Genomic DNA, 72,089 nt, shown 5'->3' on the forward strand with positions numbered 1-72,089 from the left:
TAGGCTGTACATAATTTAATGTGTTGGAATTTATAGGTGCATATTTATTCTTTGGGTTTATTGTAAAATTAGATTGTGAACATAGAATAAGATTGCTCTCCACATTTTTTGCTGTTTTATCATAGCCAAGAATATAAAGATTTATGTACATATAAATATGTATTTGGTTAAATATTTAATATTGAAATGGCCATTTCAAATATTAAATGGCAGATGTGAACAGTTGCAGTGTATTCAAAGTAGTTATAAAAATCTTTACAGCACAAGTCCTTAAAAGTTTATTTAATACTAAATAGTACATAATACTAAATATCTAGCTAACATCTAGGTTAAGACATTTAATCCCTCATACAGCAACATTTGATTAATAAAAAAAAAAAATACAGCTGAAAACTACATCCTTCCTATAAGTAAGAATGTGATTTTTAAAATCTCTTTGTAACCTGTCACTAATTATGGATTTAGCACTGTACCTATCTACTCTTGCAAAAGGCGGGAAAAGATCTGTTTAAGAGAATAAAGAAATGTAGCACTGTATTATGTTTTTCTCTTTGGTATTACATCACTATTTAGGGCTTCTATATATGCCTTCCACTCAGGTCTTTTACACAGCCTATGTTCCCTTTTCTGGTTGTATCACAATATGGTAGAGAGATAAATACAGTAAAAGGGTATAAACAATAGAACTGCAATCCTACCTATTACCTACTTTACTATAACAGTGAAGTAGTCCATACTCATTTGAAGGTGGTATTGTTTTCATCTTATAAAAATATACTGTAATATTATGATGTTCCATGTAAATTTTCATGTGCTGGCATGCTTACAAGTTAATAGTGTTATAGAATGCTCAGCTCTCAATGAGGGATTGTGGTGTGCTGCATTACATACATCATCTATTTGCTGAAAGAATATGGTGTTTAGCAAAACTACTTGCTGAGCAACATTAATAAGATTTTTGTACAAAGTACAAATTACTAATTATTGTATTTTATTTTTCTATGATTTCCTAAGAGGCATTATCAGGGTCTTACAGATGGAGAAAGCCTGTTTATTACAATATCTATTAGCAAATAAAAGTTACAGTTCTGATGGTTGAATTTTGTTACTTTTTTGTATTTTATTGATGCATATTTTATATTTATTGTTTTAAATATCTAAATCTAGATGCTCTTTAGATATATTGTATTTCTGGATACAAAATCAAAGGTTTAATTTTTCAAAATAATATCATTAAGGTCAAGACAAATTCACATAAATCAATATAAATAATTGGTACATATTTTTGTAGTGATTTTATATGGGCAAAATGTTTTATAACCTTCAAGTAAATTGTTCAGTGCAGAGGTACTACTGAATACAAATTGCTAATGACCAAAATATACACATAATGTCTAACTGCTCAAACAGCTTTAGACCATCAACATTCATTCCAAAACTTCCATTAAATTACAAATCGGGATTTTCTATATTATTTTAAAAGTTTCTGATAAGAAAATACATAAAAAGTATCATGAATTAATCAGAATAGGATTGTATTCATCATCTCTCACTCTTACCGCTTTTATAATTCTACTACAGTTCCAAAAGCCGGTATGAATTTTAAACTGGTAATAAAGTACCTGAAACTTTCTTCCCTTATACTAGTATCTTAAGTAGCTTTCAGAAAAATCACATACCATTTTTAAAACTGCTTCATCTCCTAAAAAAATGAAGAGAGCCAAACTAACTTCTTAAATCAAGTTGGAACAATTTTTATGCTGAGCCCTGAGTGTACTCTTGAAAGCTGTTTCAGTTGTCATAGCACCAAACAACAGATTCCACATGAAATACTTTTTTTAAAGTTGATATTTTCAAAACTGGGATTTTCTAGAATATTGAGTAAACTGTGGCTATTTCATTTCTAATAATCATAAGCCATCACATCAATTAATTATTTAGCTAATTTTTTGGTAAAATAATTACATATCTGCCTAAATTTACTGAAAAGTTAGATATTCAATCTCCCCATTATATTTCTAGTGTTAAAGTAAAAAACCATTGAAACCTGTAAAGAATTTTTGTGAGTTTATTTGAGCCAAACTGTTGACATATGCTGGGAAGCAGAACCTCAACGAATTGAGATAATGCTCCGGAGAATGGCAGGTTACATCTGTATTTATACATTGCAATCAAAGGAAGGGACATAGGAGGGTTACATGAAATCCATTAGTAATAGATTAGAGAGGCGGGAGAAAACAAAGCGGGGGCGGGGGTGGGGCTGAGAGGAATTATGGCCTTCAGGCATTTCTGTAAAATAATCACTCAAGGGGAGCATGTTTGTGCAAGGCTTAGGCTTATAGAACGAGCTTTCCCTTTGACATTTGTTAGATTTTGTAAGGCTCAAGCCTTGTGTTCTCCAGTTAACCCTTTCACTAACCAAAAAAAGAACTCAATCTAGGGGCAGAATATAGCAACTCCAAACAGGAAAAATCAAGTCTGTCCACTAAAGTCTTCTAAAACATAAGATTTCTGCCTATGTTTAAGAGAAAAAAAAAAAAAGTCAAATTATGGCTAAAAGCAAATTAGCTTCCATCTCTTATCCAAGTGAGTCATAATGCCCAGACACACAGAGCAGGAAGTTAAAGAACCACCACACTTAAAAATCCTATCCATATAATAAAAATTTCAGTACGAAGGGAAGACAGGAAATTATTTAACACCTACTATGTGCCAAACATGTATACTTCTGTTACCTATTTTTTCCTCAAAACCTCTAGATGAGACAAATAGTCCTTTTGAAGATGAGGTTACTAAAGCATAATGGAGGATTAATTGGCCTAAGGTCACAGAATAAGGAAGAAAACATATTTGCATACTCCATTACTACAAGGACATTTGTAAGTCAGTTCTTTTGGCTATGCAACTATATAAGGGTTTTATTTTTTGTTAGTTTTTGCATTTCAACAGCCACTAGCCCTGGCCATGTTTCTTTTCTTTTTTCATTGTAAACATAACAGCCATATTTGGAAAAGTAACAAAAGAAAAAGCACCCCATAATTATACACATACAATCCTTCCCTTCCCCCATCATTACTTTTGTAAATTCTTTCTAGTCTCTTTTTTCACCCATTTAATAGGCCAAATTAATTACTAATTTGGTAGTTAATTACACTAGGTAGTTGGAGGGGGGATAAATCCTATACTTATGGTAACAAGGTAGATGAGAAATGAACACTCTTTGAAGAACTTTTAAGTCAGGAACACCATTCATTGGTGGAGGCGGGCGGGGGGGGGGGGGGCGTATAGGAAGATTGAAAGGTTTACAGAAAATAATCCTAGACCTTTAAAACTATTGCATCTGTGTAACCGGGACAATCAATGGGTCCGTGCTGCCTGTCACTACTTGAGCCAATTAAGCAGAGACAGGGTTGAATCATATATGAGCATTTATTCCAATACTGCCGGCAGTACGAGAAAGCAGCTGGTCATCCACAAAAAGAAAAATCTGCTCTCCAGCCCCTCATAAAACAGCTGCTTATATAGTGTAGGACAAAGATTACATGTGGAAGTAGGGATTACAGGCATGGGGAAGTAGGCTATGCAGGCTGTGGTGGGACTCCATTGTTTGGGCAACAAGGCTGTTAATCTTTCCAATATAATAGGAAGGTCTTGAATGAGAATGGACTGCATTCCAAGGTTGACTCCCAAGTCCAAGGTTGACTCCCAGGTCCCAGGGCATACAACTTCCAACCAAGTTAGAATGTCCTTTCTTTAATAAGAACAAGGCAATCATGGTTAATAGAGCATGATTAATATTTCCCATAAGCATAACTAGTCCCCAATATTCTTTTTGCCCCTAACATTTGTAGTCTCAATTTTGGCAAGCATAGTAAAATGTGGAAAACGTGTATCTATCTATCTATCTATATATATATATATATATAGAGAGAGAGAGAGAGAGAGAGAGAACCAGGGTCTGTAACGACCAAGGCTCAACCCAGCACTGACTGCTGAGGGGGCTGAGGATCAGGCCCAGAGAGAGGCCTGCAGAGAGAGGCAGGGTCTGATCCCCAACCTCCATGGCAGCTGTTGATCAGCTGTTACCTCTATCCCAGCTTCACCAGCAGCTGCGCCTCCTCTGGGGCTGCTGATCAGCCCCGCCTCTTTGATAAGGCACAGAGATAGGCCCCGAGATGCTGACTGGCATAGAAACCAACCAATGAGAACCAAATCTGGGTGAAGTGCCAGGAGCCAATGGCTGCCCAGGAGGCGGAGCTTTTGATGCTGACTGACATAGAAACTGACCAATCAGAACCTAATCTAGGTTAAGTGTGAGGAGCCAATGGCTGCCTAGGAGATGGAGCTTTTGACACTGACTGGCATAGAAACTGACCAATCAGAACCAAATATGGGTGAACTGCAAAGACAGAACCTAAGGTGGGGGCTGAGGAGGGGTTTTAAGGGCAACAGCTGTTTGGTGTAAGAGGTAAGAAAGCAGTTCAATTTTTTAATGACCAGTTTGGTAGTACAGTGCATATGGCTGGCTATCAGTCTAGATATAGGGATTATGTGTTTTTGTCTGCCAAGAGCATCTCCTCCTGCTGAAAAAGTCCCCCTCTCCCATTTAAGCAATCCTATCCTATATAATCTATCTATACTATAAAAGGGTAATATGCTAATTAGACCAGGTCAACTGGCCATCTTCCTGGTGTCCAACTTCCTTCCAGATAAAGCCATGGTGGTGGGGCTGAGGCAGAGGCAGTTAGGGGCAATCAGGCCGGCAGGGGAGGGCTGGGGGTGAGATCAGGCTGGCAGGGGAGGGCACCTGGGGGCGAGTTCAGGCTGGCAGAGGAGGGCAGTTAGGGACGATCAGGCAGGCAGGCAGAGGCAGTTAGGGGCGATCAGGCAGGCAGGTGAGCAGTTAGAAGCCAGCAGTCCCAGATTTCGAGAGGGATGTCCAATCCCTGTGGGATCGGGCCTAAACTAGGCAGTCGGACATCCCCCAAGGGGTCCCGGATTGGAGAAGGTGCAGGCTGGGCTGAGGGAACCCCTACCCAACCCCCCCCCCCCCCCCCCCCCGCACGAATTTAGTGCACTGGGCCCCTAGTGTCAAAATATTTTCAATTAAAGGATCGTTTGTTCCTATAAAATCCCAGTTGCAAGTTAAGGTGGCTAACTTTAAGCACTGAGACTACTAATGTTTTTCTGACCACCTGCTGGGTTGATTCTGGGGACTGCAATCCCCTCACAGATTATGCCTCCTGGAAATCTCTGCACATCAGACAGCTGGGAAACCAGGATGCAGGCATTCTTCTTTGGAGGAACAATACCTGTGAGTTCACCTCCTCTCCCAACCTACATTAACACCTTTACTTCGTCAGCATCCAGGGTCCGAGGCTTATCAGAGCCCACAAGAGGGTGGGTGCGCTGGGCAGCGGGGCGTCTCCCGCACACATCTGGCCTCAGGACACAGTACGTCCAATGGTCGTTGCACCACGCTGGGCCCGTGCCGGGTAACGGAGCAGACGCCTCCGCGTCCAGGGCGCCGCTCAGCCCGCCGCCTGCACAGACCGCCCGGGGCGCTGATATTCCGCAAACACCGGGGCGGAGAGCAGTGTCCTCAGCTACCGCAGGCACCACACGCTTCCCAACAGGCTGTGCGCGCCTACAACTCCCATTACGCCCCACGGGACGGCGCGACTCCTAGCGAGGAGGGAGGTGGCAGTTCGCCACGCCAGCGCGCTCCCGCCTTCGTAACACTCCGCGGGTGGCGTTTTCGCGAGCTCTTCAAGACGCTAAGCGGAAGGACGGCGCAGACTCGCTGTGACTTCGGAGGAAGCGTGGCTTCGGAGCCGGAAGAGCCTCCGGTTGCCAGGGGAACGCCACGCGCCCGAGCTTCTGCCTACTGACTGACGCTCGGCTGAGTGGGCGGCTACTGTTCTCCCAACCTGTGGAGGCGGCTTTGCCCAGGACCAGAGATCCCTCCGTGGAGGCAGAGAGGGAGAGGCTGAGAGTCGCCCGCGGCTGACTCCCGTCCCAGAGACGGACGAGCGCGGTCGCCCATTCCCGTCCCTCACCAACTCCTGGGCCGCAGGACTGACCTCAAAGACCAGGTATTGCCCCACCTGCAGTTTCTGTAGCCAGGGCGCCCCCCCACCTTCCCCACGGCCCGCCCCGTCTGTGTTAGGGCTGCTCTTTCCCACGTTTTTCACTCCGTGGTTTTTGTAATGTGTGAGAGGTTGGAAGGGACAAGTGTACTTATGCGGTGAGTACTTAGGGACCCCAGAAAACTCATTGAACTAGTTTGGGCAAATTTTTGTGTTGTTTTGTGGCATGTTTTTTTTTTGTTTGTTTTAGTACTGTCCAATTTGGGTGTTTTTATTTGGTGTGTGGGAAGTATAATTGAATTTTCATAATCAAAAACTGAAAGGCGAATAAAAATGTCAATTTGAGATAGAGTGTGCTATAATTCACGCTAGAAACATTTTTTAAAGTTTACAAAGTAACAATTCATAGTGTTTTCTTTGCCTGACCGCTGTCTCTGCAGCTTATCTCCTAAATTCTTAGTTGTGAATAAAATCCTAATTCTTTAGGACTTTCTGGCAACAAGTTATCCTTTAGAAAGCAGTTTCTCCGGTAACAGCCAAAAGATTTTGATTAGGTGATGTGCAGAGGGAGGAAAACAGTAAGATACAAAACTGGAAAGGTAGATTGGAGCCAAATTGTGAACAACCTTAAAAGCTGTGCGTGATGGTTTGTAATTTATTCTGAAAGCCAGTAGTTCTCAATAGTGACATACATCAGAAACACTGGGTAGCTTTTTAACATTCAGATGTCTGATCCCATCTTCAGAAACACTAATCCAATAGTGTGCAGAAACTTTAATTGTATTTCTCACAGTACACTTAGGACATGATAAATAAATGTTGAGTAGTTTGAATTATCTTTTTTCCCCTCCTTTCAAGAGTAACCTTACAGAAATATATAATTACTAAGAAATAGAAGCATATGGTAATAGTTTATAAAGCAACTTCAATAAATGTAATTACACCTTTTAGAACAACTGACTGCTCTTTTAAATTGTATGTCACAGGCATTGGGCATTTGATAATCCATGAAAAGGGGATGGAAAATCACAATCCAAGTTTCTATGAAAAATGAATATTCAGTATCAGGCTTTTGACTATTGATGCTTTATAGTAGATGCCCAGAGGAGGATCATGTGAGAAGTCATCATGTTTTTTAAAATCGGTTCAAAATTGTATGGAAAACTATATATGTATGTCTTTATATCCATATTTTACTACAATAAACAACAAAGTGAATTATAGCAAATTTACTTTGAATTAAAATTGTGTGAATTGTTTTATGATATCAAAAGGCTAGCTTAAAGTAGATTCTACAAATGCTTATCCTTAAGCTGAGATAAAAAGGAATAGATTGAAAGAAATGTAAACCTCCAACAGCAGGAGAAAAATTGATTGAAGTGGGACAAAGGGAGTACCTGACATCAACCCCATTCCTTGGGTAAGGCAACTGGGGCTCTTTTATACGGCCCCATGGGTCACTGCACCTTTTTTTCCTACACGTTATTAGAATTCCATTTTGAAACTTCTATCCATAATGATTTCCCAAGGATCCTAAGCAAAATTGATGATGCAGCCTCCTTTCAAATGCAGTTGTCTTGGAAGCCTTTTATGATTTAAGTTGCTGGAGCCTCACATCCTTCAAGGTCTGACCTGATCTGGGATGGTGTGGGATAAAAAACACTGAAGAAGCTGTAAGATGACAGGCTTCTGGAACCTTGGATGGAAGTGAGAATAAATCAAATAAATGAGGTTAATATTTAGAGAACTTTAAAAATCATGGTCCAGAGAGTAATAGGAAATAGTTGAAACACCGGTGTATTATAGTTACTGCTATAGCAGTCCCTATAGCAGTTAAGGGCTGACAAAGGAATATATTTCTTCTCCCACCCACATAAAAATGTTTGGGTAGGTGACGGACCTAAAGGGAACACCTTTGGGAAGTTTCATTTGGAAACATAACATCTAAATTGGACAGTACATTAGAAGGATATGAACAAGGGACCGGGTAGTAAGCAATATGTTATCAGCCGTTTTATTTGGCTTCAAAATACTTCTGTTTGGAATTCTAATGGAGATTTTTTTTTAAGGTTTGCATTGGAAGGATTTTTTTCCCCCAAAGAATGAATTAATAAACAAATGAACACGTTAGGGATGAGTTAAAGAAACTTTTACAATATTTAAGAAAACTAGATTAAAGTCTAAGATCGGTATTTACTTTCTTAAAATACTACTTAACAGGCTACTTCAGATACATTACAGTTTAAGAAAACAGATATTAAGGTTTGATAAAATTGTGTGAGTGTTCCGCGCATGTGTATATATTATACATAAACTTCTTCCTAAATGAATTTGTAGTGTCTTACCAGAGATACATGTAAGGACTATGGAAAAATTAAGATAAATACAAAATGTCCAAAAAAATTTATATACACTTAAACAGCTGATAGCTCAGTTTTGAAAATGAAATGTATTTTTTAATATGTTTTTATTGAGAGGAAGGGAGAGGAATAGAGAGATAGAAACATCATTGATTGGCTGCCTCCTGCATTCCCCCTACTGGGGATCAAGCCCACAACCTGGGCATGTGCCCTGACCGGGAATCGAACCAGTGATCTAGTGGTTCATGGGTCAGCACTCAACCACTGAGCCACACCAGCTGAGCGAAAATGAAATGTAATTTTAATAAACACTGCCTTTATAATTTTTTTAAAATATATTTTATTGATTTTTTACAGAGAGGAAGGGAGAGGGATAGAGAGTTAGAAACATCGATGAGAGAGAAACATCGATCAGCTGCCTCTTGCACACCCCCTACTGGGGATGTGCCCGCAACCAGGGTACATTCCCTTGACCGGAATCGAACCTGGGACCCTTGAGTCCGCAGGCCGATGCTCTATCCACTGAGCCAAACCGGTTTTGGCTGCCTTTATAATTATTCAAGGTTTGTGTAGACATTTTGGGAGGACATCCTATATATCAGAATTCTTTGTTTCTAATGATAGAAAATGTAACCTAGACTGAATATAATCAAGCAAACAAACAAAAACATGAATTTAACATTTATTATTTCATATTCTTGCAAAATAAAACATTGGAGCTGACTTCAGAAAAAGATTTAACCAGTGGGTTCAAATGATGTAGCCAGAGTCTCAATTTTTCTTTCTTTTTTTCCTTTTCTTTTTTATGGGGGGTGGAGAGGGGGGTTTGTTATTGTTGTTGTTAATCCTCACCCCAGGATATTTTTCCATTGGTTTTTAGACAGTGGAAGGGAGGGGTGAGACAGAGAGAGAGAGAAATATCGAACATCGATTGGTTGCCTCATCAAGCCTGCAACTGAGGTAAGTAACCGGACTCAAACCCAAATTCCTTCAGTCCTCCGGCTGATGCTCTAAACCAAACAGGCTAGGGCAAAAAAAAAATTTTTAATCCTCACTCGAGGATATGTTTTCTATTGATTTTAGAAAGGAGAGGGAGAGAAAAAAACATCTATGTGAGAGAGAAACATCAATCAGTTGCCTCCCGCAAGTGCCCTGACCCGGAATTTAACACACCACCTTTCGGTGTACGACACTCCAGCCAACTGATGCACGCTGACGGAGTTCTCTTTTTTTTTTTGTCTGCCTCCTACTTCTAAGCTTCAGCCTTAGGCTCCACATTAGGGGTGGGGAACGTCAGCCTGCAGGTTGTATAAGGTCCAAGAAATCACTTGGTCTGGGGTGAGTTAGTTAAATGTTTAACCAAATATAGCAGGCTAATTTTTATTTTTTTAAATTTTTTTATTTTTTATTTTTTCCCCATTGACCTCCCTGCGGCCTCCCCTTCCCCCCAGTACATGCCTTTACATGCCCGCCCCCCCCCCCCCAGTGTCTTTTATCCATTGGTTATGCTTATATGCATGCGTACAAGTCCTTTGGTTGATCTCTTACAACCCCCCCCCCCCCCCCCCGCCACAACCTCCTTTGCCTTCCCGCTGTAGTTTGACAGTCTGTTCAATGCTTCTTTGCCTCTGTATCTATTTTTTCCCCATTTCTTTCCTTTAAAAAATCTTGCCTCTGCAGACTAGAAATAAACATATAATAACAAAAAATGTTTGAGTCCCAATTTCAATGTCCAACAGTTCTGAGTCCCCGTTTCAATGTCAAACAGTTCCTTATGTGTACATGTCAGCAATGATATCTGGATGGTGGGCACATGGTGGCAATGCAGGTCCGACCCTCTCTGGTTTGGTCCTAGGCAACCTGCTGTGTCGCACAGCTGCTGACTGCTAGTGTGGCAAGGCGTCGTCAGCGTCTCCCATCTCTGGACTGTTTCTCCTCTTGTCTTCGTGGTTGGAGCAGACCTGTCAATTCCTCTCTGTTGCAGGAATCCACATGGTCTTGGAATTGTTTTCTGAAAATATACAAACATATTCTCGACCAAAAGTTAATAAAGGAATCTTTTCTATATAATTGATTTGGGATCCTTTTTATTGTTGCCCAAATGATTTTCCTTTGTCTTATTTAGACACCATGTGTGTTTTTCATGGGTGTCTTGCTGTTAGCATTACAAATGAAAACTAATTTTGTAAAGTAAAAGTTTTCTAGATGTAATTTACTTATAGGATATTTTTCCTTACATGATATTACCATACTATCCCCCCTTTTTTGATTAATGGAGGCTTTTGTAAATTTTATAATGCAGTCTTGATAACTTTAAATTTTAATTTTTTGCACAAAAATATGACTGCTTTAGTTTCATTGCATGTTCAGGAATTTTACCATGAGATGAAATACCAATAGAAATTTTAGTTACCACATTAGGAACAGCTTTTTGTCCAGTACAATTAAATTTTCTTGAATATTCACTTATTTCAATTAGCCTATTTAAATTAATCTGAAAACTTGATTATTATTTTACTGTCAAATTTAATACTCTACCAACAATCTTAATTTACCCTGTAAATATTAGTGGAAAGGATTATTTGCCTTCTTGAGTAGGCCCTGAGCATTCCTGGTGCTAGGCTGGATTTAGATATAGGGCAGCTGCTGTCAGCCAAGTCTCTGTCTGTTACCTGGGTCCCAATCTGAGCTGGGCCAAGTCACTGTCTTGTCACCTGTGTCCCGATCTGAGCTGGGTGTGGGAAGCAAAGCAGCCATGGGGGCAGGAGACCTCCCTCAGATGGGGTGAGGGTTCAGGCCCAGCAGGCTAATTTTTAAATTGATAATTTTGTATGGTCCTTGAATGATGTTATAAATATCGAAATGGTCCTTGGCAGAGAAAGGTTCCCCACCCCTGCCATGAACCCCATTGCCCATACATTGTTCCAAATTTCCAAAAAAGGCTGCAGATATTTTCATGTATCACAAATGGTGGACTCCACAGATACTGAGTTTAACCACGATTACTTCTTAAATATTACAAAATTACAATTATAAATGTACAGCTATTTCAAGGGCAGTATTCTATGTTGCCAGGGGTTATAAGCTGCCAATCTGCATTTCAGTTAAGGCTCCTTTCTGGTAATCAGCTTATACTCTGTGTACTAAATGCAAAGCTACATTGACATGGTTTTCACATCATTGTGTCTTTATATTATTAAATTTTTATATACATGCTCTTTTTTCCATACTTAACGTGCCTGTGGGTAATGTATCTTTTTTTTTCTGACTTGCAGCTGGTTTGTAAATATCTGAATCGCATTATGGGATTGCTAGACAGACTTTCAGGGTTGCTGGGCCTGAAGAAGAAGGAAGTCCATGTTCTGTGCCTTGGGCTGGATAATAGTGGCAAAACAACCATCATTAACAAACTCAAACCTTCAAATGTAAGTGTCTTTGTTAAATGTTTTATGTATTTTCTTCTAGAGAAAGTTAAAATGTAAAATTATTTTGCCGTTATAACTTCATGTAGTCATGTTATGAAATCCTCTTAACAGTAGGGGAGAGGAACTTATTACGTAAAGTAATAAGTATAAGTAAGCCATCGTTTGCAGTATATTTTTCCCAGATATATAGGTAAATCTTGATTATTTAAACTGGTATATTTTCCAAATGTCTTTTTGCCCAGTTTACTTTCAGCTAGTCTTGCTGTCTTTTTGGCTCTCTCTTTATAAGAAGAGCAAAACGAAAGGAAAGGTGAATCATTTTTACAGGTTCTGTGGATAATTAGGCAGTTTCCCATGAGTATGGTATGCATATCAGTAGTAATAAGCAAGATGACTTTTAAGTCATTTAAGTAATAAGTGTGTAAGTTTATTGTTTTAATAATTGAAAACTATATAAAGCTAGCACATTTACCACATGACGTGTAAGTTAAAGCTAGTTTCTGCTACATATAAAGAAAACCCACATAATAGTGGACTAAATAAAATAGAGCCTTCTTTTTCTATCATCTAAATAAGTCCAGACGAGGTATTCCAGGGCAGGTATGGCAGATACATGGTACCTTTCATTTTTCTGCTCTGCTGTTTTTAGTGCCTCGTTTTCATCCTCTAGATCTCCACATGGTCACTTTGGTTAACTATCATATCTATATTCTAAGTCACAAGGAGGAGAAAAGACAGGACAAAAGAATAGACCTTCTTCCTGAATAAGCCTTCTTGGAAGAACTTACCCAGACGCTCCAACTAATGACTCAGGCCTCACTGGTTACTCCTATCTGTAAATAAGGCTGGATCTTTTAAGTAGAACATATATTACTGCTTTTAAAAATAATAAGCGTCCTGTAAGTATAGAAGAAGGGGAAAATGGATATTGGGAAGACAGCCAACATTTACAGTTATAAATACTTTTACTTAGGTAAAAACTATTAGTCAATTAATTTCACTTAAACCATTAGTTGAATGAAAAGATAACATGGACTGTCCAGATAGCGCAAACATTAGGAAGCTGGTACTCTTAATGACTGAATGACTAGGGAGTGAGGATATTGCCCCTAAATATGGTGCTTAAAGGTAGACTTCATTGCCTCCAAATAGTGCTTCAGGTTGGGTAGAAAGACTTCTTGCTCCATTTTCTTTTGCAACAACTTCAGTTTTACTTCTATTTAGTTGGAGATTGCTTTGGAATTAAGAAAATGCCATTATTTCTTTTCTTCTGGTCATTATTCCCTACTTCTACATAGATGAGTTTGCCATTTAAAAACAACTAACAACTGGTGTATTTTCAGGTAGGAATTAGTTTGAAGTAGCTGGAATAAGAAGCTGAAAATGGATTTGGAAGCTAATATAGATGTTTTAAGGGGAATTCCCAGCTGAGTTGGGAATCATTGAGATACACATGCTGAAATTAGGCAGAGGTAAAAAAAAAAAATACCAGCTTTATTGAAAAGGTTGATTTTGGAGGGCAAAGTTTAAGTCTGGCCAGAGGACTTGCTAACACTCTCTTGAATTGAAATTTAGCCTTCTAAACGTTCAATGTTTCCTCCTCAAGGAAGGATCTAGCTCTTCTAGGTCTACCGCATAGCTAAGAACAGGTGAGAATGCATGCTTGGCAAAAGCATGTGGCTCTCAAATGAGATAGATAGACAGACAGATAGACAGGCAGAACCAAGGATATTCAGTTCCATTTTACAAACTGAGCAAAGAAGTCATGGAGAGGAATAAATTGGGATAGGGGAGATAGAGAAACTAGGAATCTCATTGTCATGGAGTTTTCTCTATATGGAAACAGGAAAAGGAGATTCTTCCCCAGGAAGGAAAAGAACGGGTTAAAAAGCCAATATACATGGGAGTCTGTCTTCTGACCTAGGTGATTATAAGAAATTTCTTATCAGTCCTTAAGAGGAAGATATAACATTCTTTCTAATTGGATGGGGTCCAGAATTGAATTGAGAGAACAATGGATGTATGGTTAAAAAAAAAAAGTAGAACCATACTCAACTGGCCTCAAAAGGAAAATTTTTTTTTAAATTATCTCAGATAAGTACAAAATGATGAAAACCAGAGCCACAGTTAATAGCCCCCCAATGGACCAACCCCCAAGTGTCTACTATACTCAAATTGAGAGAAATAATATTCAAAGAACAAAATAGAAATTACAGTCTGTTCCTCTGTCATCCCCAAAGTATAGTGATTTCTATCCCAAGACATGGTTATTACCATAGGAATAATCTTTGATATTGGTGGGAATGGCTTTCTCCCTAAACATTATTGGTCCTTTGAAGACACTTGCTCTTATTTTTTAACTTGAGAATTTATATTCATAATTTATTCTGTCATTTCTAGAGATTTGGGGTAAAACAGGAAGGAAGCAGCATGTGCCCAATATGTCATCTTGAAATGTTCTGATACTCCCATTTTATACACATTAGTGAGAGCCTGCAGGAAAATCTGGGTACCCAGCCAGTGTTATCTCTGGTAAATTATGGGACTAGCAACTATCCTTTTTCTTAAGAAAAATTGATCTCTAGTCTGAGAGCAGAGTAAGTTGCTTGCAATGGGATTTCTTAAAGACCCCCAAACCTCGGTCACACAGGTATAGATATAACACTCGTTTCCTCCCTACCTTTGAACCAAAGAAGAGCCTCTTGTGAGTTTAGTCTTAGAAACATTATTTGTAATAAATTAAGTGAATTATAGAAATCTACAATACTGTATCAGAAATGTGCTACAAAGAAAAATTACAAATCTCATTTTATTGTAAATTAGTCCCATAATTTTTTTGTGGATAAAGTCAGTTTCTAGATAAGTAAATACTTCTAGACCCAAACTGATTTTTAATATTAGGCCATCCTAATGCTGATGTATTGTTTATATATTGAGGTTGCTGGTGTTTTCTAAACTGATGAATAGGGAGAGAGGGGGTACATTTTAACCTGATTATTCTTCTCAAGTATATGGTCTTAGCTACATTTCTTAGAGATAGATGCACTCTATAAACACATTTCTTTTAAAATTCCTGTTTTTTCTCCCATTCTCAACATAACATGCTTTCATTCTACCAGATCATCCAGTTTTATATTCTTAGCATTTAAAATAATCTAAAATTACCTTGCATTTTCAGTTGATAACTTGTTTACTAAATTTCCTCCATAAATTTAAATTTAAATTCCAGAAGAACATGGATCTTATATTGTGTAACACTGAATCCTTAGAATATTGCTTGGTACTTAAATATAGTTTTGGACAAACAGATTGATGGCTGATTTTTTTTTTAAATATATTTTTTATTGATTTCAGAGAGGAAGGGAGAGGGAGAGAGAGATAGAAACATCAATGATGAGAGAGAATCATTGATTGGCTGCCTCCCACACGCCCCACACTGGGGATCAGCCCACAACCCAGGTATGTGCCCTTGACCGGGAATCAAACCTGTGACCTCTTGGTTTTTGGGTGGACACTCAACCGCTGAGCCACACCCGGCTGGGCAATACTAATCTTTTTTTATTTTTAATTTTAACTTTTTACATATTTTTATTGATTTCAGAGAGGAAAGGAGAGAGAAATATCCATGATGAGAGAGAATCATGGATCAGCTGTCTTCTGCACGCCCCACACTGGGAATCAAGCCTGCAACCCGGGCATGTGCCCTTGACTGGGAATTGAACCCAGGGCCCTTCAGTCCACAGGTCGATGCTCTATCCACTGAGCCAAACTGGTTAGGGCTGATTTTTTTTTTTTTTTTCATTTTCATTTTTAGGCAGGCAATGATGATGGATGGCACCAAGGATATAATTTTTACTAGACTTACTGAAACTAACCAAATAGAGTCTCTCTCAGAAATCTCATTCTCTCCTTGATGTTGATCTATCCCTGGGCTGTCTCAGCCCTAAGTGGTCTGTCCCTCTTAGGGAATAATGCCTATGCTCTTTGTTGACTTTGTATCATTCCCTGTCCAATTTTGAGAATGACTAAAATTCATTTGTTCCTGGATAGAGCAGAGGAAGAGTAATGTTGGAGACTATTTTTTGAAATTCTTTAGAGAAAAATAAATCCCACTTGAGTAAGAAGCATCGGCTTACATATCTCGTTCCATCCTGCTTAATTTTTGGAGTTTCTTCTTTCTAATTATCTTCCATTAGAACTTTAGAAGTGAGAGGAGGAAAACAAAGTTGATTAATTTTATCCCTATTAAGTAAAACAGCAAGTTAAAAGGAGCTTCTCTGGGAACAAAAGAGTTTGTGAAGAAGCTGGGCAAGCCTTCAATTTTCAGAGATATCTTAAATCTTTTAACTTCCTCACTTTTTTTGTTATTGGTATGTTTTTCCTAATAATAATAGCTGATGATTTTATCACAAGATTGGCACATGAAACCTTTAAGATCAAAACAGTGGAGTATTTGGAGGCAATAAAAATTAGGAGACTATTCCAAATCTGTTGTGCAATGAAAGTATGAGGCATGAATCTGAGTAGCAGGGAATGAATTCTGTACAACATCGTCAACAAAAAGAAAGATATTTTTGGAAGAATACGAAGCACTTCATAAGAAGGAAGGACAGGCTGAATAAACAAACTCAGAAAGGCAAAACCAAGGTAGCTCTGAGAATGCCTTTTCACTAGCACATTGGTCCCATGAAAGGGACCAAGCTCCAGTGACTTTGCAGTTTCTGTCTTTCCATTTTAATTTTAAATTTCCAGTAGACTAGCAAAGTGAACTAATGATGTGAGGCAACAATTTCTCCTCTATTCTTCCTGTTTTCACATAAAAGCAATCAGATGAACCGAAGGGGGATTTTTTAAAAAGTTATACTTATGGGAGTATGGAGAAAATTGGGACAAGAATAAAATCAGTGAGAGTAATTATAATAATAGCAAATGTTCATTGAGTATTTGCTATGGACCAGACACTGTTGAGTATCTTGCATCCATTAACTCATTTAATTTTCATGATAACTTTATTAGTTAAGGATAATATATTTTAAATTTGAGAAAACTAAGGCTTAGAGAAATTAAGTAAGGTAGTTTATTAGCAATTAGTAATTAGGAGGCTGTTATAATAATTCAAAGCAAGAAATTATAAGAGTCTGACCTAAGTTAGTAAGATGGAACTAATGAAGCTTATTGAATGGCTATATAGAGAATATAAAAAAGAAGAGAGTCAAGAATAACTTATAGACATCTGGATCAGAAGGTGGGTGATTTTTAATGAAAGTAAGGAACAGTTTTGATGGTGGAAATGTTAGGAGACAACTGTGTTAAGTTGCCAGTATACTTTAAGGCATGTTACTTGCCTGTGGGACTTGTCAGTGGGTCTCCTGCTGTACTTTTGCCCACCTGCAGTCTCTCCTCCACAAAGAATTCCTCATCATGGCCTTCAAGGCCGTACCTTCCTTACTTTGTTGCATACAACTCTTTCTCTAACTTTATATGCCTGCGACATAAAGGCTTTCTACTTTTCCCAAGTGGTAAGTTTCTTCCTGTCTTGGGATCATTTCACTGTAATGCTCTTTGCCAAGATCTTGTCATAACTTTTCCTCTTCTTGATATTCACTCCTTGGTCAGATGTCACCTCAGAGAAGCTTTTCCTGAGCACCCCTTTTCCATGCCTCGTAAAAACCCTCTGCCCATTGCCTCCCACCCCAAACACCTTATTGCATTTAATTGCTGCCCGAAATTGTGTTTGTCTATAACTTAATTGTTTATTTAGCAGGAAATGAATTCTGTCCAACATTATCAACAAAAAGAATGATATTTTTGGACGGATACTAGGCACTTCATAAGAAGAATACAAGACACTAATCATCTAGATTATAAATTCTATGAGAGCAGGGACTGTGTATACATCCAGACATGAGGACAGTTCCCCATAGTGTATGTAAACTCAATAAGTATGTATTGAAAGATTAGAAGATCCTATATGTGAACTCAGCATGACTTATCAAACCACTTTAAGTCCATTTTAACTTGCAGCAAGCCACAAAATGTGAATTAATACATGTCATAAAAATTCAAAATTAGTAAACTTTCAACTTCTATAAAGAATTTACCCCCAGTGATTCCATTGCAAAACCTGCCATCTGTTTAGTAACAGATTTTTAGAATTGGAAAACCTGGATGCTCTTTTTATTTGAGGAAAAAAAATTCATCTTTGATAATTGCAAATTTCTAAGTTTTGTCTTTTCTTATCTTAAAGGCTCAATCTCAAGATATAGTTCCAACAATAGGATTCAGCATAGAGAAATTCAAATCATCCAGGTAATTCACTTTATTATATTTGTGACTAAGAAGCTGTGGGTAAAATTATAATATTAGGCCTTTCTAGTCATTCCTCCTATTCTTAGAAAAAGTACTTTGTTTTTTCAGGAGTCCATAGGTGTTAAAATATTTATACCACTATCTCTGGATTATTTTTTAGAATTAAGACTTTAGACAAATGTTGATAACCTCACTAGCAAAGAAAATATTTTATTTTATGTTACTCATTACAAAATCATATTTCTATTCAACAAATTTATTTTATAGCATTTGTACTTGAAAATTGGCCCAAGTTGAATATTGTATATTCAAGAATGATTTCTATGTTGTTGTTTTTAAGATATTTTTATTGATTTTTAGAGGGAGAGAGAGAGAAAAACACCAATGTGAGAGCAAACATTGATCGGCCACCTCCTGCACACCCTCTACCAGGGATTGAGCCCATAACCAGGACGTGTGTCCTGACTGGGAATCGAACCACCAACCTTTCAGAGCATGGGAGGGCACCCATCCAACTGAGCAACACCGGCCAAGGCTCAAGAGTGGTTTCTTTTATTGAAAGCAATTTAAAAGTTTAAGTAAAAGTTATACTTTAAAGTTAGTAACTTATAATATAGTCATGGTTTTTTTGTTTTCTTTTTTTTAGTTTGTCTTTTACAGTGTTTGACATGTCAGGTCAAGGAAGATATAGAAACCTCTGGGAACACTATTATAAGTAAGTATAATAGTGAAGGTTGGTTAACTAGATGGGTATATCGTAATAACCAATAATGATTAGAAATCCAAGTGATCACATGGACTGGGTTGCAGTGTTTATTTTTTATCTAATTTAGTGCATTTTCTAATTTTATAAAAAGGACAGTCATACTTCACATTATTTCTCATATGCATGAAATCTTTTATAACTTTGGACTTTTGCATGTGTTGTTCTCTCTTTTTTTTTTAAAAAAAAGAATAGTTTATTGGCCCAGCTGGCGTGTCTCAGTGATTGAGCATTGACCTATGAACCAGGAGGTCAGGGTTCAATTCCCAGTCAGGGCACATGCCCGGATTGTGGGCTCCATCTCCAGTGCGGCATACAGGAGGCAGCCAATCAGTGATTCTCTCCCATCATTGATGTTTCTATCTCTCCCACCCTTCCTCTGTGAAATCAATAAAGATACATACATTTTTTTAAAATTGTTTATTGCCCTAGCTGGTTTGGCTCAGTGGATAGAGTATCAGCCTGCAGACCAAAGGGTCCCAGATTCAATTCCGGTCAAGGGCATGTACCTTGGTTGCAGGCTCTTTCCTGGCCCAGGCCCTGGTCTGGGCTCATGCAGGAGGCAACCAATTGATGTGTTTCTCTCACATCTATGTTTCTCTCTGTCTTTCTCTCTCTCTCACTCTCCCTAAAAATCAATGGGGAAATATCCTCGAGTGAGGATTAACAAAACAAACAAACAAACAAAAAGAATAGTTTATTGATTTTTTTAGAGAGAGAGGAAGGGACAAGAGAGAAACATTGTTGTGAGAACATAACATTGATCGGCTGTCTCCAGCTTGCCCCCTACTAGAGATCCAGCCTTCAACCCCAGCCTGTGCCCTGACTGGGGAATCAAACCAGCGACCTCTTGGTGCACGGGTGATGCTCAACCAACTGATCCATACTAGTCAGGGCTGTTCTGTTTTTAACACCTAGTTCTACTCTACTATGCTGCTTAAGGTTAATATAGTCATGCTTTAAGGCAAGGGTGGAGAACCTTTCTTCTGCCAAGAGCCATTTGGATATTTATAACATCATTCGCAGGCCATACAAAATTATTAACTTAAAAATTAGCCTGCTATATTTGGTCAGACATTTAATTAACTCACCCCTCATGCCTTGACAGGGCCAGACCAAATGATTTCCCGAGCATTATTCAGCCTGCAGGCTGAATGTTCCCCACCCTTGCGTTAAGGACTCGTTCAAAAGTCCCCTCCTCTGTGAAATTTCACTATTTTGCCCAGTTATTCTGTCCCAGTACTCACGCAGTAGTTTCACATCTCTGTAATCACACTTATTACATCTTAAAGTCTTGTCAACTCCTCTTCAAGGTCGGGGATTATTTTTCATTCAGATTATTTCTTCAAGGCCAAGTATAATGCTGGGTGTATGCATCAGTAAATATTTATTGAACAAATTTAGTTAAAATAACAGTACTCTTGACCCATTTATTCTATAAGCAATTCTAAAGATATTTTTCAGCATATGCAAATCAAGCACTTAACAGCTGTCAAGTTACTAGCATCCAGATGTCTTACACCCTCTCAAGGTTTCTATTCAGTGTGAAAATGAATTTATTAACTTCTAATATTACTAGGACTCTTCATTTAAAGGCAGTATAACTCACTTTTAGAATCTGAAACTTATAAGCAATATATCTTGATTAAATGCCTCTTATGAACACTTGCCTTAAAATGGTGTGTGATGACTGCCAGATCAGATTTTGATTTAGATTGGTTAATTTTTCCTCCTAATATGGGAACAAACATTTTATTCCTGAGATAGGAACCCAGAATATTTACTTTAGATATTTTTTCAATGATTATTTTAATAGATTGAAGTCCTCTTTAAATCAAATATTGATCCAGAAGACCTCTGAGGTAGAGGGAAAAGTGTATTTCAAATCTGAGGGTCAGTTTGGAAAAGGGAAAGTGGCATGTTGTGGTGTCTTGCATTAAATTTCCTGGAGAAATAGTTACTTTTTTTTTTTTTTTCTGTAAGAAACCCTGAGTTTTCAGTATAGAAACTTTATTTTTTTTTATTTTAATAAATCTTTATTCAGATTATTACAATTGTTTCTCCTTTTCCCCCCATAGCTCCCCTCCACCCGGTTCCCACCCCACCTTCTGCCCTTACCTCCCCCCCCACTGTCCTCATCCATAGGTGTATGATTTTTGTCCAGTCTCTTCATGAACCCCCCATACCCCTTTCCCCCTGAGAATTATCAATCCACTCCCTTTCTATGCCCTGATTCTATTATATTCACCAGATTATTCTGTTCCTCAGGTTTTTAATTCACTTGATTTCTGGTTCACTTGTTGAGAGATATGTATTTGTGGTTCATAATTTTTCTCTTTACTTTTTTCTTCTTCCTCTTCTTTAAGAATACCTTTCAGCATTTCATATAATACTGGTTTGGTGGTGATGAACTCCTTTAGCTTTTTCTTGTCTGTGAAGCTCTTTATCTGACCTTCAATTCTGAATGATAGCTTTGCTGGGTAGAGTAATCTTGGTTGTAGGTTCTTGCTATTCATCACATTGAAAATTTCTTGCCACTCCCGTCTGGCCTGCATAGTTTCTGTTGAAAAATCAGCTGACAGTCGTATGGGTGCTCCCTTGTAGGTAACTAACTGTTTTTCTCTTGCTGCTTTTAATATTCTCTCTTTGTCTTTTGCTCTTGGCATTTTAATTATGATGTGTCTTGGTGTGGTCCTCTTTGGATTCCTTTTGTTTGGGGTTCTGTGCGCTTCCTGGACTTGTAAGTCTATTTCTTTCACCAGGTGTGGGAAGTTTTCGGTCATTATTTCTTCAAATAGGTTTTCAGTATCTTGCTCTCTCTCTTCTTCTGGCACCCCCATAATTCTGATGTTGGTACGCTTGAAGTTGTCCCAGAGTCTTCTTACATTATCTTCAACTTTTTGGATTTTTTTTTTTGCTTTTTGCTTTTTCGGTTGAGTGTTTTTTGCTTCTTTGTATTTCAATTCTTTGACTTGATTCTTGTGTTCCTCTAGTCTGTTTTTGGGTCTCTGTATAATATTTTTTATTTCAGTCAGTGTATGTGTAATTTCTAGTTGGCCCTTTTTCATATCTTCGAGGGTCTCGTTATATTTATCGGCCTTTTCTAGAATATTCTTGAAAAGCCTTATAACCGTGGTTTTGAATTCTATATCCAGTCGTTTGTTTTCCTCCATTTCTTTCGTTTGTGATCTGTTTCTTTGACGCCGCATTTTCACTGCTTCCCTGAGTTGGTAGGGTAAATTTGTGTGCTAGGTTTCCTATATGGCCCAGTGGGTCAGCCTCCCCAGTTAACCTGAGGTGGACACTCTTGGTGCACCCCTTTGTGGACTGTGTGTAGAGCCTTGTTGTAATTGAGTCTTGATTGTTGTTGGTATCACTGGGAGGAATTGACCTCCAGGCCAGTTGGCTGTAAGGATCAGCTGTGTCTATGCTGGCAGAAGTTCGGTGCTGGAGACAGCCTTATAGGATTAGACTTGCCAAATTGCAATAGCCTCTGTGCTCGGCTTGGATGGGGTGGAGTCTCAGGGCAGAGCAGACAGTCTTGGCTTCCCGGCAGCCTTGCCCTTGCGCGCACGCGCAGACCTCTGCCTTCCCCGGCTCCCGAGTCTCCGCCCGAGAGTCCAGATTCTCCCCACAAGAGCGTGGATCCCCAGGGGCTCGCCTGGAACTGGGGTCCAGTGCAGTCAGAACTGGGGCTCAGTGCGGTCAGGAGCCTCTGACTCCCTTCCACTAGGGAAAGCCTGTGGCAACCTCCGCAGCCTTTGTGCGCACTGGCACGCGCGCTTTCAGTCCTCCGCCTTCCCCAGCTCCCGAGTCTCCACCCGAGAGTCCAGACTCCCCCCGTAAGAGCGTGGGTCCCCAGGGGCTCGCCCGGAACTGGGGTTCAGTGCAGTCAGAACTGGGGTTCAGTGCGGTCGGGGGCTTCCTTCCCCCTCCCGCCAGAGAAAGTCAGCCAGGCTCTCAGCCGCCCTTCCTCTCTGCGCGCACAAAGACCCTTTGCCGTACCTCCAATTCTCTGTGAGCTTTTCTCTTTCCTTCTAGTTGTAGAATTTTCACTCAGCCAGCTTCCCTGTGGTTGTGGATGGTGTCCGTTCTGTCTTTTAGTTGTAGTTTTGAAATTGTTGTGCGAGGCAGCAGTTTAGGTGTTTACCTATGCCGCCATCTTGGTTTCTCTCAGTATAGAAACTTTAATTCCTGCTCCAATTAGTGGTTTTAGAAAAATTCTTTTTAAAATTAATGTATTTGCCCTGGCCAGTGTGGCATAGTTTGTTGGGCGTCATCCCATGCACCAAGGTTACCGGTTCGATTCCCAGTGAGGACACATGCCCAGGTTGCAGGCTTAATCCCCAGTATGCAGGAGGCAGCCAATCGATGTGCCACTCTCATATCGATGTTTTTCTCCCTCTCCCTTCCTCTTTTTCTCTAAAAAATAAATTAAAATATTTATAAAATAAATAACAATAATGTGTTTACTTTAGCTACTTTTTTTAAAAATAATTTTTATTCTAATTACTTTACAAAAACTAAAAAAAATACATGGAAAATAGTACTTTAAAACAAGGTAACTTTTTTTATTTTAACTCCCTTCAATATTTTTTTGGAAGAAGTTATTGGATTCATGAATATTATAGATAAATTGTAGGTTAAATAGTGAAATGGTTACTATCAACTTTACAAAAATAGTAAATTTATTTTTTGTGTCTAAACTTTTCTGATTATTAGAGAACAAGTGCAGATTATTTGAGCTATTAGGCTGAAAGATTTAAAAGATTGTTTTTGAAATATACAATGTACACTTTACATAATTGAGAAAGGAGCCTTCTAATATTATATACCACACATAGTTTTTGTCCTTTTTCAGTTAACATTCTATAAGGGAAATCAGGAAAAACACACAAAGATTGTAACTCTAATGGCTGCCTAATATTATTCATATGCTTGCGCCAAAATTTGCTCAATCGTTTTTTATTTGGATAGGAAGGCTATTCTCAGTTTTTGAAGATAATAAACAACCCTCAATTAACATCTTAGTGCATAAATCTTTGTCACACTTTGTTTTTCCATAGAGTAAATACCAGAAATAAATTACTGTCTCAAAGTGATTGACCATCTTTAAAGCTCTTGAAAGATATTTCTAATTGTACCAGTTTCTATATTCACTAGTGTAGTATATGACTGTGATAATCTGCATTTATTTTTTTTAAGTGACAGAAGAAAGTGGTATTCAAAAGTTGTTAAGCCCGGCCGGTGTGGCTCAATGGTTTTGTGAACCAGGAGATCAGGGTTTGATTCCCAGTCAGGGCACATGCCTGGTTTGTGGGCACAATCCCCAATGTGGGGCATGCAGGAAGCAGCTGATCAATGATTCTTTCTCATTACTGATGTTTCTATATCTCTCTCCCTCTCCCTTTCTCTCTGAAATCAATACAAATATATATTTTTAAGTATTTTTTAAAGTTGTTTTAGTTTTATATTTATGTGATTAACAATGATATTGAACTTTAACATCTTAATTTATGACTGAATAAGTGATTCACAAAAAAATATCAATGTCCAATAAATATATGAACAGTTATTGAACTTCACTAGCAATTCATGAAATACAAAGTAAAATAATATACTGTTAGAATGGCAAAAATTGAAAAGAATGATAAGGAGCATGCTGAAAGGGGATAGGAAAAATGCTGGGAGTAGTATACATTGATATAGCATTTCTGAAGGGCAATTTATCAATGTTTATCTAAAACTTTTAATTGTATATACACTCGTAGAAATTTTATTCCTAAGAATAGATCTTTAAAATGTTAAGAAATTATAAAATGTATTTAGAAGAATGCTTATCTTGAAGTTTTTCGTAATAATGAAAATTAGAAATAACCTGTAAGTCCAACGATGGAAGATTGACAGTATTTGATGGCACATCATGCATGGAGTACTTTATAACTATTAAAAGAAAGGGTGAGGAGGGAATCGGTGATTTTTGAAGTGCCACTGTGATCTGTAAGTGAATCTTTAAACTAATTCAGTGATTGGCTATCACCTTAAAAAATAAAATAGAATAAAATAAAAGCTATTTGTAAGTATTGTTTCAGGGGACCTATTTCAAATATATTTACATATAGTTATGTGTCTATTGCATCTTAATATAAAATGTGTGTCTTACTATGGTTATGGTAAAAATTATTTGAGAAACAGTAGTATAGAGCTTTAATGTTTCATATAAAAGTGATTCAAATTATACAGTGAAAAAGGTCAAGGAAATTTACATAGATGTCAAAAAGGCAGTGTATAAAACAGGAGGATTCCATTTGTATAGAGGTAGATATTCATATGTGACTACACACAGTGTCGAAATTGATTTACACAAAAAATTAACAATGGTTATATCTCTGTAATGGGTTGTGGTTTTACTTGTAATTTCTTTAAAATTATGAAATAAGTCATTATACCCTATTATCATCTAAGTGAAAAGAAATTATGTTACAACCACTAATGATTAATATAATAATCACTCATATGAACTAATAAGAAACAGTACCAAAGCTCCTATAATAATAAATGCACATAGGATATGAAGAGATAATACACAGGTTATGACATGCAAATGGAGAGTAAACATGGACAATTATATAAGTTTATTTTTAATTTTTGTCATTCTTTATATTATACAGAGATGGACAAGCCATTATTTTTGTCATTGATAGTAGTGATAGATTAAGAATGGTTGTGGCCAAAGAAGAACTTGATACTCTTCTGAATCATCCAGGTATGTGTGTGTGTGTGTGTGTGTGTGTGTGTGTGTTTACATAGGATGTTTTGTTCTTTGGTGTTGGCAAAAAGTATTGCCTGCACTATACAATTAACTTTTCTTAAAAACTTTATGCATAACTCATAATATCTTTAGCTATAGCAACATATGTTTTTTAAATTGCAAAGCTTTTTGCAATGTTTTTCGGGTCGGTGATGTTTATTTTCCCCAAAATAAAAACATCCTTTTTTCTGATTATATAAATAATATGTGTCAATAGCAAATTATGCAGATAGAAAGAAAGAAAGTAAAAATCCATGTATCTCAACACTTATCAAAATGATTTTGGTTGCCATCTTTTCATGCATGTATGTACTAGAGGCCCGTTGCACGAATTTGTGCACGGGTGGGGTCCCTCAGCCTGGCCAGTGATTGCGGCCGATTGGGGCCACAGGAGGTTGGCCGGTGCGGGGAGGGACCATTGGGGCCAGTCGGCTGGGAGGAGGGGCTGTGGGAGGTTGCCAGCTGAGGGGAGGAGCTGTGGGAGGTTGGCTGGCTGGCCAGGGGAAGGGGCCACGGGAGGTTGGCTGTAGGAGTGCACTGACCACCAGGGGATAGCTTCTGCGTTGAGCATCTGTCTCCTGGTGGTCAGTGTGCATCATAGTGACCAGTCATTCGGTTGTTTGGTCGTTCGGTCGCTTGGGCTTTCATATATATAGACTAGAGGCCTGATGCATGAAATTCGTGCAAGGGTAGGCCCTCGCAGCCCTGGCCACTTCGGCTGCCTCTCGGTCTTTGTGGCCCCAGCCGCCTCACAGCCCCGCCCCCCGTCCCCTGGTTGTTCTGGAAGGTCATCTGGACGGTCGTTCCGCTGTTCAGTTGTTCTGTCAATTTGCATATCACACTTTTATTATTATAGATTGCTCTTTCTAATATAATCAGATCATTCTCTTAGAGTGCTTTTTTTTTACCTCTTGATTCTCTTCTTTCACCTAAGTCAGTTTTAGATTTGTATATTCTATGTCTATTCTTTCTTCCATCGGGTCTTCTCCTAAGCTCACTAGTTCATCCTTCATTTCATTTAGTGAGTTCTTCAGCTCCAGATTTCTGTTTGGTTCTTTTTTATAGTAGTTCATTGATTTTTTTTTTTTAAATCTTAGTTCATTCAATTGCCTTTCTGAGTTTTCTTGTATCTTGTTGAGATTTTTGAGAACTGAAATCTTCAATTTTCTGTCATTTAAATTACATTCTTCTCATGTCTTTAAGTCTATTTTCTGGAGATTTTTCTTTTTCTTTCTGAATCCCCTTGTTATATTGGTTAATCAGTGTACTTGATGACTTATTTCTCTGCATGGGCACTCCTGAAGAATGAAAACTGTTTTGTGTGTGTTTTTTTAACCCCCACCTGGGAATGTTTTAATTGATTTAAGAGAGAGAGAAGGAAGAGAGAAAAAACAAATCATGTGAGAGAAACATTGATTGGGTGCCTCCCACAACCTAGGTATATGTTCTGACTGGGAATCAAATCAGCAACCCTTTGGTGCACAGGACTATAACCAACCCAACCATCTAGCCAGGGCAAAAATTGCTTTTTGAAAAACTTTATACTTCAACTAGAAGCCCAGTGCACGAAATTCATGCACTGGGGGTGGGAGTCCCTCAACCTGGCCTGTGCCCTCTAGCAGTTCGGGACCCCTCACTCCTTACCACCCACCTACTTGCTGCCCCTTACCACTCAGCTCGCTGTTCCTTAGTGCTGCCGCGGAGGCGGGAGAGGCTCCCGCCACCACAGCTGCACTCGCCAGCCATGAGCCCAGTTTCTGGCTGAGTGGCACTCCCGCTGTGGAGCGCACTGACTACCAGGGGGAAGCTCCTACATTGAGCATCTGCCCCCTGGTGGTCAGTGCACATCATAGCGACTAGTTGTTCTGGTCGTTCTGCCGTAATGGTCGCTTAGGCTTTTATTATATAGACTAGAGGCCCAGTGCACAAATTCGTACATGGGTGGGATCTGGCCAGCCCGGGGCAGATTCGGGCCGGGCCTGTTGGGAGGAGGAGACGGTGGGAGGTTGGCCGTCTGACCTGTCAGGGCCAGGCCGGCTGGGGGAGTGGCCACAGGCAATTGGCTGGCGGGCCAATCCCCAGTTGAGGTGGGGGACTGATTGGGGGTGGGGCTGGCTATAGGGAGGGGCTGTGGGAGGTGGGTCGGCCGGCCCTGCCCCTGAATGGGGTTGAGGAGCCAATCAGGGGTCAGTGGCTGGGGAAGGTGCCGTGGGAGGTTGGCTGGCCAGCCCCACCCCTGATTGGTGTGTGGGGGGGCAATTGGGGGCAGAGCTGGCTAGGGGGAGGGGCCGAGGGCCGATTGGGGTGGTGGGAGCTGATCGGGAGTGGGGCCAGCTGTAGGTGGGGCCAACTGGCCCCACCCCCGAATGGGGGGGCCGATCTGGGGTGGGGCCAGGTGCAGGAAGTTGGCTGGCTGGCCCTGCCCCCTATTGGGGTAGGGGGACAATCAGGGGCAGGGCCAGCTGGTGAGAGGGGCCACAGGAGGCTAGCCAGCTGACCCCAACCCAGATCGGGCTGGTTCGCTGGCCACAGTGGGTGTCATAGCAACCGGTCATTCTGGTTGTTGCGGTGTTCTGGTCGCTGGCTTTTTATGTACAGGCAGTCCTCGCGTTATGTTTGACTCAACGTACGTCGTTTCGTGGTTACGTCACTATCTCCCATTTATTTATAAAAAAAAGTTCCATCATTTCAACGTATGTACATATGTGCTTTATGTTTTTTATTATTTATTTACCACAAGTAAAGGTCAGAAATTGTTATCTTTCTTTTAAATTTGTTTTACTGTTTCACTTCATTACTGCTGTGTATGTGCTCCATGTGAGTGACGTAGGTGCTTGTGTAGGTGGGTTCCGACTTACGGCAAAAATCGCGTTTCGTAGCAACGGATCTCCGAGGTAACCCGAGGACCTACTGTATATAGATGTTAAACAGGTTGAGAAGTAGAGGTATTTCCTTTGTTTTCCAGAAGTTGGCGCTGAAGCACAAGTTTCTTTTTCTCTTACCTGCACTGCTGGGGCTTCTGAGAGTTCTGTGGGTGTCACCTCCACTGGTGGAAAAGGCTGCATATTCCCTTTACCACCTGGTCAACTCAGTCTGGAGGCTCCACTCCTGTGTATTGCAAGTGGTGGGGGTTGAATCTCCTTTGTATTCCTGGCACTGCCTTCCTGGAGCCAGAAGCCCCCAGCTGCCTCTATCAGGCTATTCTGCAATGGGTGAGGGATGGGTGGGTGGGATGAAGCGGTTCTTGCCTGTGGTTCTGCTCTTCCTCCTGAGTTTAGACCCAGTGTCTACAAACTACTTAGGCTGGAATGGTTGTTATTTTTCTCCAGCTCTTTCGACATTTGCCTAGCTGAGTATTAAAGTGCCCGGTGGGACACAGGGGGATAGGGTGGGCTGATTCCTGTGCATGCAGAGTCCTTTGTTCAGTGCCGGCAGGCTTCAAGCACAGTGATTTTTTTGTACTGTTTCTCTGACCCTGGGCTCAGCCTCAGTGTGTGCCAGCCACCCAGGTCTGATTGCTGTCTCTGCCCTCGAGGCTGGTCTGCCCACTGGGGGCTGCACCCCAGCCCTTCACTGCTATCATGCCCACTGGGGTCGACAGCCAGTGCCGGGCTGCCCATTACTTCTGTCTCTGTCCTTCTCCCTACCATTCTGTCTCCACTCTTTGCTAAAATAAGTCCACCTTCAGCTGTCTCAGTGCACAATTCTCAGACATGTTTGTGTTTTAAACAGAGAATCCTTGGTTCAATTATAGCTGCCCCACCTCAGTTGGAAAGAACTGGAGATCCTCTCATGCCAACATGCTGCTGACTTTACCAGTTTTGGTTTTTTACTTTCTTTCTTGTAATGTCCTCATCTGATTTTGTATCAGAGATATAGAGGCTTCATAAAATGAGTTGGAGAGTATATACTTCTTTTTATTTTTTATTTTTGGATTTGTGTAGAATTGCTATTATTTCTTCCTTAAATGTTAGACAGAATATAGCAATGATATACCACTGTCAGCATTTGGTGTGTGTGTTGATGGAGTGAGGGGCATGAATTATGAATTCAAGTCCTTGAGTGATATAAGACCATTAAAGTTATATTTATTCTTCGGTCACTTTTGGTAATTTGTGACCAAATTTATTAATGTACTATCTGTAAGTTGTCAGATTTATTGGCATAACATTATTTATAACATCCTCTCCTTATCCTTTTAATGTCTACAAGATCCATATGATATATCTTCTTTCATTCCTGGTATTAGTAATTTATGTATCCTCCCTCTTCTTGCTCAATCTTTTTAAAAGTTTATTGGTTTTATTAATTTTCTAAGAACTTCTGGCATTTTAAATTTCCTCTTTTGTCATTATTCTCTCCTCTTGATTTATTATGAACTGTCTCTACTCCCCTTGTATTTCATTGTCTCTTTTTCAGATGGGAATGGACAACATCAATTTTATACCTTTTCTAATATAAGCATTTGAAGCAATACATATTCTGTAAGGATTTAGCTTCATGTCACAAATTTCGATAAATTTTTTTATTATCTAGGTCAAAGTATTTTCTAACTTGTGAATTCTTCTTTGACCCTTGGAATCTTTAGTAGTATATTATTTAATTTCCCAAATAGTTGGGAAATTTGTATGTATCTTTTGTTACAGATTTTTAATTTAATTCCACTTGATCAAGCAAGGTTCTATATGATTTCACCCTCCAAAACAGTTGGCCCAGTATATATGGTCTAATTTGACTTGTGTTTCACCTGCAGTTAAATAGAATGTGTATTTTTCTGTTGTTGTGTGAAATGTTCTATAAATGACCGTTGATAGTGTTGCTCACATCTTCCACATTCTTACTGATTTTTTATTTGTTCTGTCAATTTCTGAGAGAGGAGTGTTGAAGCATCTATGATTGTGGATTTCTTTGTATTTCCCTTTAATACTGTCATATTTTGCTTTATGTGTTTAGAAGGTTGTTTATAGGATACAAACACACTTAAAATTGTTTTGTCTTCTTGATTAATTGACCATTTTATAATTTTACTGCCTTTCTTTTTCTTTGATGATACCCTTCATCTTTTAAAGCTACTTTATCTGATAGTAGTGTATCCATGCCAGCTTTCTTTCACTTACACGTATGCATGTTTCCATCCTTTCACTTTCACCTTGTTAGTGTGTTCAAATTGTGTTTCTTATAAACATCATGTTGTTATGTCTTTGTTTTTTTTTAATCTATTCTGACATTCTCTGCTCCAGTATAAGTTCCAGCTGGACTAATGGAAATGTAAAAATTACACTATTACAGCAGTAGAAGAAACTATGGGAGATTTTTAAAAATAATTTTGGGGCAAGAGAGGATCTTTCTAACTATAACACAAAATCCAGAATCCTACACACACACGAAAGAAAGGAAGGAGGGAGGGAGGGAGGGAGGGAGGGAGGGAGGGAGGGAGAGAGAGAGAGAGAGAGAGAGAGAGAGAGAGAGAGAGAGAAACAGAGAGACAGACAAAATCAATGGCTATGACTCCATAAAAAGTTTTGAATTGCAAAATGGACCATAAGCAGTCAAAGACAAATGACAGGCAAGAAAAACTATTTGTATTTCATGTCATAGCTACAAGACTTATTTCCTTACTACTTAAACCTTTTCTACAAATCAATAAGAAAATAAAAACTAATAGAAAAATGATATGCCAAACTTGTTCATAAAGAAGGAATTATAAACATATTTTGAATATATAGATTCTTGACTTTTCTCAGAACAATGTAAGTAAACACATTCTCATAGTACTTTTTACCTATCACTTAAAACACTCTTATACAATGTTGTTTAAGTGTGAATTGATACAATTTTTAAGGGAAGGTAGTTCTGGAGGTAATCGCTATCTGTCAGAATAGCAATTTATATATCCTTTGGCCCAGTAATTCCATTTCTCAAATTTATCTAGCAGACATGCTGGCCCATTTACAAAATGTTCTGCAGTTTATTCATCACAGCATTGTTTATAGTTGTAAATATTGGCAACAACATAAATATATGTCAGTTGAATTTGGTTAAATAAATTATGATATATAGTACTAAAAGACAGAATATTCCACAATAGTTAAAATAATGAAGAAACTGCTCTATATGTACTGATAATGGATAGTCTCCAAGATATGAAATTAAGTGAAAAGCAAAAGGTATAAAAAGTGAGAATAGCCTGCTACTATTTGTATAAGTAATCTATATATATAAAAGCCCAGCAACTGGAATGGCAGAACGACCAGAACAACTTGTGGCTATGTTGCACACTGCGGCAGCCAACCAGCCTGATCTGGACCCCAATGCTCCCCCCTCCCCGCTGGCCCGGCCCCTGATCGGCCCCCAACACCCTGTTGGGGGCGGGGCCAGCCAGCCAATCACCCATGGCCCCTCCCCCCCCGCTGGCCCAGCCCTATAGGCCCCCATCGGGGCAGGGCGGCTGGACCCCACCCATGCATGAATTCGTGCACTGGGCCTCTAGTTCTATATAATAAAAGCCTAATATGCAAATCGACCAAACAGTGGAACAACTGGTTGCTATAACACTCACTGACCACCAGGGGGCAGATGCTCAACACAGGAGCTGCCCCCAGCCTGCAGGCCCTAGGCCAGCCAAGGCGGGTGCCAGTAGGGGCCTCCCAATCACCCCACTGGTTGCCCCACAGATCAGCCCTGATCGCTGGCCAGGCCTAGGGACCCTACCCCCCATGCACAAATTTCGTGCACCGGGCCTCTAGTCATATATAATAACTATTTACAAACATATGAAATATTTCTAAAAAGACTCCATATAATGGATGCTATGTGTTGCCTCTTCTAGGGAGGACAAGTGAATGGCCTGGGACAAAGGTGAGAGGGAGATCCTTTTACTGCACACCATTTTGTGTCTTCATAATTTAAATGAATTATGTATTCAAAACAGAAATGTTTCATACACTGTAACAGTAAAAATATCTTCTTAAAATATTTAGCTTATTACTTACAATACTGTGACTAAAAACTAAAATTGAGGTGCAGTTCATCTTCCTCCTACTTCTAGTTTGCCTTCTTTGTGTTAACCGAAAAAAAAAAAAAAAAACACACAACACGATTTGACCCTTTTGTTGGTGCTGCTCAGTAACTGCTTAATGAGCCCCCAGATCCACTTCTCTTGTCTTTGTTTTAAAACTCCAACCAGAAGGCTTAATTTATTTTTTAAATTCTCGTATCACTCAAATATACCTGACAGTTTATGTCTTTAAAAGTTTATGTATGTGTGGTATAGAAAGAAGTGATTGGAAAACAATTTCAGTGAATTTTAATTTTAATGAATTTGGAGGAAATTACCATAAGGCTGGAAGTATGATGAAAGTCTTATTTTGTATTTCAGATATTAAGCACCGCCGAATACCAATCTTATTCTTTGCAAACAAAATGGACCTTAGAGATGCAGTGACATCTGTAAAAGTGTCTCAGTTGCTGTGTTTAGAGAACATCAAAGATAAGCCGTGGCACATTTGGTAATGTTGTGGATTTATTTTTCATTTTATCATTTTGAAAAAGTCTCCAAGCTTCGGTGTTTCTTTTCCAAACTCATTTTATAAGTGATCTAACTTGGTAGGATGTAAGCTAAGGATTTGTTTTATAGAATGGCATTGCAGGTATTTATGAACCTATTACTATTAAAACCTTTCAAATCTTTTTGGGGATAGAAAAATATAAATTACTCTTTAAAAGAATAAAGTAAACAGACTACTCACCAACTTCAGCCATACTGATTTCTTCTATACATTGAATTAGCCAACTACAATCCCATCTCAAGGCATTTCCACTTGTTACTCCCTTTGTCTAAATCATTCTGCAAAATAATGTTCTTGGCTTGCTATTGCACTCCCTTCAGGAGCGGGACCTCCCCTTATAATTGTCTAAAATATCACTCTGCCTTACCCTGCCTCGTTTTTTCCTTATTACTTTGCTTTTTCTGTTGCCATGTGACCTCTTTTTCTTATTTTCTTTGTTTTATAGTCTCTCTTCTTACACCTATGCATTAGCACCATGAGACTGAGGTTTTATTTTCACTCTGTAACCTCTGAAATAGTAGTACATGGTACTTAGTAGGTTCACAATAAATATTGTTTATATGAATAAATATAAATGGAAATACTAACCTTGTTTGAACATACTAATAAGGTTGAAATCATAAATAGTATCTGAACTTATTTTACATTGTTTATTAGATAGTGTTTTTTAGTGCCTGCTATTACCTGTCATTAAGCTCCCTCTATCCACCACCTACCTCCCACCACTGCAAGATATCCTTCTCGCTTTTTATAAGATAGTATCTGGAAAAAAGCTGCACACAGAGGCCGAGAAATGGACTGACTTTAGAAGAAGAAACAAAATATGAAGTGAAGAGTTAGAGCTCAGAGAAGAATTTGAAGAGCTAACCTTGGTGCTGAAAGAGTAATGGTATAGAAAAAAGCTGAGAAAACTGTTGAAACTCCTCAGTACTCACAACCTCTACCTAGGAGTGAAACACTGCATATCTCAGTTAAACCCTCCTTACTCTGGAATCAAAAGAAAAGTTAGTGTGTCCTAAATGCTTCTTCACTTGGAATTTGAGGTTCTGTGGTATTGTTGATAAAGAGAGGAGGGATTTGGGGGTAGAGAAATATCTTAAGATGTAACCTTTGCATTTCTCTATATCATTTAGGTAAATCATATCTAAATTGATAATGTCTAGAGTAGAATAAATTTTCATTTTTCCATTGTATTAAGTATTGTGAGTGCTTTGATAGGAAGCATAACATTCAGAAACATGGGTCTAATTAGTAAAAGATGCAGTGCTACTTTTAATTTTGAAGTAGAAGTTAATTTTGCAAGTGGAAAAATCTCTACTTAAAGTAATTAGCCCTTGAGATTTAAAAAATTCATTTATTTGTGACATCTAAATATTTTTCAGTGAGATACAAAGTAATATCCTGATGCTATAAAGATGTGGAATATTATATTTCCAGTTGCTGTGTTTTCTGTATAATTTATAGAAGAATTCCAGTTATTTCTTTAACTTTGCCTATTATTTTGACTTCTTAATTCAAACTGGACATTTCACTAAGTTTTGATTACTGCTTCATTTGTTTAAGTTTGTTTTTGTTTTTGCAATATTTTTAAACCATGTATAAAATTGAAAATACATTTATCCTTCTTTTACAATTTTAGAGATAAAAGTAACGTACAGTGATGTCGAGATAAAATATTGCATCTCTCCTGCCTTCCATACAAGTAAATTTACTGGCAATAAAAGATTATAGAGACGTGTAGTCAACTCTGATTTTCAGGATCTGATTGCAGTATTGTTCTTCCTGTGTGTTCTTTGACTCAATTCCTAATGGGATATGTGTATATTTTTGCTTATTTACTACCTTGTAAGAGAGACAGATAATAAAAGAGGTAAATAAATGTATAAAATGTCAGCTGGGAAGGTGAAGAAAAAAAAGTAGGACAATAAGGTAAAAATGATGAGAGATACTCCCTCTCTGGAATCTAATTGAAGTCAGGGAGCAGCTCACACAGATGTGTGGAGGAATAGCTTTCCAGATAGACAGGACAGCAGTGGCTTTTGGATGAGAATGTACCTGGTGGATTTCAGGAATAGCAAGAAGTCCAAGCTGACTGGAGCAAGAGATCTAGGGCCCTGCAGGACGTGGTGAAGACTTTGCTTTTATTTAGTTACAGGTCTTATCATGTATTTGAAAGGAAAGTAAAATTAAAACAGTTGGAACTTAGTAGGAAAAGATGCAGGGTTTTAGTAAGGTAGTGACTCCTCCACCAAAAGGAAAAGATTTCCTCATTATGTTACTTATTTGATACTGTAGTCTTATTTGGGACTATAGGTGTGTGATAAAATCAATACATTGATCTTTTTTATATAAATATTTTAGTTACTGATGTTTTGCTGTTGATATGGGTAATCCACAGTTTGCTTTGAATAATTTTGTATTTCATGCTGTTAGTTTCTGTCTTCCTATTTTAAAATATGTCATATTCTTAATCTAATAAGTAATTCCTTAGAAGAAATTTCTGGTTTGATTAGAATCAAATTAACTGTTTTAGGTTATTTAGTACATTTTAAAATCATGCTTCAGCACACTAAAAGAAACCCTAATTCAGAAAATTGAATTATGTATACTAATGGCTATTATACGATTATATTTTGAAAGAAAATAACTACCAGAACAGTAAAATGTTATGAGAAACTATCAGTGTTTGTCTTTGAAAAGATTGATAATTAAAAAATCCTTCGTATTTTATTCGTTTAGTTTATAATTTAATTATAATTATTTATAAAATATCACAATAAGGATTTAAGTTTATTCATTCTAAGACAATGAAAAGACCCTGTTTTATATACATATCTCAAATATCTAATTTCCTTAATAACCCTATGAGGTCAATTATACTATCTCCCTATTTTACAGATGCTAAAACTGAAGACAGGAGAGTTAAATAACCTATTTAGGTTCCTGAAGCCAATAAGTAAAAAACTATTATTGAAATCTACTAGGATTTTTTTTTTCTACCAGTTCACCAAAGTTGTAATTACAGGTTTATATTGTATAGATATAAAACTCCATCTCAAAAAAAGTCACTGCATCCTGTGGCTAAATTACAACCTAAGTCTGGCATTTCTAATAATTAACTACTCTTGAGTCATTGGAGTTGGGTAATTAATATAGGAAGGGAGACTCTATAAAACTTTTCCACCACTTGAAATATTACTCAAAGTAATGTCAGTCTGAGTACTGTTCCTAAAATAATAACTTTTTATTGGTACACTTTTCCAAATGTCATAAAAATTATGTCAATGTAAGTTACGGATAATTTTGTTGCTCTGAGATGCTAAGACTTTTGTTTTTTTATGTACATTGAGTTTCATTGCTTAACCAGTTTTGCTCAGATATGTGTTACTAGAATATATTAATTTGCCATATGGAAAAATTGCAGTTATTTGTTCTTATAGTTCTACGATGTAATGAAATAGATATGTTTCTTGTGCATTTTATTTCAGTGCTAGTGATGCCATAAAAGGAGAAGGATTGCAAGAAGGTGTAGACTGGCTTCAAGGTACATCACAAAATACTGTCCATCTTCAACCTGTATTTCCTTTCCATTGACATTTTTCTTTCCTTTTATAACATTTTATTTTTATTATATCACTGCCTTTTTCTCCTCTTGTTTCCATTTATTTCTGCTGTCAGAAAATACACTACAGTAAGTATCCAATACCTTGCTCCATTTACTTCTATTACACTTTTCTAAAGGATTTATTTAAAGTGTTTGCTTTTTACAGTCAATATAGTGACAACTGACAGAAATATTTTTAATTTATAGCAATAAATTTCTAAGAGATCTAGTAATGGAAGCATATTTGAAATTTGGGACAAATGTTAGTCTTTAGTTACTTTACTGTCAGTAACTAAAATAAGTCTGTATGGCATATATTTTAAGAATGCTTTACTTCATATATGTCTTAATCCTATATGATAAAACCCTAATATGCAAAAAGACCGAACGACCGGCAGAACAACTGGTCGCTATGATGCACACTGACCACCAGGGGGCAGACGCTCAGTGCAGGAGCTGCCCCCTGGTGATCAGTGCGCTCCCACAGCGGGAACGCCACTCAGCCAGAGGCTGGGCTCATGGCAGGCGAGTGCAGTGGTGGTGGCGGGAGCCTCTCCCGCCTCTATGGCAGCACTAAGGAGCAGCTAGCCAAGCAGTAAGGAGCAGCGAGCAGGCAGGGCAGTAAGGAGTGAGGGGTCCCGGACTGCGAGAGGGATCCTGGACTGTGAGAGGGATGTCCGCCTGCCGGCTTAGGCCCAGTCCCCCTAAGCCGGCAGGCGGACATCCCCCGAGGGGGTCCCAGATTGCAAGAGGGCACAAGCCAGGCTGAGGGAGTCCCTGCCCCTCCCCCCCCACCCGTGCACGAATTTCGTGCACCAGGCCTCTATTTTATACATAACATATTTACACAACTTTTAACACGCATATTGAGAATTGTAAATACTGGTGTTCTATTGATTTGTATAAAGCAGCTCTATTTGTTATTCATCAAAAATAGCTATCATAGGTTGGTACAAGCTTACTATATCAGGGAATAAATTAAGATTTAAGATATATTAAGGCAGGGGAGGGGGGGGTTAGAGATCAACCAAAGGACTTGTATGCATGCATATTAGCATAACCAATGGACACAGACACTGGGGTGGTGGGGGCTTGCCCTCAGGGGGTGGGAGTGGCAGGGGGGCTCAATCCAGGAAAAAGGAGACATATGTAATACTTTAAACAATAAACAAAATTAAAATAAATAAATAAATAAATATATTATTTTTCCTAAGTTTACATTGTCTACTAGTTACAGGAATCGCTGGAAGCACAGTGGCCCATAAAGAGCAGTAAAAATGAATGAAACCAAGTTCTTTAGGTTTCAGGACACTGAGAGTCAGGCCAAGAAATTTTCGTTTATGAGCAGAACAACTAAGGATCATTCCTATTAGGCATCTCCCTGCTCTGAATAAGGGTGAACAACAATATATTATAAATTTAAGTTTTAGTCTTGGGCTATCAACTTAACTTTCTACACTAACCTTTTTTTAAATTCTCACTTGAGGATATGTTTTTATTGAGTTTTAGAAAGACAGGAAGGGAAAGAGAGAGAGAGAGAGAGAGAAACATTGATGTGAGAGAGAAACATTGATTAGTTTCCTCCCGTACACACCATGACTGGGGATTGAACCCACAACCTAGGTATGTGCCTTGACCAGGAATGGAACCTGCAACCTTTTGATGCATGGCACAATGCTCCAACCAACTGAGCCACCAGGCCAGGGCTAAACTAACATTTTGATTACAGTTATGTGTGATTCTTTTTCCTCTTCTGCATGTCATGTTGGATCTTTGAACCAAATATTAAGTTTATGTCTGAACAAGCTTACTATATTGGGGAATAAATTAAGATATATTTAGCTGATTACCCATACAATGACATAATATTTCTTTGGTTCAAAGTACTGAGTGTACATCTGATAAATATTATTCATGTATTAGTAAAATATGGTATTTTAATTAACTGCACAGACTATTAGTGATTTTTCTCATTTGTAGCCATCATAACATTTACCATTAAAGTGCAAAGAAACACCCTGGCCAGTGTGGCTCAGTTGCTTGAAGCATCGTCCTGTACACCAAAAAGTTGCCAGTTCAATTCCCAGTCAGGGCACATACCCAGGTTTTGGGTTCAATCCCATGTCGGGATGCATGTGGGAGATAACCAATCCCCCCCCCTTCTTTTCTCTCTCTCTCCCCCTCTCTCTCTCCTTCTGTCCTTTCCTGTTCTCTAAAAAAATATCAATAAAAAAGAAACTAAAAAAGTTAAAACATTAAAAAGTAAAAGAGTGCAAAGAACATTCTAGTCATAATTTTATAATTAAGTGAAACTTAATTGAGAACCTCTAGTGATTCTAGCATAACTACTAGAATTTTTCTGTGAACACACCAACTTAATTTCTTGGATTGTGGTAAAGAAGTGGTGAAAGTTAAGGAACTGATTCCCACATAAACATAGGTTGCAGAGGAACATTCCAGAGAAGACACCAAAAGCACATTTGCCTTGATTCTTTTTTAATATATTTTAATGATTTTTTACGGAGAGGAAGGGAGAGGGAGAGAGAGCCAGAAACATAGATGAGAGAGAAACATCAATTAGCTGCCTCCTGCACCCCCCCCCCACTGGGGGCGTGCCCGCAACCAAGGTACATGCCCTTGACCGGAATCGAACCTGGGACCCCTGAGTCCGCAGGCCAACGCTCTATCCACTGAGCCAAACCAGTTAGGGCCAGCCTTGATTCTTATTTACAAGTGCTTATTATTGCTCAGAGTGAAGATACAGCATGGATCAAACCCCACTATTGTTCATAAAGTAATTCAAAGCACAGTAACCACTAAAAATAGGTTGATATAGTCATCTGAATTTTATATTGTAGCTCTCTCCGCTCTATCATAGCTCTCTCTTCCCTTTATTTTTTTTTTTAATTTTGTAACAGTTAGGCCACTAGGTGTCAGTAACAATCCAACATCACTGTGCCACTTGCCAACTCTGGTCTTGTCACCTAATTTTTATGTCTGACTTTTCTGATTCATTATCTTTGCATCTTACTTCCCAAGTCTTTGTAAGGAGGGTACATTATTGGAAATACTTTTGTGCCCTTCTGTTGCCATATTTTTTATGTAACTGTTATAGCAGTTTTCTGCAAGGTAAGCTAGTTGTCCCAATTTTATGTAGGCATCATGGAATAGTAGTTAAAAAGCAGTTGGGCTTTTGAGTGTAGAAGATTCATTCCACCACTTATTATTAATTAACATCTCTTTTGAAGATAATTGTCTTCATCTGTAAAATTGAAAAAATAAATGTGAAAATAGTTGCACAGATTAAATGAAACACTGTATGTGTTAAAATCACTAGAAAACACTCAGTAAATATTAAATGTACCCTTTTACCTAAGTGCTCTATTTAATAACGAAAGAAACTTTGTACATAGATTAAAAAGTATGTTGGTTTGGTTTTGAATAGAAGATCTGTTCATAATTCTTATGTTATAGCAAGTAGTTTGCAATTTGATGCTCCTGTCTCTCTGGATTCAAAAAAAGGCAAAAACCTATTTAATAAAATAGCTAACAGCATACAAGAGACTTGTCTGTGCCTTTAACTAACTTATTAGATTTTTTATTTAAATCTATCTGTGAAAAATATTGAGTTTATCTCTTCATTTTGCTTCCAAAATTCTGAAATTTCCTAGCATTATAAACAAGAAGGCCCTTGGACCAATTTCTTTTATTTTTCTTTTGTTTTTAAATTGACCTTTCTATTTATTTTGTTGTTGTTGTTTTGTCTTGTTTTTAATTCTTTATTGTTGAAAATATTACATATGTCGCCTTTTCCCCCATTGACCTCTCCCAGCCTGCTCCCACCCCCAACACAGGCCCTCACCTCCCTATTGTCCATGTCCATTGGTTATGCTTATGTGAATGCATACAAGTCCTTTGGTTGATCTCTTACCCTTTCCCCCGACCCTACTCTTCCCGCCTTCCCTCTGATATTTGACCGTCTGTTCGATGCTTTTATGTCTCTGTACCTATTTTTCATCAGTTTATGATGTTCATTATATTCCACAAATGAGTGAGATCATGTGATATTTATCTTTCTCTGACTGGCTTATTTCGCTTAGCATAATTTTATTATTTAGACTTTAAGGCTAAAATTTTGGAGATAGAATACTAAATGAAACATTTTGTGCCATGATTCCATTCTTTTTCGGAAGGATTCACAATGATTTCCTATGTATTGCAGCCCAAAGGCAAGAATCCCTGAGTAGACTATGAAGTATTTTTAAAAACCAACAGAGAATATACAGGAACTATTGCAGAGATAGAAGTTGTTTTCTAGCTCTGAAACTTTGAAGTGAGATATTTATAAAAAGAAATCCTCCCATGTGACTAAGGAAACTTACTCATTTTATCACTTTATCTGTATGGGAAAGGTTTATGCTTTCAGGTTTTAATAAAACCCATAAACTATTCATATGGGTGTTCCAATGACACTTAACTTTCATCTCCTCCTCAGATGTCACTAACAGTTAAGGGACTTTTGTTTAAAGACATTAACCCACAAGGGCAAAAGGAATGGGAATGACAAAAATGGAAACCAAAATAGAACAAAAAACAATGGCACCCAGATTTTGGAAGCTGGATATCTGATGAATGTTGATCTGGTCTGATAAATAATGAATGACCTAACTGACTTAAAGACCCTTTCTCTTAACAGAGAAAGCTGAATTCTAAGCCAGCACTGGGGAAAGCTGGAAGGCTAATTTACATTGCAGATCCCCACAAAGGATTGATATTGGTAGAAATTGGAAATAAGAGGTAGGGCTGAAAAGAGAACACACAGTCTTACATCCTTATCCCAAAAGAAGGTTGAAGGTTCATTCTCTGCAGAGAATCAAACAGAGTGTCTCTGGACTGGAGAACAGCAAGCACAACTGTGTGTGGTAGTTCTGAACTGAAAATAAGGAGTAACTGAAAGTTTTCATACCAAATATTATAACCCTCTTCTACCTTCTGCTTCTCCCAGGAGACACTGGTGGTAGGCACGAGATACAAAGTCATCTTTGAGGAATCGGACCAGCCTAAGAGAAAAGAGCTAGTGGTATTAACATCAGAGATTCCCAAGGAAATGGCTTAGCTAGATACACTAGAATAAAGACCACATCTGACAAGCCTAAAATGCGTATCACAATTCCAGTTCAGCTTTACAGTGTTTGTTAATACATATGAGAAGATGGCAAAGGATCACCAGGCATTTGAGGACCAAAACATTATGAATTAAGGAACATAAACCAACAGGAAAAATAGGTTAAAGGAAGTAGAGTTTATTTAGGGGAATATTTCAAAAACCTAGTAGAGTATGCACTAGCTGGTTTGGCTCATTGGTTAGAGCATTGGCCTGTGGTCTGGCTGTGGGTACGATGCCAGTCAAGGACATGTACCTCGGTTGTAGGCTTAATCCAGACCCCAGTTGGGGTACATGTGGAAGGCAACCAATCAATGTGTCTCCCAGTCCTTTCCACCCTCTCTGAAAAATCAATGGAAAAAATATCCTCTGGTGAGGATTAACAACAAAAAAAACTAGTAGCGTATCAAGAACAAAGAACCTAAAAAGTGAGTTTTTAGAAAATAATAATAGAATAGTAGAAATTGAAACCCCAATTAAAAGAAGATAAAATAGAGGCACTCTCTCACAAAGTAGAGCAAAAGGAGAAAGAATAGAAAATTGGAAAGAAAAGATAAGAAAGTAGCCACTGAGAGGAGTACTCAAAAACAAGCGAGTAAACCAAGGAAAACGGGGGAAATCCTGAAAAGGGAAAATAAGCATAAGAGAGTGGGGGAAGGAATCCCCTGGATGATAATGGAGATCCTAGAGTGATAGTGAAAGATCTTTTATGAAAATAACTGGGCAAGCAGAGAAAACTGGTCCAGATTAGAGAGTTTGGGAAGGCTGTAGTGAAATTGATTGACGCTGTAATGTGCTTCATAATAATAAAGGTTTAAACAGTGTAGAGTAATGGGATTGAAGTGGTATCTATATATATAAAGAGCCATGGTCCGTAACATCCAAAATGACCAAAAGAACAACCAAACACTGGGAGTCAGTCCTGCAGTCAGTGCTGTGGGCGCCACGGCGACCCAGCACTGACTGCTCAGGGGGCTGCGGATCAGGCCCGGAGAGAGAAGCAGGGTCTGATCCACAGCCTCCATGGCAGCTGATCAGCCCTTGCCTTTCTTTCTCTTCAGGCCTTGCCAGCAGCCGTGGGGGCTGCTGATCAGCCCCGCCATTCTGATCAGGCCCAGAGATAGGCCCGGAGATGCTGACTGGCATAGAAACTGACCAATCAGAACCAAATATGGGTGACCTGCAAGGAGCCAAAGGCTGCCTAGGAGGTAGAGCTTTTGACACAGACTGGCATAGAAACAGACCAATCAGAACCAAAATGGGTGAACTGCGAGGAGCCAATGGCTGCCTAGGAGGCGGAGCTTTTGACACTGACTAGCATAGAAACCGACCAATCAGAACCTAATCTGGGTGAACTGCGAAGGCAGAACCTAAGGTGGGGGCTGAGGAGGGGTTTTAAGGGCAACAGCTGTTTGGTGTAAGGTGTAAGAAGGCGGTTCAATTTTTTAATGACCAGTTTGGCAGTATAGTGCATTTAGCTGGCTATCAGTCTAGATATAGGGATTATGTATTTTTGTCTGCCAAGAGCATCTCCTCCTGCTAAAAAAGGCCCCCCCCCCATTTAAGCAATCCTATCCTATATAATCTATCTATACTAATAAAAGGGTAATATGCTAATTAGACCGGGTCGACCAGCCATCTTTCAGGTGTCTGACTTCCTTCTGGAAAAAGCCATGGTGGTGGGGGCCGAGGCAGAGGAAGTTAGGGGCGATCAGGTAGGCAGAGGCAGTTAGGGGCAATCAGGCTGGCAGGGGAGAGCAGTTAGGATCAAGATGAGGCTGGCAGGGGAGGGCAGTTGGGGGCGAGATCAGGCTGGCAGGGGAGGGCACTTAGGGGCGATCCGGCAGGCAGGCAGGTAAGCAGTTAGGAGCCAGCAGTCGCAGATTGCGAGAGGGATGTCCAACTGCCGGTTGGATTGGGCCTAAACCGGCAGTTGGACATCCCCCAAGGTGTCCCCGATTGGAGAGGGTGCAGGCTGGGCTGAGGGACCCCCACCCCCCGTGCACGAATTTCGGGTACCAGGCCACAAGTTAGATACATAAAAAAGCAGAGAGGCAGGGTTGGAGATAAGGAACAATTATTAACTCCAGGGAAAATAAAATGTAGTTGAAGACAGGAAAAGTAACCGAGGTGTGCTACCTTTCTCAGCTGTGACCAGCATTTACAGACTCATCCTATATAATAATAGATATGCAAATTAGCCGGGACGCCATAACATCACGACCGCTCAGCAGGAGGCATGCATAGCGGGAGCGGGTGGGTGGGGACTGCCATCACCAGGAGGGCCTCCAAGCTGGGCGGCCCCGGGTGGAGGCGGTCCCTGTGCGGCCCAACCCGGAGGCCGCCCAGCCCCGGGGTCAGCCCCTGGCTCTGCTATCTTGAGTTTGTGGTTTCCAAGGAAACAGCCTGAAGAGATGATAAACTCTACACAAATGGCTTAGCTGGCGCCTATGTAAGCAGCGGCTTTGTTTAAATCGAGCCTTTCCCGCAGTGAATGACCCCAACCCTCCCTGGATCAGGCAGGTTCCTGTGGAGTGCAATCTCCATGCAATACAACGGGGGCCCCAGTTTCATCCCTGGTGATCTCATGCACATTATCTCGGGGCAGCGGGGAAGGAAGGCAAAGGGCATCACGCGGGGCAGCTCTGGCAAGCAAGCAGAAGGAAACCATGTCTGGCAGACACTCCCCTGCCACCCCCTTCAACGTGTAAGAAGAATCAAATAAACCAATACAAATACCCCTCCCCACCCGGGAGAGATCTGGGACTGAGGGGCATCCCTCCCAGGCATTGCATACCTGCTTCCCACCCCCTTGATCCAAATGGACAAGTTAGGGGGTTTAGGGGAGGAGGAGGAGCCTTGCAGGAAGGGGATCCCCAGAACCGCACCCCTGCCCTCCCTCTGGACCTGACCTCTTGGAGTGCAGGGCTTGACTCTGCCCCCAGCAGATTTGCATATCCCAGACCCTCCAGTGCATCCAGGCACTAGGCATTCCCGCGTCTTCCCTGCCTCCCAGCTGCTGACCCTCCCTGTCTCCTACCCCAGAAGCACTCTGTCCTCCCCAACTTTCCGTCTTTATAGCCTAAATGCATGGTGGGCATTGTTGCTTCTCCACAGATTTTATTTGATAAGAACCCAGTGAACTCGCTTAGCAACTGAGTTGCTCAGACTTCATCAGGGACAACAAATGACACACCTTACTTGGCTTTGATAGCAAAGCAATCTTATTCTTTTATTTTTTTAAATAGATTTTTATTGATTTCAGACAGGGAGAGGGAGAGAGATAGAAACATCAATGATGAGAGAGAATCATTGATCAGTTGCCTCCTGCACGCGCCCTACTGGGGATCGAGCCTGCAACCCAGGCATGTGCCCTTGACGAGAATCAAACCTGGGACCCTTCAGTCCTCAGGCTGAAGCTCTAGCCACTGAGCAAAACCAGCTAGGGCAAGCAATCCTATTCTTAAAGACTTGATTTTTGTCATAAACAAGTGGATTTGAATCATATCAAACCAATATTTTTTAATGAGATGTTTCTTCATTTCTACTAATGCAATTTTACCTTAAAGCTTATGTTGTATAATCTATACTAATAAAAGGGTAATATGCTAATTAGACTGGACGTCTTCTGGACATCCTTCCGCACAAAGCCACGGTGGTGGGGGCTGAGGTAGAGGCGGTTAGGGGTGACCAGGCTGGCAGGGGAGGGCAGTTAGGGGCGATCAGGCTAGCAGGCAGAGGTGGTTAGGGGCGATCAGGCCAGCAGCAGAGTGGTTAGGGGCGATCAGGCAGGCAGGCAGGTGAGCAGTTAGGAGCCAGCAGTCCCAGATTGCAAGAGGGATGTCCTACTGCTGGTTTAGGCCCAATTCCACAGACATCAGGCCTAAACAAGCATTCAAACATCCCCCAAGGGGTCCCAGATTGGAGAGGGTGCAGGCCAGGCTGAGGGACCCCCCCACACACACACACACACAAATTTTGTGCACCGGGCCTCTAGTTATATTGATAATGACTACATTACTTTGTTAGGAGGATGGGAGTATTGAAAGCATTATGAGGGTTGTAGAGAGCAGCATAGAGATACATAAGAACTGAGGCCTCATATTAAATGGAAGAAACTGGTATTTCAACAAGTAATAATACATATATATTATTTAGAGATAAAGAGGTAATCACCTAAAAGGGAGTTGAGAGATGAGGCAAGGGACTGCTAATTTTTATGCAGTCATATAGAACTAGTTAACTGGCTCTATGCATATACTAGTACAACTGTGATGAAAATAAAAACTATAGTATGATTTGTGCTTTTTTTAAAACTGTATGCATAGATTTCTACTGTGTTCTTATAGACTTGTCTCAGGTTATGTTAAAAAAATAGATTTTGTCCTGTAGAGACCGATAATGTCTTGTCTGTTTTTGTTATCAGATCAGATCCAAGCTGTGAAGACATGAAAAGATAGTATTTGGAAACCTCAACAATGTCAATTCAAGGAATATATCTTAAGATAAACTGAATACATTAAATTTTTTAAAGATGTTGGTACATCTAAGAATACTTTATAATCTGCTTGCATTTATGGACTCTGAATAAAGTTTATAAGAATATACGATTTCACGTATGCTAATCTGGCCATTAATTATATGAAAATAAATCCTCAGAAAGGATCCCCAGAATATCAACCTCTTGGTAAAGGTCTACACTTGTTCGTAATGAGAATGTTAAAATCCATCTCAATATCTCATCGTGAATTATGATATCTTCAGTGTATTTTTTCATTGTCTTCAAAAAAGCTTATAGTATAACTACAGTGGGATTGTGCTTGTGAAAAAGAACTTTAAATATTTATAAGGGACCATGGGTGATTAATGTATATTATATTTTTACTATATGTCACCATCAATAAAACATAAAATGTAATGTACCAACTAGTGTGCTTTGTTTATGCTGAAATAATAATGCTGTGTTAATATGGTATTTGGTGTTTTACTGTCAATTATTTGTCAACCTGAGACCAAGTTATGCTGAAGTTATTTATCCAGTGAATATGTATTGGGTAGCTCTATACCTGTACTAGTCTGGCACCATACTACGCAATGGTGATAGAAGGTAAATTAAACATATTCCTTATCCTCAGAGAACTTAAAATTTAATGAGGCAGAATTTGAGAATTTTTTAATATATTTAATTTTTTATTTCATTGGCTGAATGAAAATATTTTATCCTAAGATTGAGTCATTAAAATGAATTAATGTGTGATTCTTCAATAATTATAACTGACTTTCTTTAAAATTCTTCCAGTTTACTACAGCACTTTGTTGAAATAGATTGTGATTGACCAAACTGTTTTGTTTTTTTCTGAACAAAAGCTGCTACATAAATGTTCTTTAGAATTTTAAACATATCTCAGGTATCCACAGTATTCAAATTGTGTTATTCTCAAAACTTAGAGACCACTTAGAATTATGAACTCTAAATAGAAGCTTTGATTTTAAATTAATCACTGGGAATCAGTATAGAAAGCAGTGGTGTCAATTCTAGGAAATATTGCATATAAAGAAAAACTGGAATGTTTGATGTGTAACATCTTAAACATACTTAGCTGTGGAAATGATAAAAAACAGAGGCAAAAGGTGAGCATTAAAGATGTGATATAATAACTGTGGTAGTGGTATGTTTCAGAGATTTGAATAAAATGATTTTAAAACTACAGTAAAAGTTCTGTAATATACTTTCTCACAGTCCTGAAATCCCAGTGACTTGGAATTTGTCAAGTTCAAAGTTATCCAGGATATTCTACTGGTTCCGCATTTTCAGCTAGCTTGCCAGCCTTCCATAAATTGTTTTGATGAGGACAAAAAGTGAGACTCATTAATTGAGTGGACTCAAATATAAAAAGGACATTATGAAAACACTGAATGTGATTTAACAGAAAAACTAGTATTCTGTAACTATTTTAGGAGGATGCAGTACAGTAACAACACTAATAGTTATTAATCTGTGATCACTACATTTTGAGCAAATTATATCACACATGATTTTGTATCACTTAATTCTCACAATAGCCTTATGTGATAGGTTCTATTATTTGTTTTATAGATAAGAAAACTGAAGCCTAAAGAAGTTAAGTCATTTGGTGAAGGTCAGAGAGCTAGTAAATTGTGGTGCTAGGAATCAGAACCAATCTGTTTAAAGTGGATGATTCAAGAAACAAGAATATTACAGATATTAGAAATATAGAGGTGTCTGCTATAAAAATAGTTACAAGTATTGAAAAGGTTCTCACTGTGGAAGGAGACCAGGATGGGGATGGGAGGTGGTCAGAGATAAGGGACTAGTTTTTGTGTTTTTTTTTTCTTTTTGCTTGTTTTAAGTCTATTAATACCTCAGATTTTAAATTCTGGGCATAAATGACTGATAAATAATTCTTAGGTTGATACTCAGTTAATTACTGTCCCACAAACTACAGTAGTAACTCGTACCTATGCAAATATTGAGATAAAAGAGAAGTACTTTTTCCTTTGATTTCATGTTCTCCAAATATAAACATCAATTCTTACTCTAAACTTTTAAGTCAAGATTATGTAGAAGCAGTTGGGCAACAATAGCCACATGATGCCATGTAATGTGTATAAGCTGAGGTTATTGGGTTTGTATTTAACATGCAATTAAAATTTATTGCATTCTAAAGCTCAAGCAGGTGCTTTTTCATGTTTATACATCACTGTGTAACAAATTTTACTCTATAAGCTCTCCATTTCAATATAACACCTCATAAAGTGTTCAAAACATCCTGTTATATGTTTTGCATTTAAATATTTATATATGGCCCTATTCAGCTTGTGCTTTGTAAATTATGAAAGGGCTGAGTTTTATATATTTGTTTTTCATTTATAGGTTGCCAGCTAAAAATTATGAATTGTCTCCTGATTCCTCAAGTTATTTTTTTCCTTTGGAATTTTTGGGACACCACATTGTTATTTACTCTTGCAAATAGCTATGACAGATAGATTCTGCATGTAACTCTCGTACATATAAAATACTGTAGTATTTTAACTGACTTTGTGCATATTTTCTGCTTTCTGATTCCCTCTTCTTAGTTTTAAAAAATAAAAGTGATATTAAGTGAAATTGATGTTAAAATAGGTTTTTATTTCTGTGCCTGAAAAGAAATACTATAATGATTGGAAAATGGTTATTGTACTTATTTATTTTTTTTAAACAAGTCTACTTTTTAAAAATATATTTTTATTGATTTCAGAGAGGAAGGAAGAGGGAGAGAGAGATAGAAACAGCAATGATGAGAGAGAATCATGGATTGGCTGCCTCCTGCAAGCCCCCCACTGGGGATCGAGCCCACAACCCGGGCATATGCCCTTGACCAGAATCGAAACTGGGACCTTTCAGTTCGCAGGCCGAAGCTCTATCCACTGAGCCAAACTGGCCAGGGCTGGTTATTGTATTTAATTGACTGTTTCAGGCAACTTACTCCATTTTCATAGCGAATCTCCTTCAATAATGATGCTTCTGCTGGGGACTGCCTCGGGACCATTGCTCTTCCTTCTGATCATTCGATTTTTGTGCACACTTGGAGGCCTCATCAACATACAGTGTATTGGGTTTGGGTTTTTGTTTGTTTTAAATTTTTTATTGATTTTTAGAGAGAGAGAAACATCAGTCAGCTGCCTCCCATGCACACCCCAAGCAGGGATGGAATCCAAAATCAGGGTATGTGCCCTGACCAGTAATCAAACCCACCACCCTTTGGTGTACGCTGTACAGGGATGACACTCCAACCAACTGAGCAACACTATCCAGGGCAACATATAGTGTTAAACTGTTTTCTTGAGATTTAAACCAAGAATGACAAGTTAGATCCTCCATATTTCAAGTCACAGAGTAATGCTAGAAGTCATATAGGAATGGCAGGTATTTTGAAAATAAAATTTGGTTAAAAATGTAGTAAAACATTTTTATAGCTTTTGCTATGTGTCATGCACTTTATATAAGCACTTTACATAGGATGGAGCAAATATAGGTTTGCAGTTGTGTGTACATGAAACAGGGTTTATTCTTATAGTATTATTTATTAACTAGAGGCCTGGTGCATGAAATTTGTGCACTTAGGGTCCCTCAGTCCGGCCTGCACCCTCTTGCAGTCCAGTAGCCCTCGGGGGATGTCTGACTGCCAGCTTAGGCCCGCTCCCTGCGACAGTCAGACATCCTTAGTGCTGTCGTGGAGGCGGGAGAGGCTCCCACCACTGCCGCTGTGCTCGCCAGCCATGACCCCGGCTTCTGGCTGAGCAGTGCTCCCCCTGTGGGAGCACACTGACCACCAGGGAGAAGCTCCTGCGTTGAGTGTCTGCCCCCTGGTGGTCACTGTGTGTCATAGCAACAGGTCCTCACACCGTTCAGTCGATTTGCATTATATAGGATTATTTTATCATTTTCCATACCAACAACTGTGAACCTACTTTTGCCCCACCCTGTATACAGGCAGAGCATGTTTTATTGAACTTCACTTTATTGCCTCTCACAGATGTTACATGTTATACAAATTGAAAGCAAGACCCTCCACCAGCGAAAGGATAATGTGTGACTTTATTGCAGTGGTCTGTATTCCAACCCACAATATCTCCAAGGTATGCCTGTATTAATTTATTTAAACCTCAACAATCTTATGAAGTAGATGCTATTATTATCTCTACTGGAGGCCTGATGCACAAAATTCATGCAAGAGTAGGCTTTTCCTCCCCCATCTGCCGGCACCAGCTTCCCTCTGGCACCCAGGACCCAGGCTTCCCTCCAGCCACCAGCAGGCACCCAAGACCCGCGCTTCCTTCGCAGCCCTGTCCTTCGCAGAAGGACATCCGGTCTAATTAGCATATTACACTTTAATATTATAGATTATACAGATCAGGGGTCAACAAGATTTCCAAGTCCTTACATCAACACATATCTCTTTTTGTGTACCCCTTGAGCTAATAATGATTTTATATTTTAAAGCCTTCTTTGTTTCTTTTTTGTTTTTATATAAATCATTTTTTATTGTTCAATTACAATTGACATACTGTTGTATCACTTTCAGGAGTACGCCCAGTGATTAGACTTTACATAACTTTCTAAGTGATCATCCCAATAAATCTTGTACCCATCTGACACCGTACATTGTTATTAGAATATTATTGACTATACTTACTATGCTGTACTTTATATCAACATGACTATTCTATAACCACAAATTTGTACTTCTTAATCCCTCACCTTTTTCACCCAACCTCCCTCCCATCTGGCAGCCATCAAAATATTATCTGTATTTATGAGTCTGTTTCTGTTCTGATGGTTTATTTTGTTTTTTCAGGTCTGTATTTATTGCCATATTATTGCTCATATTTTTATATTTTTTTCTTCTTAACAAAGAACCTTTGATAATTTATATAATACGGGTTTGATGGTGATTAATCCCTTTAGTTTTTTCTTGTCTGGGAGGCTCTTTATCTCTCCTTTGCTTCTAAATGATAGCTTTCCTGGGTAATCTTGATTGTAGGTCCTTGCTGTTTATCATTTTGGATATTTCATGTCAATCCCTTCTGGCCTGCAAAGTTTCTGTTGATAAATCAGGTAACAGTCTTATTGGAGTTCCCTTGTAGGTGACTAACTGCTTTCTCTTGCTGCTTTAAAATTCTCTCTTTAAACTTTTGCATTTTAATTATGATATGTCTTGGTGTGGGCCTCTTTGGGTTCATCTTGTTTAGGACTCTGCACTTCCTTGTCTTGTATGTCTATTTTCTTCACCAAGTCAGAGAAGTTTCCTGTCATTTTTTCAAATAAATTTCCAATTACTTGCTCTCTCTCTTCTCCTGCTGGCACTCCCATGAAATAAATGTTGGTACGCTTGAAGTTGTCCCAGTGGCTCCTTACACTATTCTTATTTTTTTTAATTCTTTTTTCCTTTGCTTTTCTGATTGTTTTCTGCTTCCTCATATTCCAAATCACTGATTTGATTATCAGTTTCATCTACTCTGCTGTTCATTTGCTGTAAATTATTCTTCATTTCAGTTAGTGTATCCTTCATTTCTGACTTATTTTTTTAATGGCTTCCATGTCCTTTTTTATACTGCTAAGTTCCCATTAAGTTAATTGAACATCCGTATAACAGTATTTTGAACGTTGAATCTACCGTGTTTCCCCGAAAATAAGACAGTGTCTTATATTAATTTTTGCCCCCAAAGACACGCTAGGTCTTATTTTCAGGGGATGTCTTATTTTTCCATGAAGAATACAGTACACATTTATTGTTAAATGAAAATAAAGGAAATTTATTACCTGTATACGGTACGGTAGTACGGTAGTTGTCAACACAAACCAGACAAACTGAATCCTACAGTATCAAGAATTTACTCATTTATTCAATGACAATCATGTCATCATCTTCTGGAACATCATCATAACAATCCAATTCCTGAATTTCCTGGTGAATTTCTTGTGACTCCATTTCTTTCAGAATCAGTGGACCAAATCTCTCATGTTTAGCAATAGCACTGTCTTTAAATGAGTACTTCTTGTCAAGGTAGCCTGCTCGCAGTGCATTTGCAATGCAACTGTCAGTGATTTTCTCCCATGAATTCTTCACCCAAGTCACAACTTCTTGCAGTTTAAGTTTCACAAAGTTTCCACACTGATTTCTCTCCATTCTATTTTCAATGTAGTCATTAATCTCCATGCGCAAATTGTCTTTGAATGGCTTGTTTATTGCAATATCAAGAGTCTGGAGATAGGCCGTCATTCCTGCGGGAATCATTATCTGATCTATTTTTCTTTCGTGAAGAAATGTCTTCATGTCTTTAGCGAGGTGAGTGCTGGCTGCATCCCAGACTAGCAGACCTCTTTGGCTCCCTCGCATAACAAGCGGCAGCATTAAATCGACCCACTTCCTTATAACTGCTTGTGTGGCCTAGGCTTTTTCAGTTTCAGGAATAAAAATGCCCAAAACATGTTCAATCTTTTCCTTCTTGCCCTTAGAAATGATTAAAGGTGGGATTTTAGTGCCATCCAGACGAATTGCCAAAATACAGGAAACACGTGCACTTTCGTAAGCAGTGGAGGGAATGTACACTAAGGAGGCACCCCGCTGTTCAATTGTTGTTTGAGATGATTGGCCCATAAACACTGCAGTTTCATCCATAGCAATCATGTTGGAAAGATTGTATTTAGAGAAGTCAGCATCATCAATAAAGGACTTGAATGCAAGTGCTCGCTTAATAACTTGAGTATCTTCCAACCTAAACAATGTTGTAGATCTTCTTAAAGACAGTTCACTTCGCTGAAGGAAATTATCCAGCCAGTGTTGTGATGCTTTGAAGTCTTCGGGGGCTATGTCAAACTGTGGTGCCATTGCAAGGGCAAATTCTTGAATCTGAGCCCTATTCACAACCAAAGCCTTTGCTCTCCTGTCAACAACCCATTCACAGATCAGGTCTTCCAGCTCGGAAAATAATGGTTGCCGACCTGATCCACACTTGTGCTTTTTAGCATTTCCCTTGTCCACTTGTTCAATGAGGTTACCATACTCTGCTCGCCATTTTCGGACCAATCAGATACTCAACATCTTCTCTTTGCAGAAAGCAGTAAGATTTTGGCCCCAAGAGTCTTCCACGATTCCTTTCTTGTACTCCACGGAGTAGCTTTTTCTTTTTGTGCTCATTTCTAGGGGTAAAAAAAAGGAATTGGGGTATCAAGGTGCGGGGAGGGGGATCACTCAAAATGACACAGGGGGGATCAGAGGGGGGAATCAAAATGGCACAGGACAATCAGAGGGGGGATTACCATTTTAGTAACCCCTTTTGATCCTCCTGTGTCATTTTGATTGTCCCCTCTGACCCTCCTGTGTCATTTTGATTGTCCCCTCTGATCCTCCTGTGTCATTTTAAGTGATCCCCTCCCCCCACCCCTGTGCCACTGAACACCTTCACCAGACATCCCCCCTACCCCTTTATCAGACATTTACCCCCTGGGGCCTGCCTGGGGACTGTCACTGGGCTTGCTGGGACCTGGATCTGGGCTGGAGCAGGGTCTGCCGCTGACTGAGAACCTTCAGTCATCATGAAGGTGGCCGCGAGCATCAGGTAGTGTCACCAGAGACAGACCAGCACTCACCACCTTTGCCGCGTCCCGTCCGCTCTAATCCTCCTGTTCTTCTACACGCATCTGCGAAAGTCTCCTCCTCTCTCCTTGCCCCGCGCTCACTGCTCACTCCGACCTCTGCTCTGCCTCCACACAGCAGTGACGTCAGGACTCCGCATAAGGTCACTGGTTGCTAGACGCCAGTTGGGGCGGCCCTAGCGACCAGTTTACAGTAAATTAATTTTCATTCTGAGACAGAGCCTGGGGGCCTTATTTTCGGGGGATGCCTTATATTTCACTCAGAAGGAAACCTGTAAGTAGGTCTTATTTTCGGAGGATGTCTTATTTTAGGGGAAGCACGGTAGTTGATTGCTTATCTCCATTTTGTTTATTCTTTTGCTTAAGTTTTGTTCTGTTCTTTCATTTGGGACATGTTTCTTTGTCTCCTCACTTTGCAGCCTCCCTTTGTTTGTTGCTACGAATTAGGTAGAACTGCTATATCTCCTGAGCTTGGTAGAATGGCCTAATGTAGTAGGTGTCCTATAGGGCCTAGTAGCACAGCCTCCCTACTCACCCAAGTTGGGCATTCCAGGTGCACTCCACCCACTGTGTGCAGTGTGTACACCCTCCTGTTGTAGTTGAGCCTTGATTGCTGTTGGCACATCAATGAGAGGGATTTACCCCCAAGCCAATCAGCTGTAAGGACTGACTGCTATCACCAACCACCATGGGGAATCAGTTATGCAGGGGTCCACTCTATAGTGTAGGACTTCAGCAGGGCTCTGGTGCCCGCTGAGTCTGGCCCATGAGTGTGTCACTTGTGGAGGTGGTTGGGTAGTGGTGCTTTGATGTGGTCTCAAGCTGTCCACCAGGTACACTGGCTCTGAGACTCTGCCGCCACCAGTGTTCTGCCCAAGCCACCTGGCATGAGCTACAAAGCAACCTGTAAATGCCTACTTGTGCTGAGCTTGGGAGGTGCCAAGGTGAGGCCAAGCTGCAAACCAAGGTCAGCTGCTGCTATTGCCCGGCCTGGGGCTACTTATTGAGAGGTATGGGGCACACTAAGGCCAGATGCTGTTGTTTGAGAGATTTTAGGAAAAAATGAATTGTGACCTAAGACAAGCCATTCATATTGAAAAGCCACTGGAAACAGCCTCCGTGAGCCTGCGAATTGGGTGGGGCAGGATCTCAGGGAATCACCAGGGCAGGGCAAACAGTGATAGCCAGGTTGATGGAGACTCAGATATGGTGCCCACCTGCCAGCTTTGTTGGGGGGCAAGGGGTGCTCAAAAAAGGAACAGTGGCCTCTGCAAGTACTTCTGTCTGGGAGACAGCTGCCCCTCCTGCTCTTGCCCTGATGCCAGATAATTCAGTTCCTCCCCATATGTCCTTGGTGCCTTTCAAGCTGCTGTCCAAGCACTGGAGCTCAGAGTGAGTAAGTCAAAGTAAGTTTGTGCTTGGGCCCTTTAATAGGAACTTCCTGGGACTCCATGAGCCTCTGTCTCCCTCAGCCTCAATTCCCACTGGTTTTTATAGCCAAAAATTATGGGGACTCCTCTTCCTGGCACTGAAACACTGGACTTGGGGGCCTGGTGTAGGGCTGGGACCCCTTTTCTCCTCAAGAGGAATCTTCACAGCAGAGATATCCCTCCTGATTTTTATCCACCACATGTGGGTGGGGGACAAGACTATTTCAAGTTTCCATCTCTCCTACCAGTCTCACTATGGCTTCTTTTTTAACTCCCTTGTTGTAGGACTTCCATTCAGCTAGGTTTCAGGAGTTTCTGAATGATGATTGTTCTGTACATTAGTTGTAATTTTAGTGCAGTTGTGGGAGGATGCAAGTACCACATTTACCTATGCTGCCATCTTGACCAGAAGTCTAAAGCATTCTTTAATAAAAAGAAAGTAAAAATCGAAGCAATAGATACTATATGCAGCCCACAAAGCCTAGAGTTATTTACTGTCTGGTGCTTTACATAAAAACTTTGCCAACCAATATCATAGATGATGAAACTGAGGCAAAAGAGGTTATAACTTGCCTATAGTCATAGTGCCAATAAAGAGAAAACCCCAGCTTTTGAGTCTAGACAATCTGGCTACAGAATCTGTATTCTTAACCTCTAAAGCAGGGGTCCTCAAACTTTTTAAACAGGGGGCCAGTTCACTGTCCCTCAGACGGTTGGAGGGCTGGACTATAGTTTAAAAAAAAAACTGTGAACAAATTCCTATGCGCACTGTGGGCCCGGGACGAGTCGGCTGCTAAGCCTGACAGGCAGCGGCACCCGGCGGGCCAGATAAATGTCCTTGGCGGGCTGCATGTGGCCCGCGGGCCATAATTTGAGGACACCTGCTCTAAAGGCTTCTCAAAAAGCTAAAGACTATAGACTCAAATGGCTGAAAAGCCATGCTCTTTTCCCCCCAATAAGGTTGACATATTGGCCTTCTAAAGTCTTTTTCCTTCCTCCTCTTTGTTAATCCTTACCTAAGGCCATTTTTTTCATTGATTTTTGTGGGGGTTTTTAGAGAGTGGAAGGGAGAGGGGGGAAAGAGAGAGAGAGAGAAAGAGAGAAAGAAAGAGAAACATCTATGTGAAATGCATCAGTTGGTTGCCTCTCACATGTGCCCCCCCCCGACAGGGTCGGGATCAAGCCTACAACCAAGGTACGTGCCCTTGACTGGAACTGAACCGAAGACCCCTCAATCCGCAGGCTGATACCCTATCCACTGAGCCAAATTGGCAAGAGCTTTCCTTCCTCTTTAAATGGGTGGCAGCACATAGCGTAGATTCTGAAACAACAATTGTATTAATGTGTTTAAGTGAGTCACAGAATGATTATCCCCATGCATCTGGCTTAGACTTCAGCTTTCATGATTTTTACAAATATTTTGAGGTAAATGATAACTAGTGTTGATAGTTTTTTTTTTTTTTAATATATTTTATTGATTTTTTATAGAGAGGAAGGGAGAGGGAGAGAGAGTTAGAAACATCGATGAGAGAGAAACATTGATCAGCTGCTTCCTGCACACCTCCCACCGGAGATGTGCCCGCAACCAAGGTACATGTCCTTGACCAGAATCGAACCCGGGACCCTTGAGTCCGCAGGCCGACGCTCTATCCACTCAGCCAAACCGGTCAGGGCTAGTGTTGATAGTTTTGAAGTGTATATGGTAAAATATGGAAACATTTATCATCCAGGTTGTTCATGTGCATTTTAAGTTAGGTGACTGACCACAAGGAACAAACTATAGCTAGAGAAATACCACCCTTCCTATATAATAAAGAGGCAATATGCAAATTGACAGTCATGCCCTTGCACAAGATGGCCACCACCATGTCGTCACAAGATGGCCGGCAGGGGAGGGCAGTTAGGGGCAATCAGGCCAGCAGGGGAGGGCAATTAGGGGTGACCAGGCCAGCAGGGGAGAGCAATTGGGGGTGACTGGGCCTTCAGGGGAGGGAGGGCAGTTGGGTGGGACCAGGCCTGCAGGGGAGGGCAGTTGGGGGAACCAGGCCAGCAGGGGAGGGCAGTTGGGGGCAACCGGGCTGGCAGGGGAGGGCAGTTGGGGGCGATCAGGCCGGCAGGGGAGCAGTTAGGCATCGATCAGGCTGGCAGGGGAGTGGTTAAGGGGTGATCAGGCTGGCAGGCAGAAGCAGTTAGGGGCAATCAGGCAGGCAGGCAGGCGAGGGGTTGGGAGCCAGCAGTCCTGGATTGTGAAAGGGATGTCCCCCGAGGGGTCCCAGATTGGAGAGGGTGCAGGCTGGGCTGAGGGACACACCCCCCCCCCCAGTGCACAAATTTGGTGCACCAGGCCTCTAGTAAATCCTTTCAAATATTTTGTGAAATACCACATTGTCATAGTAAATTGTTAGTAAAATAGGTTTATGTTTACACCAATTGAATGTAGTCACTAATATTGGAGTCAAAGCCAAGTTCACATTCAGGCTCTGTTTACTTAGGCACAGTGCAGTGTAACAGTGTCAGGATGCACCATCCTGAGGTCATAAGAAGCTAGCACTTTACTCACTTCAGTGATGATGAACTTTTCTCCCTGGGCTTTCTTGGGCAGATTTATAGACAAAGCTTACAAGTATTGAAAGGGCGGGGAGAGACCGACTCCATGTTCCCTTTGTTCCATATCTTCCACCTCGTGGTATCAGGTTCCCGCCCTAGAACCTCTCCAAGAGTCCAACCCACACCTTTGAATTAGCCAATAGAAATGCAAGGGGAAGGTAAGCCGCGCCCTGCCCCCATGTGCAACCTGATCCCGACCAATCAGCAGAGGCGACACTACCTCACCCCTCCTACCTCTCCCAGGCCCCCTATAAATCAGCGCGTTTGGGGGCTGACTCTCTCTCTCTCTCCACCTCGCCGCTGCGCCGGTGTGTGTGTGTGTGTGTGTGGGACTGAGCTCGAGCTAGCTCGATTAAAAGGCTCTTTGCTTTTGCATCGGACTCGGCTCCCTGGTGGTCTTTGGGGATCACGAAATCTGGGCATAACATTTGGGGGCTCGTCCGGGATCCCCAAGAACCTCAAGGGACCCCCGATCCGGAGAGTCTGACTGGCCACGGTAGGTGTCTGTCTGTTCCTTGTCTCTTTTGTGTGAGCTCATTTCTGAATCTCTGGTAGTGCCCGAAGCGGTCTAGGTGGACGCACCGGAGGACCACGGGCGGGAGGAATCGGGAGACGTCCTGATCCTCCTTCAGGAGGGACGTGTATTCCCCTCACGAGGGATGTGTATTCCCCTCAAACCTCTGGGACGAGGTGGGTCGCTCCCACCGATCGGCGTGAGGCCGTCGTCCACACTTTCGGTTTTGTCAGTTTTGTTCCAACAGACTTGCGTTGGAAAGCTTGTCTCAAGGGCCCTTTGTTTGTCTGTGTCTGTGTCTGTTTTGTTTTGTGGACTCTGTTGACGGACATCATGGGACAGACTCAAACCACTCCTTTAAGCATTATGGTTGATCATTTCAAAGAGGTTAAGGGAAGAGCTAGCAACCTCAGTGTAGAGGTCCGGAAGGGCCGGTGGTAAACTTTTTGTTCTAGGGAGTGGCCGACTTTTAGTGTCGGGTGGCCGCCGGAGGGGACCTTCGACCTCCCCACCATCCACCGGGTGAGGGACATCGTCTCTCAGCCCAAGAAGAGGAACTAATCTTTCCTCCCTCATATCAGCTCCCTAGGAGTCCACAGGGGGGCGATGCTCCCATGCAAAGAGGAGCGTCTGGGGGGCGGAGTTCCGGGAGCGGCTGGGGGCGGAGTTCCGGGAGCGGCTACGGTTCCAGTGGGCTCCCAGATGCAGATGGCAATCAACCCCATCACTATTGGCCTTTTGCCACTAGTGACCTTTACAACTGGAAGGCTCAGAATCCTAAGTTCTCTGAGAAGCCAGCAGGGCTTATTGATCTGTTAGATTCTGTCCTTTTCACCCACCAGCCCACGTGGCATGACTGCCAACAGCTTTTACAGGTCCTGTTCACAACTGAGGAGAGGGAAAGAATCCTCAATGAGGCCCGGAAAGTGGTTCCAGGCGTGGACGGGAACCCAACCACCAACCCGGTCCAGATAGATGTCTCTTTTCCCTTAACTAGGCCTGAATGGGATTTCAACACGGCAGAAGGTAAGGAGAGGCTCCGGGTCTACCGCCAGACTCTAATGGGGGGTCTCCGAATGGCTGCTAGAAAGCCAACTAATTTGGCCAAGGTAGGCAATGTTCAGCAGGAAAGGGATGAGTCTCCAGCTGTCTTTTTAGAACGGATCATGGAGGCATACCGCACCTACACCCCCATGAATCCAGAAGCTCCTGAAAACAAGGCAGCTGTGATCATAAGCTTTGTAAACCAATCGGCTGCAGATATTGAAAAGAAACTGCAAAAAGTAGATAGGCTGGGGGAGAAGAGTTTAAAGGACCTTCTGGAGGTAGCCGAGAAGGTGTATAATAACAGGGAGCCCCCGGAAGAAAGGCAGGCTCACGCTGCGGCGGCTGCGAGCAGCAAACAAACCCGAGACCTAGCTAAGATCCTGCTCGCCACCACCGCGGACTCTTCCGAGGAACGGAACCGCCGTCTCCGCCAACTCACCGGCAACCAGGAGGACGGTAAGGGGACCGCCCGGGGCGGGAGGCAGAAGCTGCAGAAAGATCAGTGTGCTTACTGTAGGGAGATAGGGCACTGGAAACAAGAGTGTTCAAAAAGGGCCAGCAAAAAGGGAGGCGAAGCGGATCGAGTGAAGGTCCTGGAGCTAGATGAACTGAGTGATTAGGGGAGTCGGGGTTCGGAACCCTCCCCGAGCCCAGGGTAACTCTTAGAGTGGAGGGGACCTCCATTGACTTCCTTGTCTACACCGGAGCGCAACACTCGGTCCTCTGTACGCCTCAAGGAAAATTAACAAATAAGTCTTGGGTACAAGGAGCAACTGGTATGAGCCAGTATTCATGGACTACCCGAAGAATGGTGGATTTAGGGCCGGGCCGGGTATCCCACTCTTTGATGGTAATTCCGGAATGCCCCTACCCACTGTTAGGACGAGACTTGCTCACTAAGATCGGAGCCCAGATAACTTTCAGACAAGGAGGGCCTCAGGTTACTGAAGGCAAGGGCCACCCCATTCAGGTCCTGACCATAAGGCTGGAGGATGAGTACCAGCTTCACCAAAAAGCCTCTCCAATAGAGGGCTACAGCGGACAACTGACGTGGACTCGGTTGCCTCAGGGGTTCAAGAACTTGCCCACCATCTTCAACGAGGCCCTGCACGAGGACCTGGGAATCCTAGAGCAAGTGAATGGGCTCCGGAAGGACCTGAACGACCAGCCCCTTCCAGATGCAGATGTCACCTGGTTCACGGATGGAAGCAGCTTCGTACGGGACGGAAGCAGGTATGCGGGTGCAGCTATAGTCACTGAAACGGACACTGTATGGGCAGAGGCTCTGCCTCCGGGACGTCAGCCCAGAGAGCAGAGCTTGTGGCCCTCACCAAGGCCTTGACACTGGGAGCTGGAAAGCGGCTCAACATCTACACAGATAGCCGGTATGCGTTCGCCACCGCTCATGTTCATGGGGCAATCTACCAAGAGAGAGGGCTACTAACAGCAGAGGGGTGGACTATAAAGAATAAACAGGAGATACTCGACTTACTCTCAGCCTTATGGCTCCCTGCCAAATTGGCCATCATACACTGCCAAGGACACCAGAAGGCTGACAACCCAGTGGCAAGAGGAAACCGCAGGGCTGACCAGGAGGCCAAGGCAGTAGCCATTTCTCCGATCCCCACCATGGCCTTACAGCTCCCAGACCCAGGAGACCCAGTTCCGCCAGTTCAGCCAGGATATTCCCTGGAGGAGTTACAGCACATTAGGAAGCTTCCCCAAGCAAAGGAGGAGAAGGGGTGACGGTATATGCTGGAAGACATCTTGCCCAGGTACGGTTTTCCCGCTGAGATAGGGTCAGACAATGGACCAGCTTTTGTCTCGCAGGTAACGCAGGCAGTGGCCAAGGCCATTGGGGCAAATTGGAAATTGCATTGTGCTTATAGGCCCCAAAGCTCAGGGCAAGTAGAAAGGATGAATAGAACTCTAAAAGAGACCCTTACCAAATTGACCATGGAGACTGGCGGGGACTGGGTGGCTCTTCTTCCATATGTCCTTTACCGGGTTAGGAACTCCCCCTACACCCTGGGTTTTACTCCTTATGAGATCATGTTTGTCCGGCCACCCCCTATTATCCCTAACCTTAAAGCCGAATTTCTTACAGAATTTGAAAGTCAAGAACTGTTTCTTTCCTTGAGAGGGCTCCAGAGGGTGCACGAGGACATTTGGCCGCGCCTCCGCGCTATCTACGAGACCGGCCCAGCCCCGACTCCTCAACAGCATAAGCCCGGGGACTGGGTCTACGTGAAGAGACACCACAGGGAGACCCTCGAGCCACGTTGGAAGGGTCCCTACGTTGTGGTGCTGACAACCCCCACCGCTCTCAAGGTAGACGGCGTGGCGACCTGGGTCCATCACACTCACGTCCGGTCAGCGGACCCATCTGTGATCCGGGAAGACTTGGGGACTCCGATTTTATCAGTGCAGGGAATTTGGGATGGTGTACCCTCGTGACCCAGGAATGTTGTTCAGTAGAAATACAAACCGACCCATGATTGGGCCTGTAAGTTTCAAGACAAGGGGGGAATGAAAGGGCGGGGAGAGACCGACTCCATGTTCCCTTTGTTCCATATCTTCCACCTCGTGGTATCAGGTTCCCGCCCTAGAACCTCTCCAAGAGTCCAACCCACACCTTTGAATTAGCCAATAGAAATGCAAGGGGAAGGTAAGCCGCGCCCTGCCCCCATGTGCAACCTGATCCCGACCAATCAGCAGAGGCGACACTACCTCACCCCTCCTACCTCTCCCAGGCCCCCTATAAATCAGCGCGTTTGGGGGCTGACTCTCTCTCTCCACCTCGCCGCTGCGCCGGGGTGTGTGTGTGTGTGTGTGTGTGTGGGACTGAGCTCGAGCTAGCTCGATTAAAAGGCTCTTTGCTTTTGCATCGGACTCGGCTCCCTGGTGGTCTTTGGGGATCACGTATAACAGTATACTTATTATTCTTACTATGTTCAGAGTTTGTTGTTTTATTTTGTGGGGGGGGGGGTGTAACTTTTTAGAGTATGTTTATTAAAGCTGGGGACAGTGAGACAAGGAAGGGCTTTAGGGTAGAACAAGCAGTGGCACAGAGCCTAGGCCGAGCTGCTTTGGCTCTTTAGAAACACTATGGGAAAGAAGTGAGCCAAGGTGGGGCTGCTGTCAGCGATCTGAGAATTCAGAGAAAAGGGGCCTTGGGAACAGGTTCAGGGAGGTGAGCCGGGAGGAGCTTCTGCTGCCAATTGCTCTCCAGGTTGCAGGTCTCAGGGGGTTCTTTAGAGTTTAGGAGATGCATGCCTGTGGGGGAAGAAGAAGGGAAGGGAAAGGTGCTGGAGTGCTCCAGGGAGGGAGAGCGAGCCTGTGACTCCTAAGTGTGATACATCAGTTCTCCACCAGCTCTTGCCATTTCTTAGAACTTCTTTCTGCATTTTTGAGATCCTGGATTATTAGTATCTTAAATACTGTCCACTGATTCAATGAGTTGAATTTATTGTTTCACAAAATGCCACTACAATTGTTCTTGTTCATATTGTGAAACCACATACTGTGAATAATTTCATTTAGCAGGACAAGATTTTTAAAGAACAAATAACAAATATTTCCAAGATCCTTATATCAACATATATTTTGTTAATGTTAAAAGTTGTCTTTTCTGCCCTGGCCAGGTGGCTCAGTTGGTTGGAGTGTTGTCCCATACACCAAAAGGTTGTAAGTTCAATTCCTGGTCAGGGCACATACCTAGGTTATAGGTATGATCCCCAGTTGGGATGCATACAGGAGGCAACTGGTTGATGTTCCTCTCTCTCTCTTTCAAAAAAATCAATAAAAACATATCCTCAGGAGAGGATTTTTTAAAAAGTTGTCTTTTCTAATATTTTAATATGACAGATCTAACACAGGACTAGTTTTTAAACGTTAATGATTAAAATGGGGTGTTTGTGCCCTAGCCAGTTTGGCTCAGTGGATAGAGCATTGGCCTGCAGACCAAAGGGTCCCGGGTTCAATCCCGGTCAAGGGCACGTACCTTGGTTGTAGGCTCCTCCTTGGCCCGGGCCCTGGTCACGGCTCATGCAGGTAGCAACCAATCAAAGTGTTTCTCTCACATCGATGTTTCTCTCTGTCTTTACCTCTCTCTTCCACTCTTCCTAAAAAAGTCAATGGAAAAATATCCTTGGGTCAGGATTAACAAAATACACACACACTCACATACACACACACACACACACACACACACACACACACACACACACACGGTGTTAGCTCTAGAGGCAAGAGGCAGTATTTTTCTGCTATTTAGATCTCTGGATATAACAAGTAAAATATTCAGTACTCATCACAGATCTTGTCTTTGTGGGAAATGGGAAGAAACTTAAGGGATAGTTCTTTGTAAAAAGAAATCAGGACAAGCCTGAGGCTTCAACTCCATACTAAGTAGACAGCTTCTTAGTCTTTCTATGAATAGGGCTTGTCCTACAGTGGAATAGCATTCAAGCAGCAACTGTGTTTAAGAAGCTTGCAATTATATTTCCTTTTAATATAACATCAGAATTACTAGCACCACAGAGAAGACCTTATTTAAAGGTTATATAGTACTCTGTCTTTAAGTTAATTATATCCTTAGTTTTATTAGGTTTATTTAAGTGTGCATTTATGTATTTCACCTCCCAGAAGCAAACTGAGAAAGAGTATGTACATACTGGGGTCACTTCATAACAAAATGAAAACCCATAATATTAAGGGTGTCTTACTCTGAGAAAACCTTGAAATTATTCAGTTAACTTATTTTTTTTCTTTAGTCCTACTTCAAATTGTTCTTCAAAAGTCCTAAATTAATATCAGTATATATGCATCTACTAAGATAGTCCACTAATCAACTGCAATCAGAAAAGAATAATTTAATTGTGTAACTACCAGTGTAAACTCTTTAATTATAAAGAAGGAACCTAAATCGTTATCTTCTTTTACTTCTTACAGAGGATAGTATCCAGTGGGAGGGGTTAGGGCAGCGGTGCCCCAGATAAAACTCTGTCTGATCTAGGCTAACTTTCAGAAAAATCAGTATTTAAAATGGCTTTCAACTCTGCGTAGCCACCGAAGAGTAGATATCTCTCTTACTAGTACATGTGCTTATCCCAGTAATCCTAAGGCACAGCCTGGAAGCAGAGAGTGAACACATTAGGGATTGACATGGCTCTGCATGATCATGTGAAGCTCTTCTCAGACTAGATTATTTTTAGAAAAATGGTTTTGTTTTTCTCAAAAATTTTCTAGGCTTTGGATCTTTTTATTTTAAAAGAGGTGTGCACGAGCTTGGTTTGCAAGGGCAACAATTGTTTTGAATGTTTCAATATCCTATATAATAAAGAGGTAATATGCAAATTGAACATCACACCCTCTCACATGATGGCCACCCCCATGTGGTCACAAGATGGCTGGCAGGGGAGGACAGTTGTGGGTGATCAGGCCAGCAGAGGAGGGCAGTTAGGGGCAACCAGGCCAGCAGGGGAGGGCAGTTAGGGGTGACCAGGCCTGCAGGGGAGGGCAGTTGTGGGGGAACAGGCCTGCAGGGAAGGACAGTTGGGGGCGACCGGGCTGGCAGGGGAGGGCAGTTGGGGGCGATAGGGCTGGCAGGGGAGGACAGTTGGGGGCAATTGGGCTGGCAGGGGAGCAGTTAGGCGTCAATCAGGCTGGCAGAGGAGTGGTTAGGGGGTGATCAGGCTGGCAGGCAGAAGCGGTTAGGGGAAATCTGGCAGGCAGGCAGGTGAGCAGTTGGGCGCCAGCTGTCCCGGATTGTGAAAAGGATGTCCCAGATTGGAGAGGGTGCAGGCTGAGCTGAGGGACACCCCCTCCAGTGCACGAATTTCGTGCACCGGGCCTCTAGTTTATTATAATTCTTTCTTGAGGAAGCTGATGCACTTCATCTTCCTTTCTTGACTAGTGATCTTAGCTACTCTTGTCTTAAATACTCACTCACCATCTAAGATCCTATTCTGCTGATTTCTATCTGAAGTGTTTTCTAAGCAAGTCTATTATTAGTTCCTAGGGTTCCCTGTGAAAAGTCTTAACATATTCTATTAAATTGAACCACTTGTCATTGCCATTTTGTAGGCCCAATGTGGCTGAATGATAGCACTTTTATATGGTTCATTTAAAATCACCTAGAAATGTCTGAATGGCTTCATTCTCCGGGACCAAGGAATTTCATTGGTAAAACAGGCAGCCAGAACCTAGCCTTGCCCAGTAGAAACCTATGGTGAACAATATGGCTACGATACTTTGTAATTCCATGCCTCAAACCTAGCTTCTAATCTAAGAGATTTCTAGTTTTTCCAAGTATTGTTTTAGACATGTTTTCTGAGCCATTTCAGAATATCACAGGCTCAGCATCTCTTGTTTCAGCTTCCACTCCTTGTGGGCACCAGACAGTTATATGTAGGTGTAACTTGATTGTGCCTCATATCTCTCATTTCCTGTTTTAGAGGTTTCCTATTTTTGCTCCCTTGTCCCCCCAAATATCATTCATACATGAGCCCAGCAGGGGAACCACTGACCAGTGGGAGACCGGAGCCAGTGAATAAATTCTTATTGCTTTCTATGTTTCCCATCAATCATGGATGTCTTGAGACCCACTATATATAGCTTCTGGGGTGGTTCCTCTGAATCTCACAATTAGTCATACTTAGCAGCAACCAGCTCCATAACACATCCTCATATTACCTCTCTCCTGACCTGCATGCATCATTCTCCTTTTCCATAACCTTGCTCCCTACTACAGTAATAGCACAGAACCCTCTGCCTCAGCAGTGCTTCCTGAGGAACCCAGGTTATGTCCCAACACTGTTTCTCAAACTTTGATTAGGGTCACTAATGATAAATACATATGCTGGAGTTTGAGAAGCATTCCCCTAGAGCTTTTTTTTTTCTCTTTTAAAATAGATTTTATATTTAGCACAATTTTACGTTCACAGCAAAACTTAGCAGAAGATACAAAGATTCTGCACAGACTGCTCACCCCAGATATGCACAGCCTTCCCTACTACCTGCACCCTGACGTCCTGGGATATTGAAGCACATAAACATCACCCAGTTGATCAAAAGCTACCTTAGAAGTTATGGTTCTGGGTAACATGGAGTAAGCACACTCCACCCTATTTCCCCCACTGAATGCATCTACAAACCCTACGCGACCAGCTATTTGAGCATGGACCAGCTACTTGAGGGATGTGAGAAGTAAAAAGCAGCAGGCACATTGAAGAAGACCAGGAATTTAACATGCCACCAGGTCACCAGTGAGTTTGCCCATTTTTTTGTCCTTTGGTATCCACTCTACCTGGGCTTAAGGCTGCTTAAAACCTGCAATTGGTCGTCTGTGCAGACAGAGCTCCAGGAGACATTCTCTACTTCTAGCTCAGAGTGAGCAAGGAGTCTCCCGATGATCAGCAAAAGGTAAGGAAATACTCCGTTTTTCTTGTCTACATTTTGTTGTGCACCAGCACCCAAACAATCTGAGGGTGTCAACAGCAGCAACAATAGCAGCAGCAGCAGTGGGGAACCCATGGACAGCTCAAATTCTGAGGAACGGGAACCATACTCTATAATCAGAAGAGCTGTGGTCCCAAGGGGATGTGGTAAATACTCATTACTTTTGTTCTCTCTGTCTTCCCACTGCTCGGCCCAGATAGGACACATTCACAGGAAGTATGTGGCAGAGTGGGGTACGTTAAACCCCAGCTTTCTAGATGAAGTATCAAAAAGGGGGAACCCAGAGAACTGGAAAGATTGAAGGAGGGAGGAGATCAGCAAAGCAAGCCCATAAAGTTGTTTGTGGATTCTTAGCCTTACCCTCAGTGTGGGTCTGAGTCTAAATAGCCTACAGACTTTGAGAATGAATTAGTTTAGAATGACCCAAATCCAAAACTGGCCACTGGGTGGCACACATACGGGCTAGATCTGAATAAAACTGAAAAAGTCTTCTTCAAACAGATTACATTGAAACTCCAACAAGGCTGGTTGGAACTTTTGGCCTGAATCTAGGTTGAATGACTATGAAAACAAAATTTTCAACAATCTTCATAGAATTTAAATAAGACTCGGGCCCTCACAAATTAAAATTCAAATGCTCAGTATACAGTCCAAAATTACTATAAATACAAAAAAAAAAAAAGAAAAATGCACAGGAAATGAAAAGGCAGCCTAGATCAATGCCAACATTACACTGATATTGGCATTAGCTAACAAAGACTTTAGAACAGCTATTATAAAAGTGCTCACAGTAAAGGTGAACATTCTTTTTTTTTTTTTTTAAATATATTTTATTGGTTTATTACAGAGAGGAAGGGAGAGGGATAGAGAGTTAGAAACATCGATGAGAGAGAAACATCGATCAGCTGCCTCCTGCACACCTGCCACTGGGGACGTGCCCGCAACCAAGGTACATGCCCCCAACCGGAATCGAACCTGGGACCTTTCAGTCCGCAGGCCGATGCACTATCCACTGAGCCAAACCGGTCAGGGCAAGGTGAACATTTTTGAAATAAATGGGGAGATAGTCCCAGATTAGAACTAGAAGATATAACAAAGAAATAAGCAAAAAATTTAATACAAAAATACAATAATGAATAAAAACTCACTGCATGGGTTCAATCACAGAATGAACAGGGGCATGTGGGACAATATAAAAAAGTTTGGGTTCTTGTCATTGGTGTTCCAAAAGCATAGAAAAGAGTACAGAGTATTAAAAATATTTGAAGTAATAATAGCTGAAACTTACCAAATTTAGTGAAGTGCAAAGCCTACAGATTTCAGAAGCTCAGATTGAAAGCAGCCAGAGAAAATGACACATTACATATAGGGAAATAACCATTCAAATGACTGCTGATTTCTCATTAGAAATCATTACGTTTATAAGGAAGTGGCACACCATTTTTAAAGTACTTAAAAAAAACTGTCAACCCAGAATAATATATTCAGTAAAATATCCTTCAATAATGAAGATGAGATAATGACACTGTCAGAGTAAGAAAAGCAAGAACACTTATTGCATCAAACCTGCTCTAAAAGAATTGCTAAACAAAGTTCAGATAGAAGGAAAATGATACCAGAAGGAAACAAAGAACATCTTGTGTTCTTTAAAATTTGTTGACAGTTGAAAACATTGTGTTATAGGAGTTTCAATGTATGTAGGTGTAATATATAAGACAACTATAAAATAAAGGGAAATAATAAAGGATCAAATATGGTGCTATCATTAACTCTTGAATGGGAAATGTAATTTCTAAGTAGACATAAAAGTATGTTTATTGTAATATCTAAAGCAGCCACATTAAAGAAAACTACAAAGAACTATAGTAAAAACAAAAGTTAAAATGGAATACTGAAATACATTCAAATGATCCAAAGTAAGGCACAAAAGGGGAAGCAGAGTAATAAAAATGTGAAGGGGAAAACCAGGAAACATATAATAAAATGGTAGACCTAAATTTAAGCGTATCAATAATATAATAAATGTAAATGGTCTAAACCAGTGGTCGGCAAACTCATTAGTCAACAGAGCCAAATATCAACAGTACAACGATTGAAATTTCTTTTGAGAGCCAAATTTTTTAAACTTAAACTTCTTCTAACACCACTTCTTCAAAATAGACTCGCCCAGGCCATGGAATTTTGTGGAAGAGCCATACTCGAGGGGCCAAAGAGCCGCATGTGGCTCGCGAGCCACAGTTTGCCAACCACTGGTCTAAACATATCAATTAAAACAAATTGAATAAATAAAAGCATTAGCAAACTATATACTCTCCACAAATAATTCACTTCAAATATAATGATATAGGTAAGTAAAAAGGTGGGAAAAGATTTACTATGCAAACAGTAATCAAAGAAAGCTGGAGTGGCTCTATTTATATCAGACCAACTAGAGCAAAGAAATGTACTAGGAATATAGATGGGCATCACATAATGATAAAAGGGTCAAGCCACTAAGCAGACACAATTTTAAATGTGCATTTACCTAAAAACATCTTCAAAATACATGCAGAAAAATTGACAGGACTGAAAGAAATAGATCCATGATTATAACTGGACTAGGGGGGTGTCCCTCAGCCCAGCCTGCATCCTTTCCAATCTGGGACATCTCTCTCACAATCCAGGACTGCTGGCTCCCAACCACTCACCTGCCTGATTGCCCCTAACCACTCCCCTGCCAGCCTGATTGACACCTAACTGCTCCCTTGCCAGCCCGATTGCCCATAACTGCCCTCCCCTGCCAGCCTGGTCACCCCAACTGCCCTCCCCTGCAGGCCTAGACCCCCCAACTGCCCTCCCCTGCTGGCCTGGGTTCCCCCCCCCCCCCGAACTGTCCTCCCTTGCAGGCCTGGTCCCTCCCAACTGCCCTTCCCTGCTGGCCTGGTCTCCCCCAGCTGCCCTCTTCTGCCAGTCTGGTCACCCCCAACTTCCCTCCTCTGCCGGCCCAGTCACCCCTAACTGCCCTCCCCTGCTGGCCTGATAGCCCACAACTGCCCTCCCCTGCAGGCCTGGTCCCCTCCAACTGCCCTCCCCTGCAGGCCTGGTCCCCCCCCACCAACTGCCCTCCCTTGCAGGCCTGGGTCCCCCCCAACTGCCCTCCCCTGCAGGCCTGGGTCCCCCCCAAATGTGCTCCCCTGCAGGCCTGGTCCCTCCCAACTGCCCTCTCCTGCTGGCCTGCTCTCCCCCAACTGCGCTCCTCTGCCAGCCTGGTCACCCCCAACTGCCCTCCTCTGCCGGCCTGATCGCCCACAACTGCCCTCCCCTGCAGGCTATCTTGTGGCGTCCATCTTTAACCCATGGGGGCAGCCATCTTGTGTTTGGAGTGACGGTCAATTTGCATATTACTCTTTTATTATATAGGATACTTTAATACTACTCTCCCAATAGACAGGTGATTGTCAAGGAATAAAAGAACTGAAAATATCATCAACCTGCTTGTCTAAATGACAATATATAACACTCAATCCAACAGCAATAGAATAGTACTTTTTTCCAAGTGTATGTGGGATATTCACCAAGAGAGACCAGAAAACAAACCTTAATCGATTTAAAAGATTTGAAATCATACAAAGTATATTTTCTGATCATGAAGGAATTAGACTAAAAATCACTAACATTTAAAAATCTCCAAACACTTAGAATTAAACAGAACACTTCTAAATAATTTATAGGTCAAAGATAATGATTCAAGGAAAATTAGAAAATATTTATAACTAAACAAAAATGAAAATGTACCAAATCAAAATTTGTGGGATGCAGCTAACAGCAAAGAGAAATATATACATTAAATAAGAAGGATAAAAAAAAAATTCAAAATAATCTGTATTTCTATGTTAAGAAAATAGAAAAAAAGAAGCAAATTAAACCTAAAGCAAGCAGATGGAAAGAAGCCATAAAGATTTTAGCAGAAACCAATGAAATTGAAAACACAATAAAGAAAATTAATGAAACCAAAAGCTGGTTCTTTGAAAAAAAAAACAAGAACAAAATGAAAAACTACCATAGCTTTGAAAGGAATTCTAGGCCTGGGTGGACCTTGCTTTGATTCACACATTCTCTTGTCCTCTAATCCTGATTTAGTTATTAGGTAATTCTCGCTACAAGAAATAGAAGGCACTCTATATCATAAACCAGGCTTTTATTTTTAAAAAGATAAAAAGCTAAGAAAAAGACTCACGGCAGATTTGCACTACTGTAAGAAATATTCTAGAAGCATGAACAGACTGTTGAACCTCAGAGGGAAGGCAAGGGAGGGTGGGTGGGAAGAGATCAACCAAAGAACTTGTATGCATATATGCATAACCTGTGGACATAGACAATAGGATGGTGAGGGCCTGGGCGGGGAAGGGACAGGAGCGGCTGGAAGAGGTTAAGGGGGTGAAAGGAGGACCTATATAATACTTTAAACAATAAAGATTAAATATAATAATAAAATATTCCTCAGGCTGAGGGGAAATGATACCAGAGGGAAACTAATTCTTAGGAAGTAATAAAAACCAGTGAAACAGTAAATATAAAAGACATTTTTTCTTTAATGTCTTTAAAGTACATATGAATGTTTAAAGCAAAAAGTATAGCATATTCTCATGGGTTTTATAATCTACATGTGTAACAAAAATGTCAATATGGCTCTGTAATATAACTGACAAGGGAATCATAAAGGACCTAAACAGTTACAAAATGTCTACATTTTACATGAACTGATACAATATTACTTCTAGGAGACTGTAAATTAAGG

The 72,089-nt window shown here is 40.9% G+C and overlaps 1 protein-coding gene across 1 annotated transcript; it reads left to right on the top strand.

The window, feature by feature from the left end:
- Window positions 1-5,678: 5,678 nt before the first annotated feature.
- On the top strand, window positions 5,679-49,219 carry ARL6 (ARF like GTPase 6). The gene is made up of 8 exons (XM_080655128.1): window positions 5,679-6,095; window positions 11,725-11,874; window positions 18,122-18,183; window positions 18,830-18,898; window positions 25,618-25,712; window positions 33,136-33,265; window positions 36,814-36,869; window positions 46,520-49,219. The coding sequence occupies exons 2-8, from the start codon at window positions 11,752-11,754 to the stop codon at window positions 46,543-46,545; spliced, it is 561 nt and encodes a 186-aa protein (XP_080511254.1). The 5' UTR covers window positions 5,679-6,095; window positions 11,725-11,751; the 3' UTR covers window positions 46,546-49,219.
- Window positions 49,220-72,089: the final 22,870 nt, after the last annotated feature.

The sequence above is a fragment of the Plecotus auritus genome (genome assembly GCF_963455305.1).
Source record: "Plecotus auritus genome assembly, chromosome: 2".
NCBI classification, from domain to species: Eukaryota; Metazoa; Chordata; class Mammalia; order Chiroptera; family Vespertilionidae; genus Plecotus; species Plecotus auritus.

What these genes read in the sequence shown, in the direction of transcription:
- ARL6 (XM_080655128.1), top strand. Translation starts at nt 11,752, where the DNA reads ATGGGATTGCTAGACAGACTTTCAGGGTTGCTGGGCCTGAAGAAGAAG. An exon ending in ACAAACTCAAACCTTCAAAT is followed by an intron (nt 11,875 to 18,121) that starts GTAAGTGTCTTT and finishes CTTATCTTAAAG; the next exon opens with GCTCAATCTCAAGATATAGT. An exon ending in GAGAAATTCAAATCATCCAG is followed by an intron (nt 18,184 to 18,829) that starts GTAATTCACTTT and finishes TCTTTTTTTTAG; the next exon opens with TTTGTCTTTTACAGTGTTTG.